The 72089-nt window shown below is 45.4% G+C and overlaps 1 protein-coding gene across 1 annotated transcript; it reads left to right on the forward strand.

Annotated features, from left to right (window-relative positions):
• The first annotated feature begins 8622 nt into the window (after nucleotides 1-8622).
• LOC136573459 (vomeronasal type-2 receptor 26-like) lies at nucleotides 8623-39133 on the forward strand. Its single transcript, XM_066574749.1, has 4 exons — nucleotides 8623-9552; nucleotides 9685-9808; nucleotides 35554-36453; nucleotides 38919-39133. Exons 1-4 carry the CDS (start codon nucleotides 8623-8625, stop codon nucleotides 39131-39133), a joined length of 2169 nt encoding a protein of 722 aa, XP_066430846.1.
• Nucleotides 39134-72089: the final 32956 nt, after the last annotated feature.

Here is a 72089-nt window from a genome sequence, read left to right on the forward strand (position 1 = left end):
AAAGGACATTGTCTGCAAAGAGACTTATTGCATGTGATCTGTTGCCTAAGGGAACTCCTCTTATTTCCGGAGATGTTCTAATCAGTTCTGCCAGAGGTTCTATGGTTAATATAAACAGTAAGGGGGACAAGGGGCACCCCTGTCTAGTTCCGTTAGTTATACTGAAGGAGGTTGACAGGGTGCCGTGGACTAAAACTCTGGCGGAAGGGGCAGAATACAGCGCCTTGATTGCTCTCAGGAAATCTTTGTTTATTCCAAATGTTCCAAGGGCAGCAAATGCGTACTCCCAGTGAAGTCTATTGAACGCCTTCTCCGCATCCAGGGCAAGGAGCAGAGAAGGCATCTGACTCGATCCCATGTTGGCCACCAAATTAAGTGCCCTTCTAGTACCGTCTGCCGCTTGTCTGCCTCTAACAAATCCTACTTGATCACTATGCACGATACTAGGTAAAATATGTGAAAGTCCTGTGGCTAAAATCTTTGCATAAATTTTTATGTCTACATTTAATAGTGAAATTGGCCTGAAATTTGCTGTAGAGTCTGTAGATTTACCCGGTTTAGGGATGGTCACTATGATTGCTTGCAACATTTCGGCTGAAAACTTTCCTGTGGAGATGGCTTCGTTAAATGTCGTAGCAAGATGTGGGGATAGTGTATTTAGAAATGTCTTGTAGTATTCGTTCGAAAACCAAGTTTTAATGGTTTTTTGGACTTCTTCTATGGATATGGGTTCGTTTAGTTTTTGTGTTTAATTATCTATTTTAGGGAGGTTCATTTTGTTCAAGAATTTATTGATTAAGTCTACATTTGGTTGAGGTACAGATGTGTCATCTTTTAGGTTGTAAAGTTTGCTGTAGAATTTTGCAAACTCTTCTGCAATATCTTGTGGCTGGGATAGTTTTGTTGTTTGATCATCTGCTTTCAACACAAAAGGAATTTTGGTTTTGATTTGTTTTTTCTTTGCTATGTTAGCCATTAGTTTAGAGGGTTTATCAAATGATGAATAGTAATTCGCTCGCATCAGATCTGTATTTTTGTTGTGCTCAGCTAGTAAGATTGTCCTCAACTCCCTCCTCAAGGACAGTAGTATTTTTTGTTTGTTTGGTGTTGCGTGGATTTGTAGTGCTTTTTCTTGGTTTTGTATTTGGGTTAGAAGATTATTAATTTGTGACTGTTTATGTTTCTTGTATTGGGCACTTATTTTTGTTAAAATTCCTCTAATAAAGGCCTTATGAGCATTCCAGACTGAAAATACACTTGCGTCTGAGTTTGTGTTTATTTTAAAATATTCTGTCAGGTGGTTGTTGATTGAGGAAATATTTCGGGGGAGTTTAAGAAGTGCTACATTATTTCGCCATATTTTTGCATTTCCCTGGCCCTCTCCTATATTGACGGATAGCATTATCGGGGCATGATCCGACCAGGTGGTCAGTCCTATTTCAGAAGTAGCAATTTTAGAGAGAGCCCACCTATCAACTAAGAACATATCAATTCGTGAGAATGAATTGTGACGTGGTGAGAAAAATGTATATTCTTTTGAGGAGGAGTTGAGACATCTAAAGGAATCGTATAACATTTCTTTATGTAACCAGGGGAGTAGTATAGGGGCTGTTCTATGTTTAGCTGTAGTATCTATTGTTTTGCCTGAGATTAAATTAAAGTCTCCACATATGATCAAATCTCCGATTTGTATTTGTTAAATTTTTTTTTTTATAGTTTTGTTCAAAAATGAAATTTGGCCGTTGTTAGGGGCGTATACGTTTGCTATGGTAATTTTTCCCCCATTAAGTGTTCCCACTAGGATAAGGTATCTTCCCTTTGTATCTGCAATTTGTTTAGTTACTATGAAGCTTACATTTGCTTTAAATGCTATCAGCACTCCTCGTGTTTTTTTAGAGGCACTAGCTGTATAAATCCAGGGGTATTGTTTGTTAGAGAATTTAGTATCCATGTTGAGCAAGAAATGTGTTTCCTGGACACACAATACATCAGCTTTGGTGCGGCTAGCATCTTTCCACATGAGTGACCTTTTAAAGGGGGAGTTTAGCCCTCTAGCATTTTGTGACAATATTTTAACTGTCATTGTGTTTGAAAAGTGGGTATGTTGTTGTGGAAGCTTGAAAACTTACTGCGCTGGGATAGAGTGTAGAGGTTACCAAAATACAAACATCAACAGAAAGAACAGGATTGTCGCCACTGAATAGCTTCTTCAATAACTTGCAGCATCTCTGGGCGGCAAACTGAAAAAAAAAAAACAATTCAACAAAACAAATGTTAGAGCAGGAATTGTTGCCTGCAAAGGTTGGAAGGCGATAATAATAGTCCACCTGGCAGTGTTTGTCCTTTACAGTAGGTGTTCTTATTCAGTGTGTCCCAATTAATTAGGATACATTATTTGTCTAGCATTTTTCAGCGAGACTAGATGTGACTCCCTTTTGTGGGGGATTAGGTTAAGACCATTCGGTAGTGATCTTTTTGGATCTTTGCAGTGGTTCAGATTTTTGGTTGTTGTCGATCGATAATCCCCATTTAGATATAATCTTTTTCCCATCTTCTGGGGAGGTTACTATATGCAGGATACCGTCTTTGTATATTAGAAGCTTTGTGGGGAATCCCCATTTGTATGGGATTTTTGCTGCCCGCAAGGTAAGTGTGATGGGCAAAAATGCCTTGCATGGTTGCAGGGGAGAGGTCTGCAAAGATGTGGATGTTGGTATATGGTGCAGGCAGCGAGGCGTGCATCAAGGCCTCTTTAACATGAAAAAAGTGAATTCTTGCAATATTGTCTCTCGGTACTTTTTCGGAAATATGACTTGGTTCAGGTAGTCTATGAATTCGGTCAATTATAGGATCTTGCTTAGGGGTGTTTGGGAGCAGGGCAGAAATAAGATTTGACAGATATTCTTTTAATTCCCTTTGACTGACGCTTTCAGGGATTCCTCTCATTTTTATATTGTTACGTCTGCTTCTATCTTCTATATTGACCATTTTGTTTTTCATAACTGCTACTTCTTCAGTCAGTGCATAATGTGCATCTATCAGAGAATTATGTGAAGTAGTTATTTCCTTCATTTTGCTTTCCATGGGGTCTGTGCGGTCCCCCAATTCTTGTATAGAGGAATTGAAAGCAGCAGACATTATGTATATATCGGTATGCAGTGATCCCTTCAGGGCAAGAATCATATTCTTAATGAATTCTTCAGAAGCAGGCTGTTTAATTGTTTAACTGTGGCAGAGGAAGTTTTGCTGCTGGGGACTTAGGTGACATTCTCGGTCTCTGTCTTTCAGGACTTTCAGAGGGGGTTAATATGCCGGAGGGAGAATGTGTGTGTGCCAGCGCCATTTTGTTGGGAGCATCGGGACAGGGGTCCGCTCCTGCATAGGAGCTACTCACCCCTTCCTGGATAGAAGATCGGCTCTGTGTTTCTTCTGTGTCGTCCGCAGTATATGCAGCTCCTTCAGAGCGGTGAGGAGAATCAGGATGTTCCGGATGCCTTTCCTCCGATGCTGAAGAAGGGGACCCACGGCTCTGCACAGCATGGTCCCTGTCAGCGCTCCGCACTGTGAAGAAATCCCTCACCCGTTGTGGCTGAGGCTTAAGAGGCTTTCTTTTCATCATGGCTCTCAGCATTAGGGATTCTTTTGTCTGTGGATTCACTCTCCAGTCTCTGGGACACTTTTAAATTGATTAAAAGGCAATTGCTGAACAGAACTTAGAAATGAGCTAAAGTCTCCGCTGTGGTCAGGCCCCGCCCCTTCACATATCATTTTCATTACATCTATATATATAAAGACGAAAGCCCTCACTGACTCACTCACTGACTCACTAACTCACTCACTGACTCACTGACTCCCCAAAAGTTCTCCAAATTCCCGATGTCGTAGAAACATGAAATTTGGCACAAGCATAGATTATCTCCAAAATAGGAAAAGTAATTGGGTCCCAACTCGATTATTAATTCTAGCGCAAAAGAATTGGCGTCGAAATTTTACATACATAATCTAAATCTGTCACTTCCCAATGCTATAGAAACCTAAAATTTGGCACGGGCATTGATTATGTCATAAATAGGAAAAGTTAATGGGTCCCAACACGATTATTCAATTCTAAGCGCAAAAGAATTAGCGTCCAAATTTTACGTACGGAATCTAATTCACTTCCCGGTGTTATAGAAACTCGAAATTTGACAGGAGCATTGATTATGTCATAAATAGGAAAAGCTAATGGGTCCTAACTAGATTATTCAATTCTAAGCGCAAAAGAATTAGCGTCCAAATTTTACGTGCGGAAGGTAATTTTTTCACTTTCCGGTGTCATAGAAACAGGAAGTTTGGCACGAGCATTGATTATGCCATAAATAGGAAACGCTTATGGGTCCCAACTCGATTATTTAATTCTATGCGCAAAAGAATTAGCGTCCAAATTTTATGTACGTAATCAAATTCTCTCACTTCCTGATGTCATTTTATATAAAGGAAACGTTGCATGGTTACCTCCCCGTGGTATTTCCTGGGTAACGCAGAGAACTATGCAAAATGGTGAACATATTTTTTTTCCTCAGTATCCACGACTTCATAAGCTTTTCCGTGTGAACACCAGATAAACACCAGTACCAAATTAACTCGGGTGAAGCCGGGTATATCAGCTAGTTTCAAAAAAATACATTTAACAAAATTGTGGGAACAAAGATGCAGCAGATAAAGTAAAGCCATTGCCTGCAGCTGCTTTAAAGGAACCCCACATGTATTACTGTGTGCAGCTGTTATATATGGACCCCACATGTATTACTGTGTGCAGCTGTTATATATGGACCCCACGTGTATTACTGTGTGCAGCTATTATATATAGACCCCACGTGTATTACTGTGTGCAGCTGTTATATATGGACCCCATGTGTATTACTGTGTGCAGCTGTTATATATGGACCCCTCGTGTATTACTGTGTGCAGCTGTTATATATGGACCCCACATGTATTACTGTGTGCAGCTGTTATATATGGACCCCACGTGTATTACTGTGCGCAGCTGTTATATATGGGCCCCCCGTGTATTACTGTGCGCAGCTGTTATATATGGACCTCACGTGTATTACTGTGTACAGCTGTTATATATAGACCCCATGTGTATTACTGTGTGCAGCTGTTATATATGGACCCCACGTGTATTACTGTGTGCAGCTGTTATATATGGACCCCACATGTATTACTGTGTGCAGCCGTTATATATGGACCCCACATGTATTACTGTGTGCAGCTGTTATATATGGACCCTAAATGTATTACTGTGTGCAGCTGTTATATATGGACCCCTCGTGTATTACTGTGTGCAGCTGTTATATATGGACCCCACATGTATTACTGTGTGCAGCCGTTATATATGGACCCCACATGTATTACTGTGTGCAGCTGTTATATATGGACCCTAAATGTATTACTGTGTGCAGCTGTTATATATGGACCCCACGTATATTACTGTATGCAGCTGTTATATATGGACCCCACATGCATTACTGTGCGCACCTGTTATATATGGACCCCGCATGTATTACTGTGTGCAGCTGTTATATATGGACCCCACCGGTATTACTGTGTGCAGCTGTTATATATGGACCCCACCGGTATTACTGTGTGCAGCTGTTATATATGGACCCCGCATGTATTACTGTGTGCAGCTGTTATATATGGACCCCACATGTATTACTGTGTGCAGCTGTTATATATGGACCCCACGTGTATCACTGTGTGCAGCCGTTATATATGGACCCCACGTGTATTACTGTGTGCAGCTGTTATATATGGACCCCACGTGTATTACTGTGTGCAGCTATTATATATGGACCCCATATGTATTACTGTGTACAGCTGTTATATATGGACCCCACGTGTATTACTGTGTGCAGCTATTATATATGGACCCCACGTGTATTACTGTGCGCAGCTGTTATATATGGACTCCACATGCATTACTGTGTGCAGCTGTTATATATGGACCCCGCATGTATTACTGTGTGCAGCTGTTATATATGGACCCCACGTGTATTACTGTGTGCAGCTATTATATATGGACCCCATATGTATTACTGTGTGCAGCTGTTATATATGGACCCCACATGTATTACTGTGTGCAGCTGTTATATATGGACCCCACGTGTATTACTGTGTGCAGCTATTATATATGGACCCCACATGTATTACTGTGTGCAGCTGTTATATATGAACCCCACGTGTATTACTGTGTGCAGCTGTTATATATGGACCCCACATGTATTACTGTGTGCAGCTGTTATATATGGACCCCATGTGTATTACTGTGTGCAGCTGTTATATATGGACCCCACATGTATTACTGTGTGCAGCTGTTATATATGGACCCCACGTGTATTACTGTGCGCAGCTGTTATATATGGACCCTAGGTGTATTACTGTGTGCAGCTGTTATATATGGACCCCACATGTATTACTGTGCGCAGCTGTTACATATGGACCCCACATGTATTACTGTGTGCAGCTGTTATATATGGACCCCACGTGTATTACTGTGTGCAGCTATTATATATGGACCCCATATGTATTACTGTGTGCAGCTGTTATATATGGACCCCACGTGTATTACTGTGTGCAGCTGTTATATATGGGCCCCACATGTATCACTGTGTGCAGCTGTTATATATGGACCCCACATGTATTACTGTGTGCAGCTGTTATATATAGACCCCACATATATTACTGTGCGCAGCTGTTATATATGGACCCCACATGTATTACTGTGTGCAGCTGTTATATATGGACCCAACATATATTACTGTGTGCAGCTGATATATATGGATCCCACGTGTATTACTCTGTACAGTGACTTCATCAGCTTCACATGACAGATTTGATACAGAAATTCCGCTCCCTTCATCTAAATGTGGCACGCTCATGTAGAAACAATTCCTTTCCTCTCTGCATCCAGTTCTACAACGAGTCTCCAGCATGTGAGCGCACCCTTAGGCCGGCTTATTTCTGGAATAATTGTGTGCGTAATTACAAACACAAAATTTGCACTGGCGATACGCAGTGACTAGATACCATTAATTTCAATGGGTTCTCTCACGTGCACATTTCGGTGGCTCAAATAAATAACAAAAATTTAGCATTCTCTATATTCCTGTGCATTTGCACACCAAATGTCCCCATAGAAGTCAGTGGGGATGTGCAAATGCATGCACAATACGCTGGGAGATGCGTGAAAAAATGTGGAATTCCACAGGAAAAAAATAGCACATCTTGAACTTATTAGAATAATTAGCCATTCAAATTACTGGGGACATCGGTGATATTTTTTTTGCCTGCACAAATGCACATGCCTGCAGGATATACAGTAATGCACGTGCAAAAAAGCATTATTAATTCCACAAATACGCGGCGCTCATGCGCACACAGGCCTACGTTCATGTGAAGCTGGACTTAAGCCGCCTTTACATGGGTTGTAAATGCTGCAGAATTACCAGAGTGGGTTTAACTGCAGATTTTCTGCACCATTTGGGTGAGTTTCAAACAGGACAGATTTGCAGTGGGATTTCTCTGCTGACCCTCCGCACGGAAATTCTGCGGCATTTACAGCAGCAGCAAAGTAGATAACATTCTGAAAATGTCATCCACAGGTTATCCACAAATAACCTGCACAAAACCAATTCTGCAGCATGTCTGTTTTATTGCCGTTTCCACTGTGGAATTCACCGCTCCTCAGGGCTCAGTCAGACGGGTGTTTGTTTGCTGCACATCTCTTTGCGCAGAACGCAAATGCACAAAAACTTTGCGTGACCAAAGCGGGCATCACGCTGAAAAAAACGCACAAAGCTGTGTTTATGCGCACATAAAGTGCGCTGCCTGCAATCCCCTGCTACGGCTGTCAGAGCTACAGCAGGGGAGTCCTGGGATGTCAAACCCCTGGATGCTGTCACATCAAGGGGTTTCACTTTGTGGTCAGTGGGGCCAGCAGCAGCAGCGGCGGCCTCATTGACATACAGAATAGAACGCCATCCTCTGTCACAGCTGTGGCAGGGGACCACAATTCTATCCCATTGAATTCAATGGAGCCGCAGTGATTTTCTGGGAAGGACTTTTAATATGAGCTCTTCCCAGACATTCATCCCTAAAATCTGTAAAAAAAAAAATAAATAAAAAATAAATATATATATATACTCACCTCTCTGCAGCTGCCGGGGCTCAGGTGTGTCCAGCTGCTTCTTCTCCTGAACTGCTCTGAAGTACTTTCAGTACCTATCTTTGTGTGAATCTCGCTAGACAATGGGACATGTAATGTGAGGTTTCTGGCACCTTGCACAGCACACAGATGGGGTGTCCATGTGCCGTGTGATGTGTTCTGCATCCGAGACTCTCGGGCACAACTTGCTGCAGCACATCTAAATACACCCTAACAGAATATGTTTTGTATGTGGAGTTTTGGATCACCGGGAACGTCCTACTAACTAACTGACTGAGAACAGTCTGTACAAAATGATCTTAGTTTTCTTCTGTGTTTTGCAGATCAGCTATGGAGCCTCCGACCCCTCATTATCTGATAGACTCCTCTATCCTCACGTTTTCCGAATGGTCCAAAATTACCACATCCACAATATGGCGATCACCGAACTGCTGGAGCACTTTGGCTGGACCTGGGTTGGGATTATAGTATCGGATGATGAAACTGGAGAGGATGAGCTGCAGATACTAACAAAGTACATGAGAGAGCGCGGGATCTGTGCCGCCTTCACCATAACACTTACAAGTAAAAATTATAATAGGATTTTACAAGCTGTAAACGATCCACAAGTCACCATCCTTATAATGTGCGGGACCTTCTTTCCTCATATAATTGTTTTAATGGAATACTATGAATTTATATTTTCAGACACCACCTTCATACTTTCACCATCCTGGACCTCTACTGCTCCTAAAGGGTTTATTGAAGAGCTATTGGTATATAATGGAAGTCTAGCAGTGAAGTTTTCATCATTTTTTCCAGGTCTGGAGAATTTTAAAAAAATATACAGAAAACAAGATGATATGAACCAAATACAGTCTTACTGGAGATTGCTACATGATCTAGCTAAGAGTTATGATATAGATTCCTTCATATCAGACTATGTCATCAGTAAAGAGCACAACTACACTCAGAACTATACTGTACCAAATCTGACGGATAGCCTTACATCAGGGGTCGTCCCAAGACTGTATTCTGCAGTAGAAGTTCTGGCAAAAGCTCTACATGAAATGTTCTTATTTATAAAGGACAAATATGAAGAAAACTCAATAACTGGATTTTTACACTACAGACGGAAGTTACAGCACTACATACAAAGGATGAAGTCCTCACCGGATCCAATGAGGCCTTCATATTACTTTAATGAGCAGAGGGAAGCCATACATCCATATAAGATAATAAACTGGTTATATATAGAAAGGGCCATACAGGAGGTTGAAGTAGGGAATTATACTCCGTGGGCCGTCAGTGGTGAAAAGCTTCACATAAATCGGCAGTCTATAACATGGAAACACACAAAGGAGGTGAGAAGAGTTATATTATGTAGGTGATTATGTAAATCTTGTCCGCTCTATAACATCATTATATGGTTTACATCCTCTTATCATACATGTGTGTTTTATCTTTGTAGTAAAGGTTCTTGTCTTTTCCTACAGATCCCAGTATCCCGCTGCTCCGACCAATGTTCACCTGGAAGCAGAAAAAAGTCAAGAGAAACAATCCATGCCTGCTGCTATGACTGCGTCCCGTGTGCAGAAGGGGAGATATCCAATATAACCGGTATATCGTAGCATGAGCAGTAGGTGATGATAACAATGATTTACTAAAGGGTGCACATATGAAAGAAAAAATAAGTGAACCCTTTGGAATTATCAGTATTTCTGCAATCATTACTAATAAAATCTGTCGGGTCCAGACAAATAGAAAAACATAGTCAAACTAATCTAAAAACAATGATTTTCTACCATTCATATATTTTATTGTACACTTTAAATAAACAACCAGAATGTATGGAGAAAAAGTATGTGAACCTATAAATTTAAAATAAACCTGTCACCTCCCTACAACACCATAAAGTAAGTCCTGGTCCTGTTAGGGAGGTGACGGGGAGCCGGGTGATATATGTTTTTTATAGAGATGAGCGAGCATGCTCGGTAAGGTCAGTTACTCAAGTGAGCATCGCTCATCTCGAGTAACTGCCTTCTCGTCCAAGCGTGCTCGGGGTGCAGCAGGAGGCGGAGGGCGGCGGGGGAAAGCGGGGGGGGGGGGAGTGAGAGAGATTTCAGATGCATTGTTATCATCAGAGTAACTGACCTTACTGAGCGTGCTCGCTCATCGTTAATTTTATACTCACCTGCTCCCTGGTTCCTGCGTTTCTCAGCCCTGGAGTCACACAGTGAACTGAAATATCTTTTCAGACTGCCGTGTGTGCGTATAGACGTCTATGGGAGACAGCACAAACAGCAATCCAAAAAGAGTCCGCTATTTGTGTGCCGCATTGACGTCAGTAGCAGGAACAGAGTGTGTATAAAAAAATTTAATGACTGTGTCACATGCCTTAACAGCATCATAATTTAGTACACGATGTTGTAGGGAGGTGGCAGGTTTCCTTTAACCCCTTAGTGACTACCTCATAGATTTTTTACATTGTGCTTTGCTGAACTTTAATCCCCAGGGCACCAGGGCAATAAAAATATGCTTCCCCTGGGTATTAAAGCCCTGCAGGCTGTGGACGTGACAGCTCTCTGCTGTCAGTTACAGTAAGTAGCTGATATCTTGGAGCAGTCATGGGAGGCCACGGGAAGCCCCTCCTTATAACGCAATTGCTGGTATCTAGTGGGTACCGCCAATCACATTAAAGTGAATAAGTAAAATAAAGTAAAAGTTTCAGCTCCCCTTACGGATCGGAAACCTAAGCCGAGCTGATGATACTCATCTCCATTCTCCGTGATGTCCCATGGCGTTCTGGTCCTCCAGGACTTGACACCGGTATACTGCGAATGTGTGCCAGGCGTCATTACAATACATGCATGCGCAGAAGCCAAGGAAGCCTGGGAAACTTAAAAACTCCCTGCTTCTGGCTAGTATGAGTAGCTGAGAGCAGGGAGCTGCCATTGGGGACCACTGTATGAGGTTCCTAGTCACATGATCGCTGCTATCCAATGTATAAGAGCGATCATGTAAAAGTTAAAAAAAGTGTAAAAAAAAAAATGTATTTCCTCTCCCCACACAAATCATATAAAACTACATACCTAAGGCCCCCGTATTTATCAGTGGATGTTACCCGTGCTTCTGCGCATGTGCCCGTCGCCAAAATAGCAGACGCATGCACAAAAGCCGCAGATTGCTGGGGTAATAGAAAATTTCACTGATCATGACAACTGAACATTGCCGATAGGCTAGAGATTTCATGGAGGGCCACTGTACATGGTGCTTGGTCATGTAGTTCCTTCTATCCAAAGGATAATGGGGATCACATAAAAGTGAAAAAAAGTTAGTTTCACCTCCTGTCACGAATCTGATCCATGAGGGAAGGTGAAATTACTTACCTAAGGCCTACAGTGATCTCCCCCGATGTGATCCTCATCCGCAGACCTATCCCCAGCTTTGGCGCATGCACCCTTTGCCAAAATGACAGATGCAAAGCACGGAAGCTACGGATGGCCCAGGAAATTTAAAATCTCTTTGCTTCTGGCTACTAAAGGTAGTTGATAGCCTAGAACAGTGACCGAGGGCCGTGATGAGCGGTCTCCGGTCACGAGATTGCTGTTATCCAATGCATAATGTTGATCACGTAAAAGTTAAGACAGTTGAAGTTTGATGCTTTGTTCGGTTTGGGTCCCGTTGTGCATATGGACATAAGATTAGGGCCACAATGGATATGTTTCTGAACACAGGAGAAACAGGGGTATCCATTTTGGGGTGAAACTCTTCATTCATATATGTGCTGTACAAAAAAAACCCTATTTTTAGAATGATATAACTGCCCAAAAAATGAAAAACCATATTTCCTTTCTGCTTTGCTTAGATTCATTCAAAAACTGTGGGGTCAAAATACACAGTACACCCCTAGATGAATTCGTTAAGGGGTCTAGTTTTCAAAAACGGGGTTATTTGTGGGGGTTCTCCATCGTTTTGGTCACTCAAGGCTTCCACAAATGTGCAATGGGGCCTATAACGCTGTCATGCAAAATTTTTTGTTCTAAAAGCCACCGACTGCTCCTTTTGTTTTGGCCACCACAAGATTAGGACCATAACAGGTATGTTTCTCAACACAGGACAAACAGTGGAATCCATTTTGGCTGCAAATCCTCATTTTCATGCGCAGCATAGAAAAAAAAAAACTTTGGACCCCCTCGAGCACTGCAACATCTTTCCTGAGCACCGGTGTCCAGAACTCTACACAGTATTTCTTGTGAGGCCTGACAAGTGCCTTAACTAGTGGAAGAATAATATTCTCGCCCCTCATCCGTATACTTCTTTTAATGCACCCCAATACTTTATTAGCTTTCACAGCAGCTGACTGGCATTGATTGTTCCAGTTAAGTTAACAATCAAATAGTACATCCAGGTCTTTTTCCATATCACTTTTCCCGGGCAGTATCCCATTTAGTGTATATTGGTGACATCTGTTTCTCCTGCCCATGTGCATAACCTTATATTTATCAATATTGAATTACATTTGCCATTTTTTTACCCAAGCCACCAGTTTATCTAGGTCTTTTTGTAGCAGTACATTATTCTCTGTTGTATTAATTATCTTGCATAATTTTGTGTCATCTGCAAATATTAATATTTTACTGTGTAGTCCTCCTATCAGGTCATTGATAAATATATTGAACAGAATGGTGCCTAATACTGAACCCTGTGGCACCCCACTAGCAACAGTGGCCCAATCAGAGTAGGAATCATTTATTTACACCCACTGCTTTCTATCTCTGAGCCAGTTCCTCGCCCAGATACACACTTTTTTTCATCCAAACCGAGCTGTTTCATTTTACATACCAACCTATTATGCGGCACAGTGTCAAATACTTTAGGGAAATCCAGATATATGAGATCAATAGACTCTCCCAGGTCCAGCCTAGAACTTACTTCATCGTAGAAGCTGATCAAATTGGTCTGACATGATTGACCCGTCATAAACCCATGCTGATGAGGAGTTATGTTTTTTTTTTTTTTTCTTGAGGTAGTCGAGGATGACATCTCTCAGAAAGCCCTCAAATGTTTTTCCAATTATTGGAGTAAGACTTACCGGCCTGTAGTTACCTGGCTCTCTTTTAGACCCCTATTTATATATTGGAACCACACTGGCAATGCACCAGTCTAGTGGTACAACCCCGGTCTTAATAGTGTCCATAAATATAAAAAAAATAGTGGTCTAGCTATCATGTCCCTTAGTTCCCTTATAATCCTTGGGTGTATTTCATCCGGGCCCTGCGATTTAGAGGTTTTGATCCTCTTTAGCCGACTCTGCATTTTCTCCTGTGTTAGGCATGCAATATTTAGCGGGGGGGGGGGGGGGGGGTCGTTTTATTCACCTACATCTTGTGTGGCATTTCATTTTCATTCGTGAATACACTTGAAAAGAAACTATTTAATAGATTTGCCTTCCCCCAATGGTCTTCTATGGTTTCTTCTGCATTATTTGTTAGAGGGCCAGTGCTGTCAGTGCAAATCCTTTTACTGTTTATGTAATCGAAGAACAGTTTAGGATTATTTTGCTCCCTTTGGAGATCAGTCTTTCTACCTCTTCGTTAGCAATTTTGATCTTTTCCTTACATGATTTGTTTTTCCCCTGTATGATTTTAGAGTTTCTTTGCTGCCTTTTTGTTTTAGTAGTTTAAATCCTTTCTATTTTTCATTTATTGCCCCCCTTACAGTCTTGGTGAGCCACATTGGTTTCCTTTTACTTGCAGTTCTTATTTTTAAAGGGTATGAACTGTTCGCATGAGGTCATTAGAATGTTTTTAGACTTTTCTCATTTGTAGACTGTACTGCTATTTTTAAGGGCATTATCCCAATTAATTTTAGACATAGTAGTTCTGAGCTGATCAAATTTTGCTGTACTAAAGTTTAGTTTTTTTGTCACTCCCTGATTACGCTTCTTGTTGAATGACAGCTGGAAATTAATTATATTGTGGTCACTATTTCCCAAGTGTCCCTAAACTTGCAACCCCGAGATTCTGTCTGGTTCGTTAATAATAAGTCCAGAGTGGCCCTCCCTTTAGTTGTCTCCCACACAAGTTGGATAAGGTAGTTATCTTTAATTTTTCTTAAGAACTTATCATCCTTTGTGAGATTTGCAGGTTTCGACTTTCCATATTATATCCGGATAATTAAATATTGACCTTAGTAAAGGATTTCACAAAGTATCTCATACCATATCAAAATGATGGTATTCAATATGCAGTCCTAAACTCTCGCTCACGACCTGACCGTTGCAGGTTCAGTCCCAACATGGTTCAGGTAGCTGGCTCAAGGTTGATTCAGCCTTCCATGCACAAATTTTATCAGTCTGTTGGTACCACCTAAATAAAGTACAATATGTGGTGGAAAAACTGTCAGAATTACTTGGGTATGCAAAACCTTTGCTAAATTGTTAAATTGACACGTCAGATTTCCAAAATTTGGACTGGACTTAAGGCGCAAATAGGCTTGGTCACTTAATGGTTAATAAAATACAGATCCTCCTTTAGCAGCTATCATCACTAAACATGTCCAGGAGCTGCAAATAAGATTTGCAAACATCACTGAGTTAGAACATTTGGGTCATTTCATCCTGTAAATGTTTTTCAATTCATTAATACTTTTGAGTAGAGATGAGCAAGCACCAAAATGCTCGGGCGTTCGTTACTCGAACAGAACTTTTCGTAATGCTCGAGAGCTCATTTCGAGTAATGAACCCCATTGAAGTCAATGGAAGACTCAAGCAACCTCCGCATAGGGGAGGTTGCGTGAATCGCCTGAAAACATCAGAAAGTGATGGAAACTCCACAGAAATGGATAGGGAACAGCAGGGGCAGCATGCATTGATGCATCTGAGGCTCCCAGGTCGCACTATTAAGCCAAATAGTGGGCAAGAGCCTGGTGGTCACCCCCCAAACAATTTACTGGGTCCAAATCCTTATCAGCAAGGCACACGCGCTGGAACATCTTAGCTAAGCACTATACTAGGTGCGACCAAGGCCAATCACCGCCTGTGGGTGACACCACTGCTTCTTCTCCTGGGTTACATACTGGCATTGCTGTCCATCCCCTCCCCCCCCCCCCCCCGCATCAGCTGACCTTATGCCTTCCGCGCCTTGGATGAGGATGAATCAGAAACACATACTGCAGGGGGTTGGCAGCGCCTGCCAGTGACACTCTTTGAAAGTGTGGCAGATAGCCTACAATGCTGATGAGAATTGATGAGAAATTGGCGTATGATCATAATTCACATCCTGTGCCACCTTTGTCACAAAATTGTCAGGAGCCGCAAACGTGGGCATAAAGGGAGCTGAGTTGTCAGTAATTCTACACATCTCCACAATGCAGTAGTGTAGACTAACACCAAAGATTGGTTTGAAGCAGGAGGTGTCGCAAAGGCAGCCACCACAGGTATACAGTGACCCTGTGAAAGTCTCATTAAATAACTTGCGCTTCCTGGGAATGCTCCAATCCAGTATCTTGGATAATGTGGTAATTTATAACACGAGAGGGCATAGGCGAACCCCTCAAAGCTTTCAGTAGGAAGTGTATAGGCGGACCCCTCAAATCTTTCAGTAGCAAGTCTATAGGCAATTGCCTCAGACCCCTAAAACATTTCTGTAGCAAGAGTATAGGCAAAACTCCCAGACCATTTTGCAGCAAGTGTATAAGTAGCCCCCTGAAACATTCGCGTAGCAGGAGTACAGGCGTACACCTGAAAAACATTTCTGTAGCAAGAGTATAGGTGAACCCATCAAACCTTTCTGTAGCAAGTGTATAGGCAGACGCCTGAAACATTTCTGTAGCAAGAGTGTCGGCGGACCTCTAAAACATTTCTGTAGCAAGACTATAGGCGAATCCCTCAAACCTTTCAGTAGCAAGTGTATAGGCGGAGCCCTCAAACATTTCTGTAGCAAGAGTATAAGCGAACCCCTGAAACTTTTCTGTAGCAAGAGTATAGGCGGACCCCTCAAACCTTTCAGTAGCAAGTGTATAGGCCATCTCCTCAGCAGTTCTGCAGCAAGTGTATAGGCGGACCCCTGAAACATTTCTGTAGCAAGAGTATAGGTGAACCCCTCAGACCTTTCTGCAGTACATATATAGGTGAACACTTCAAACGCTTCAGTAGCAAAAGTATAGGTGACCCCCTGAAAAACATTTCTGTTGCAAAAGTATAGTCGAACCCCTCAAACCTTTCAGTAGCAAATGTATAGGCAATCCCCTATACACCTAAAATATTTATGTAGCAAGAATATAGGTGGACCCCTAAAACATTTCTTTAGCAAGAGTACAGGCGAACCCCTGAAAAACATTTTTTTAGCAAGAGTATAGGTGAACCCCTCAAACTTTTTAGTAGCAAGTATAAAGGCGGACCCCTCAAACATTTGTGTAGCAAGTGTATAGGCGGACCCCTGAAAAAACATTTCTGCAGCAAAAGTATAGGCGAACCCCTCAAACCTTTCAATAGCCGGTGTATTGGCGAACCCCTCAAACCTTTCCGTAGCAGGTGTATAGGCGGACCCATGAGACGTTTCTGTAGCAAGAGTATAGGCGAACCCATCAGACCTTTCTGAAGCAAGTATATAGGTAAATACTTCAAACATTTCTGTAGCAAGAGTATAGGTGAAACCCTCAAACGTTTCAGTAGCAAGAGTATAGGTGGGCACCTGAAATATTTCTGTGGCAAGAGTATAGGCAGACCCCTCAAACCTTTCAATAGCAAATGTATAGGCGAACCCCTTAAACATTTCTGTAGCAAAGGTATAGGAAAACCCCTCAAACCTTTCTGTAGCAAGTGTATAGTCGGACCCCGGAAACATTTGTGTAGCAAGAGTAGAGGTGGACCCCTGAAACATTTGTGTAGCAAGAGTAGAGGTGGACCCCTGAAACATTTCTACTACAAGAGTATAGGCAAACTCCTTAGACCTTTCTGCAGCAACTGTATAGGCGGACCACAGACATTTTTTTTAGCAAGAGTATAGGTGGAATCCTGAAACATTCCTGAAGCAAGACTATAGGTGGACGCCTGAAAAACATTTCTTTAGCAAGAGTACAGGCGAAGCTCTCAAACCTTTCTGTAGTAAGTGTATAGGCAGACCCCTGAAACATTTCTGTAAAAAGCGTATAGGGGGACCCCTAAAAAACATCTCTGTAGCAAGTGTATAGGCGGACACCTGAAACACTTCTGTAGCAAGAGTATAGGCAAATCCCTCAAACCTTTCTGCAACAAGTGTATAGGCAATCCCCTCAGACCTTTGTGCAGCAAGTGTATAGGCGGACACCTGAAGCACTTCTGTGGCAAGAGTATAGGTGAACCCCTGAAAAACATTTCTGTAGAAAAAATATAGGCAGACCCCTCAAACATTTCTGTAGCAAGAGTATAGGTGAACCCCTCAAACCTTTATGCAGCAAGTGTATAGGCGGACCCCTCAGACCTTTCTGCAGCAAGTATATAGGTGAAAACTACAAACATTTCTGTAGCAAGATTATAGGCGAACCCCTCAAAACTTTCAGTAGCAAGTGTATAGGTGGACCCCTGAAACATTTCTGTAGCAAGAGTATAGGCGAACCCCTCAAACCTTTCTGTAGCAAGTGTATGAGTAGACCACTAAAACATTTCTGTACCAAGAGTATAGGCGAATTCCTGAAGAACCTTTCTGTAGCAAAAGTATTGGCAAACCCCTCAAACCTTTCTAAGGCAAGTGTATAGGCGGACCACTGAAACATTTCTGTAGCAAGAGCATAGGCGAACCCCTCAGACCTTTCTGCAACAAGAGTATAAGTGGACCTCTGAAGCATTTCTGTAGCAAGAGTATAGGCAAACCCCTCAAACCTTTCTGCAGCAAGTATATAGGTGAACACTTCAAACATTTCTGTAGCAAGAGTATAAGCGAACACCTCAAACCTTTCTGTAGCAAGTGTATAGGTGGACCCCTTAAACATTTCTGTAGCAAAAGTATAGGCGAGCACCTCAAAACTTTCTGTAGCAAGTGTATAGGCGGACCCCTGAAACGTTTCTGTAGCAAGAGTATAGGCGAACCCCTCAGACCTTTCTGCAGTACATACATAGTTGAACACTTCAAACACTTCAGTAGCAAAAGTATAGGTGACCCGCTGAAAAACATTTCTGTTGCAAAAGTATAGTCGAACCGCTCAAACCTTTCAGTAGAAAATGTATAGGCAATCCCCTATACACCTAAAATATTTATGTAGCAAGAATATAGGTGGACCCCTGAAACATTTCTTTAGCAAGAGTACAGGCAAACCCCTAAAAAACATTTCTTTAGCAAGAGTATAGATTAACCCCTCAAACATTACCGTAGCTATGGTATAAACGGACCTCTAAAAAATTTCTGTAGCAAGAGTATAGGCAAACCCCTCAGACCTGGGGGCGTGGCCTGACCGCGGAGTAAGATGGCCGCATAGAGTTTGTGCTCCATCTCCACGGCACACATATAGGCACCTAACAGCCGCTATCTGCACAGAAAATGGGCAAGCTCAGCAAGGAAAAGACTGGGGATCACGCAGGGACCCCCCGCCTCGCTCGGGGCCAGTCCGACATGCAGCGGTTCCTCAAGGAGAGAAGTGCCCGTTCTCCTCATGCTGCAGGCAAGATGGCGCCGGCGGCTGCAGCGGCGCTGGGCTCGGCGCGGGAGGGAGAGAGCTCCTCCGAGGGAGAAGAGGACGAACCACCATCAAAAGGTTTCATGAGAGAACTCCTGGCAACATCCATGGGGCCCTTGCTAGCAGAGTTAACAGCCATTAAGGAGGAAGTAAGGAGTATGGGGAGGAGGGTGGAGGATCTGGAGGGCTCCACTGCCAGCATTGCGAACCACACAGGAGATCTGGCAGCGGCAGTTAAAGAGCAACATACACACTTAAACAGGGCGCTCCTCATGCAGGAGGATTTGGAAAATAGGAGCCGCCGTAATAATGTGCGTATAAAGGGGCTGCCGGAGTCCTGGGCTAATGAGACACTGCACAAAGTCACAGTGGAGATATTCACAGGACTGCTAGGTGAGGACAGAGCATCAAAGATCTCAATAGAGAGGGTGCACAGAGCTCTGAGACCCCTGCCAGCCCCGGCGGACCCCCCAAGGGACATATTGTGCAAACTCCTGTCCTTCCCTGATGCGGTAGCAGTTTTAAATGCGGCACGCAGCACTAGAAGCCTCCAATATGAGGGCACAGATATTCAAATATTTCAAGATCTCTCGCCAACCACCCTAGCCAAGCGCAGACTGTTGCGCCCCCTGCTGGAGGCCCTGAAATCCAAGAATATTAAATACGCTTGGCTGTTTCCTTTTGGATTGGGAGTGACCCACAAAGGCAAGAGACTTAATATACGCTCCCCAGAGGACCTCCAGGAGTGCTGGCACCACTTGGGTCTGGAACCCATAGACCTCCCCAACTGGCTTCCCCTGCCGGAATTCCCAACTCTCCCTAACCTACCTACACAGGAGGCCTGGCGTACGGTTACATCCTCAAAGTCTCCCCGTGGCAAACAGCGAAGGAAGCAGAGAGAGGAGAATGCATCGGGCGAAACCTGAATTTCTCGGACGATCGTCCTCTGTACTAAAAGGAGCTGAACAGCATAACCGAGTCCATACGAACGACACTTTCCCCTCGACTTATCAGGAGAACTTTTTTCCGAAAGAACTGAGGGCTTCCACATGCTGGACTCTACCGGCGGATCTATGGATCTTCACGACAAAGCCGGTCTTTTTCTGTCTCTAACCTTCTAAAGCGGGACTCTCCCCCCTTCCCATTTTTCTACCCAATTGCAGGTGCCTAATCTGTGCCTCCCCCGATCAGGCAATAGTTAACACCTTTAGTTAATTTTTTTCAAAATTGTCTTTTACTTCTTTTTTCTCGCTCACCCCACTTTTACGGCTGTGCTCCAGAGTTTTGGGGAGCCACCCCGTAAACCCGCAACATTTAAGCACTACTGAAGATATTTTTCATTGAGATTGTTATTAACCTTGTTTACACCTTTCTTTCCATACCCCTTCTCTCCTGGTCCTCTCCTCCCCCCTCCCCTACCACATAACAGATAGCAGGTAACAAACCACCACAGACAACAACCCCTGAAAGGGCGGAATAGCCGGCGGTGACAGTACCGTCCTTGATAACACCCACGTGTATAGTGAGGTAACTTGACTGTCTAATATATACTCCTTTCCTTTTGGTCGTAAGGTTACATCGGCTGGTTAAGAGCTATAATGGACATTCCAAGGGTCGCGAAGCCATGGAGAGTCACGTCCTTCAACGTCCGGGGCCTGAATACTCCTCAGAAAAGGTACAGTGTCTCACACATGATCAGAAAATTCAGCACAAAAATACTCTTACTTCAAGAGACACACTTTAAAGCGGACAATAGCTATCATCTCCCAGGGGGACTCTTTCCCCAGTGCTTCCATAGCACACATCCCACCTCCGCTTCAAAGGGTGTATCTATTATGTTCCACAGGTCCGTCACATTCTCCCTGAAGGCCAAATATTCAGATGAAATGGGAAGGGTTTTATACCTAAAAGGGTCCATCGAAAACAAAAAGCTAACGATAGCGAATTTGTATGCCCCCAATTCAAATCAAGTAGGCTGGCTGGTCGAGCAATTAAACACTCTGAAAGAATTTGCAGAGGGACCAATTGTGCTAGGAGGAGACTTTAATGTTTTCCTTAACCCTACACTAGACTCGTCAAAAGGCAGGTCGTGGATCGCTCAAAGACAGGTCAGTAGGCTTATTAAAACACTCCAAGAGATGGGGGTCGTGGACGCATGGCGAATACTCAATCCCTCGACAAAAGACTTCACCTTCTTTTCTCAGGTCCATACATCCTTTCAGAGGCTGGACCACTTGTTTGTCTCGCATGATATCCTGACAAGGGTAAAGGGGGCTAAAATAGAACCTATAACCATCTCAGATCATGCCCCAATACATATTGACCTTAGCCTAACCACAGAGGGGCACAAGGAATGGATCTGGAGACTTAATCCTTCCCTGCTAGACTCCGGGCCGGAGACGGACCGCCTCTCGTGTATGCTGGAGGAATTTTTCCAAATAAATGACACCGGCGACCTCGATTTTCCGGTCGTATGGGAGGCACACAAGGCGTACATGAGGGGCCTGTTCATTTCCCTAGGTTCCAAAAATAAAAAGCAACAACAGCTTGAGATAGATAACCTTTTATTCAAAATCGCAAAAGCAGAGCGCCACTCCAAACTATCCCTAGCCACAAGCAGCTTAGAAGAATTAACTGAGTTGAGACGAGAGCTCAAATCCAGGCTAGACTCCAAATACAACAAAAAGCACTTGTACCTTAAATACAAGTTCTATGCACATGGCAACAAAGGGAGCAAACTACTCTCATCCATGATCAAGAAGGCCAGAACTAAAAATCATATCTCAGCCATTAAAGACCACACAGGGACACTTAAATCGTCATCAAAAGAAATAGCAGAGGCCTTTCAAAGATTTTATACAGAGCTTTACAACCTGAATGACTCGAATCCTAATATAAACCCCATCTGTAACAAAGAGCAAATTGACCACTTTCTAAGATCAGTAGACCTCCCCAAGATAAAGGACTCAGAGGCTCAAGCCTTAGCACTTCCCATTACCCTGCAAGAAGTAGAGGATCTAATAAAAAACAGCCCCACGGGTAAGAGCCCTGGCCCTGACGGCTATCCAGTCCAATATTACAGGACCTTTAAGGAGACACTGGCCCCTAGACTAAAAGACCTAATGAATGCCCTCATGTCGGGCAAGCCATTACCCAAACAAGCACAGGAGGCTCATATAGCGCTCATCCACAAGGAGAACAAAAACCCGGAGCTCTGTGGCAGTTACAGGCCCATCTCCCTTATCAATGTGGACGTCAAATTTTGGGCAAAACTATTAGCCAAAAGAATTGAAAACCTTATCCCCTCTCTGATAGATAAAGAACAAGCGGGCTTCGTTAAGAATAGGGAGGGCAGGGATAATTGCTACAGATTGCTCCACGCTATCAGATATGCTCAAACACATAATATAGAGTTGGCTTTTGTGGGGACAGACGCTGAGAAGGCGTTCGATAGGGTGAGCTGGACCTACATGGAGAGAGTGTTGATCTCTTTTAATTTCCCACCTTCCTTCCTTGCTGCTATTTTTTCCTTATATAAGGAACCATACGCAAGGTTGAAAGTCAATAACTTACTCTCGCCGCCATTTGACATCAGGAACGGCACTCGTCAGGGCTGCCCGCTCTCCCCGACCCTTTTCATCCTTTCGCTGGAACCTCTACTGAGGAATATTAGAGCGGACTCAGGGATCAGTGGACTGAGAGTTGGTTCAACTAATCTAAATACGGCCGCTTTTGCGGACGATATTATGTTCGTTATTTCCGAACCAGAAAAGGGAATTCCCAACCTGATTACCCTCCTGAACTATTTTGGAAACATATCAAACTTTAAGATAAACTACTCGAAGTCCACTATCCTAAACATCTCCATCCCACTGGAGCGTAGTCACCGTATCAGGTCCAGCTCACCCTTCGAATGGTCGGACACTTCAATAGATTATCTTGGCATAAAAATCACCAAAAAAACAGAAGACCTATTCAGTGCCAATTTTATACCCCTGCTATCCCAAATCAAATTACTTCTACAGAAATATGACATACCGCTTGCTTCATGGTTTGGCAGGAAAAACATCCTAAAAACGTACGTCTTACCGCAAATACTCTATAAATTGAGAATGCTACCTATCCATCTCCCACAGTCCTTCTTTAAAGCTCTACGCGCAGCCTTTACAGGGTATACATGGAGACGGAAAAGACCGAGGCTAGCCTTCAGCTTAATGACCAAAAGGAAAACCGAGGGAGGGATTGGCTTGCCATGCGTCCACGACTTTTATCAAGCAGTTCAAATCAGATATTGGATAGACCTTACCTCCCCATCTGGAGATAGTCTACTTCAATCTTTGGCCAGGGGAAACGAGGAAGACACCTTGCTCGAGGACCTTTGGTATCCTGCTAAAAAAGTTTACAGAGCTAAAAATTTTAACCCATTACTACGTGGCCCTTGCGAGACCTGGGACAAACTCAGGCAGATTCTAGCGCCAGATATTTCCCCTGTAGCGCCATTAAGCATTATAAGCAAACATCTAGGCAGATCGACCGATAGGGATGTTAGAGCCCTCTGGAGGAAATTTACCCCCCTGAGAGTAAAAGAATGGCAAGTTATTGCCCACAAACAACCCAATGAGATCTTAGACACCCTAGCGCCACAGCTCTCTCTTTCTTTCCTACAAAAGGCGCACATACTCCAGGCTTTCAAGGAGCTCCAGAAAACATTCAAATCCACTAGACCAGAAACTCCATTTGAGAAAATTCTGGTCAGCGAACAGTCCAGGCACAAATCTATATCTATAATTCGCAACAAGATTCTCAACCCAGAGAAATCTTACAAGCCGGCCTTCTTGTCCTCTTGGGAGAGAGAACTCAAAATCTCTCTCACCACATCAGATATTAAGTCAATTCTACAAACTGCCTTTGGCCTTTCACCCTGCATTCTGCTCCAGGAAAGCCATTATAAAATCTTGGTCCGCTGGTATAGAACGCCACAGTGGCTTTTCACACATAAATTAGCGGACCATGACAAATGTTGGAGGTGCAACGTGGAAACGGGCTCTTACGCCCATATCTGGTGGGAATGTAGGAAGCTGTCCAGGTTCTGGAGGGGGCTGGAAGGGGAGTTACATCGCCTAAAACCCAATTTTCAGATCACACCGGAAGCTCTATTTCTTTGGAGACCCTCAGCAAATTTCCACCCCCTGAGGGATAGACTACTAGCCTTTTTACTATGGCTACAAAAAGAACCTCCTACGCTGGCGGCCTGGAAGTTAAGAGTAGACTCCATATACAACATGGAGGAACTACACAGTTGGAATAAGGGAACGCATGAGCAATTCATAACCACCTGGCACCCCTGGAGGCAAATAAATACAAATTAAATTCTACCCTTTCTTTGGCCGATGGGAGAAGTGGCAATTGTGACCCCACCCGAACATCACAACCTACCCACACCTACCTAGCCCTCCAACATTGGAGGGTTTGGCCCGGACGGATGAAGGACAACCATGGCTCGATACACTGGCAATATAGTGGCGATGCGACCAGCGGAATACACATCTTAAAGAAAGCTCCCTGGAAAAGGAGCTACTTTACCGGAAAGATAGTCAGGTAACCATAGTCCAAAATAGCCTGTTATATCTGTTTCTCAAGACCCCCTACCCCTTTTCCCGATCTTTCCCCCCCCCCCTTTCCCCCCCCCCCATACTCCCCCCATACCTCTTTAATGTCTTTACATTTGAGATTGCTATGTTTTATTCACTCATGAAGATGTGGAGTTGTCTCTGTCGCAACGCATCGGCATTCAGAGGCGCCACTGGAGCCAAGTGAAACTTAACCATATTCTTAGAACCGCGTACTTGAGATATAGATATCGGACGCTGACTTGAGTGGTTATGTAAAAGGTTGACATATGATGTGTGATGTTTGACTATATTGTTCATGGAAAACTCAATAAAATTTGTTTTAAAAAAAAAAAAAAAACCCCTCAGACCTTTCTGCAGCAAATGTATAGGCGGACCCCTGAAACATTTCTGTACCAAGAGTATAAGTGGACCACTGAAACATTTCTGTAGCAAGAGTATAGGCGGACCCCTCAAACCTTTTAGTAGCAAGAGTATAGGCGGACTCCTGAAACATTTCTGTAGCAAGAGTACAGACGGACCCCATAAAAACATATATGCAGCAAGAGTATAGGCGAACCCCTCAAACATTTCCATAGCAAGTTTATAGGCGGACCCCTTAAGAATTTCTGCAGCAAGTGAATAGGTAAACCCCTGAAACATTTCTGTAGCAAGAGTATAGGTAAACCCCTGAAACATTTCTGTAGCAAGAGTATAGGCGAACCCCTCAAACATTACCGTAGCTACTGTATAGCCGGACCCCTAAAAAAAATTTTGTAGCAAGAATATAGGCGAACCCCCCAAACCTTTCTGCAGCAAGTGTATAGGCGGACCCCTGAAATATTTCTATAGCTAGAGTATAGGCGGACCCCTGAAACTTTTCTGTATCATGAGTATAGGCGAACTCCTCAAACTTTTCAGTAGCCAGTGTATAGGAGGACCCCTGAAATATTTCTGTAGCAAGAATATAGGCAGACCCCTGAAACATTTCAGTAGCAAGAGTAAAGGCAAGCCCCCAGACCGTTCTGCAGCAAGTGTATAGGCAGAACCATAAAATATTTCTGTAGCAAGAGTATTGGTGAACCCCTCAAACCTTTCTGTAGCAAGTGCATAATTGAACGCTTCAAACATTTCTGTAGCAAGAGTATAAGTGAACCCCTTAAACATTTCTGTAGCCAGGTTATAAGCAGACCCCTAAAAAACATATATGTAGCAAGAGTATAGGCAAACCGCGCAGACCTTTCTGCAGCAAGTGTATAGGCGGACCCCTGAAACATTTCTGTAGCAAAAATATAGGCAAACCCCTCAGACCTCTCTGCAGCAAGTGTATAGGCGGAGCCTTGAAATATTTCTGTAGCAAGAGTATAGGTGGAACCCTGAAACATTTCTGTAGCAAGAGTATAGGTGAACCCCTCAAACCTTTCAGTAGCAAATGTATAGGCAGACCCCTCCAACATTTTTGTAGCAACAGTATAGGCGGACCCCTGAAAAACATTTATGTAGCAAGAGTATTGGCGAACCTCTCAAACCTTTCAGTAGCAGGTGTATAGGTGGACCCCTGAAACATTTCTGAACCAAGAGTATAGGCAGACACTTGAAAAACATTTCTGTAACAAGGCTATAGGCTCAAATCTTTCTGCAGCAAGTGCATAGGTGAACCCTTCAAACATTTTTTTAGCAAGAGTATAGGCTAACCCCTCAAACCTTTCAGTGGCAAGTGTATAAGTGGACCCCTGAAATATTTCTGTAGCAAGAGTATAGGCGGACACCAGAAAAGCGTCTCTTTAGCAAGAGTATAGGCTAACCCAAGTGTATAGGCGGACGCCTGACACAATTCTGTAGCAAGAGTAGAGGCAAGCCCCTCAAACCTTTCTGCAGCAAGTGTAGAGGTGGATCCATGAAACATTTCTGTAGCCAGAGTATAAGCGGACCCCTGAAACACATTTCTGTAGCAAGAGTATAGGTGAACCCCTCAAACATTTCTGTAGCAAGAGTATAGTCAAACCCTTCAGACCTTTCTGCAGCAAGAGTATAGATACTGCTTGTTGTTGCTTCAATTGTAACACAGCTTGGGGGCAGCCCTCTAAAAAAAAGGGTTTTAAAAGAGCCTTTTGGCATGCAGAAAAATGGCACTTCAGCGTGATGACATGCTGTTTGAGGAGGAAGAGGAGGAGTAATATCCGAGAGGGATAGACCAAGCTACTTCTCCCCTTTTTTGGGGTGATAGAGGATGCATTTTTCTCCAGTTGCAGCAAAAAGAATCTTTATGATCAGCTGCTTTCCACTGGTAAAGAAGAGAAGTCTGTGGAAATCCAGCATTTGTTCATCTTTATGAGTGTAAGCTTGTCGGTGCTGTCAGTCGACAGGTGGGTACTCTTATCCGTGATGATTCCCCCAGCTGCACTAAACACCCTCTCTGACAAGACACTAGCGGCAGGGCAGGCCAGCACCTTCAGGGCATACAACGCACGTTTGGCCACATGTCCAGCTTTGAAACGCAATAGTTGTATGGAGCAGAGGCATCACGGAGGACGGTGGTACGATCGGCTGCGTACTCCCTCACCATCTTTTTACAGTACTCCCTCCGACTCAGCCTTGACTGGGGATTGGTGACAGTCTTGCTGGGGAGCCATAAAGCTGGCAAAGGCCTTGGAGAGTGTTCTGTGGCCTGCGCTGGACATGCTACCTGATCCCCGCGCCTCCCCTACTAGTTGGCCCTCAGAACTGCATCTTCTGCCACTAGCGCTGTCAGATGGGAACTTTAGCATCACTTTTTCCACCAGGGTCCTGTGGTATTGCATCACTCTTGTACCCTTTTCCTCTTTGGGAATGAGAGTGGAAAGGTTCTCATTATACGCCCAGTAATCCACGTTGACCATAGTGCGTCTAACGCGAAAGTCACGAGAAAGGAAGCCAAACATGAAGTCAGCCATGTGTGCCAGGGTACCACTATGCAAGACATGGCTGTCCTCACTAGGAAGATGACTTTCAGGATACTCTTCCTCCTCCTCCTCCTCCACAGCCCATACACGCTGAATAGATGAGAGGCAAGTAGCATGGGTATCCTCTGTAGTGTGCCCAGCTGTCTTTTCCCCCTCCTCCTTCTGCTCCTCCCCCTCCTCCTCCTCCAAAAAGCGCTGAGATATAAACATGAGGATGGTCTGGCTATCAAGTGACATACTTTCATCCCCCATCTCCTGTTCCAACTGCAAAGCATCGGCCTTTATGCTTTGCAGCGAACTTCTCAGCAGGCATAGCAGCGGGATGGTAACTCTAATGATTGCAGCATCGCCTCTCACCATCTGGGTAGACTCCGCAAAGTTTCCGAGGACCTGGCAGATATCTCCCATCCAGGCCTACTCCTCAGTAAAAATTGAGGAGGCTGACTACCACTACGCTGCCCATGTTGGAGTTGCTATTCCACTATTGCTCTAAGCTGCTCGTACAGCCTGGCCAACATGTGCAGCGTAGAATTCCACCATGTGGGCACGTCGCACAGCAGTCGGTGCTCTGGCAAATTAAACCGATGTTGCAGGGTCCTCAGAGTGGCAGCGTCCATGATGGACTTGCGGAAATGTGCGCAGATGCGGCCCACCCTGTCGAGCAAGTCTGACAAGTGAGGGTAGTTTCTAAAAAAACGCTGAACCACCAGATTGAAGACATGTGCCAGGCATGGCACTTGTGTGAGGCTGCCGAGCTGCAGAGCCGCTACCAGGTTACGGCCGTTGTCACACACAACCATGCCCGGTTGGAGGCTCAGCGGCAAAAGCCAGAGGTCGGTCTGCTCTGTCAGACCCTGCAACAGTTCGGGGGCCATGTGCCTCTTGTCACCTAAGCTGATTAGTTTCAGCATCGCCTGCTGATGCTTGCCCACCGCTGTGTTTCCGTGCCGCGCCATACCGATCGCTGGCGACGTGCTGCTCACATTTCTTTATTGAGAGGTAAAGGTTGCATAGGAGGAGGAGGAAGGTTTAGAGGAGGTGGCATAAACCGTCACAGATACCAGCACCGAGGAAGGATCCGCTATTCTGGGTTTGGGTAGAATGTGAGCGGTCCCAGGCTCTAACTCGGTCCCAGCCTCCACCAAATTCACTCAATGTGCCGTCAGGGAGATATAGTGGCCCTGCCCGCCAGTACTTGTCCACGTGTCCATGGTTAAGTGGACCTTCCTTGTAACCGCGTTGGTGAGGGCACGATTGATGTTGCGGGAGACGTGCTGGTGTATTGCTGGGACGGCACACTGGGAAAAGTAGTGGCGAGTGGGGACCGATTAGCGCGGGACCGCCGCCGCCATCATGTTTTTGAAAGCCTCCGTTTCCACAAGCCTGTATGACAGCATCTCCAGGCTGATTAATTTGCCAATGTGCACATTTAAAGCTTGTGCATGCGGGTGCGTGGCGGTGTATTTGCGCTTTCTCTCTAACAATTGTGCTAGCGACAGCTGAACGCTGCGCTGAGAGACATTGCTGGATGGAGTGGAGGACAGTGGAGGCGCTCGTGCCTTGGTCCTGAGAGGGGGGTTGGATCTGAGTGGCAGGTTGGGGCACAGAGGAAGAGGCAGTGGTGTGACCCGGAGGTGGTGAATGGCCTTCGTCCCACCTTGTGGGGTGCTTGGCCATCATATGCCTGTGCATGCTGGTGGTGGTGAGGCTGGTAGTGGTGGCTCCCTGGCTGATCTTGGTGCGACACAGGTTGCACACCACTGTTCGGCGGTCGTCCGCACTCTCACTGAAAAACATCCACACCTTTGAACACCTAGCTCTCTGCACGGAGGCTTGGCGCGAGGGGGTGCTTTGGGAAACAGTTTGGGGATTCTTTGCTCTAGTCCTGCCTAGTCCTGCCTCTACCCCTGGCTACTCCACTGCCTCTTCCAAGCTGTCCTGCTGCTGCACTTGCCCCCCCCCCTCTGAAGCCCTGTCCTCAGTAGGCTTAGCAAACCAGGTGGGGTCAGTCACCTCATCGTCCAGTTGCTCTTCCTCTGAATCCTCTGTGCGCTCCTCCCTCGAACTTAATGCCCTTGCTACTACCTCACTGATAGACAACTGTGTCTCATCATCATCATCCTCCTCACCCACTGAAAGCTCTTGAGACAGTTGCTGGAAGTCCCCAGGCTCATCACTCGGACTCCGGGAACTTTACAAAGATTGGGCATTGGTCATGACAAACTCCTCAGGTGAGAGAGGAACCTGTTTTTCCCACCCATGGCAGGGACCCGAGAACAGTTCCTGGGAGTCTGCCTGCTCATCAGAATGTCATTTTCATGGAGTGAGGAGACTGGAAGGAAGGGGGAGCAGCAGCCAGAGGATTCAGAGTTGCAGTCCCTAAGCTGGGAGTAGTGGACTGCGTAGAAGACTGGGTGGTCGATACATTGCTGGATGCATTTTCTGCCATCCATGACAGGACCTGCTCGCACTGCTCTGTTTGTAATAAAGGTCTACCACGTGGACCCATAAATTGTGATATAAAGCTGGGGACCCCAGAAACTTGCCTCTCTCCTAATCCTGCAGCAGTCGGCTGTGATTCACCTGGACCAGGAACTCGGTCTATGCCCACACCCTCACTTGGACGTCCGCATCCACGTCCATGCCCTCGACGCTCACCCCTACTCTTCATCATGGCTGATTACGAATAGAGCAGGGGCCAAATAAATTACCCAACTATACAGCACTGACAACTGGGCCTTAATTCAAGACTTGTAGATAGCTGAGACTCTATGCTGTGACTAGAAAAAAGTTACCCGCTGTCTTGCGCTGATACCTAGGGGTAATTTACTGCTTGCAGAAACTTGTAGATTATAGAGGCTGTGTGGAGTGGGAGAAGACTCTAAAGCCAGTGGATAGTGCTGGTAACTGCGGCGATCTCAACCCCACCAAGGAAAGGGTATTGTGAGATGCTCTGCACAGCGGCTGAGCGAAAATACTTTGCAGTGGCCCCGGTAATATTACAGTACTGTTTAGCGGTGAGACCGCTGTCTAATTCACTGCAGACAGAGAATGGTATAAATAAGTATGTTTCCAGCAGGCTAGGAATTATTTGTGTGCACTTTCACGGTGAGAGCGGTATTTTACTGCACACTCCAGACAGAAATAAATAATTCGGAAGGCTGTAAACAGGCCTAGCTGCGTAATACAAAAATGGACGCACTACAACTCCCAGCAGCCACCAAGTAAAATGCACACGGTCAGATATAGCCCTAAGATGGACCGTTGGGGTTCTTGAAAACAGGATCCTACACTAGAGGCTACCACCCACTTGCGTTAGCGATTTGCAATATTTTAGCGCTGCAATAGAGCGCTAAAAACATTCTAGTTTGAAACAAATGAGTTGTAATGTGGCTATGCACATTTGCGATTTTCTTTCGCAGCGCGGGCGCCATTTTTTTCCGATTGCGACTGCCCTATATTAGTGCGATGTCCGATTTTTCCCTCGCCCATGCAAGTCAATGGGTGCCGTAAAAGTGCACCGCACATCGCAGAATCGCATGCGCGACTGCGTTGCGATTGCGCTGTGATTTTTTCCTCTCAGGCAAGGAGGAGGGGAAGGGCACAGCAGTCAGTGTCAAAAACGCTGTGATATAAAAAACGCAGGACAGCCACAAAACATAGAGCCTTGCGATGCGAGTTTAGTGGGATAATAGACTGCAGACTGAGAATGCTATAGCTGTAATGGCCTGCACAGCCCAAGATGAAAAAAAAATAAAATTGTGCACTACTGCTCCCAGCCAGCCACAATAGTAATGCACACAGTCAGATGTAGGACTTGAAGACAGGAACCTACACTAACACTTTCCCTATATCAGCAGCAGCACTTTCCCTTTACTCTCCCAGTGTGTGTCTGAGGAGAGCCGCGGGCGGGACCGATTTAAATACTCAGCGGTCACTTGATCTCGCCAGCCACTCACTGCAGGGGGGTGGGATAGTGCTGGAACGTCACAGGAGGAAGTTGTAATGCCTTCCCTGCATGTCTATTGGCTTGAAAATGGCGCTAAACATGCGGGAAAGGAAATTTAATTGACTCGAGTACCGCGTGGTGCTCGTCTCGAGTAACGAGCATATCGAGTACCCTAATGCTCGAACGAGCATCAAGCTCGGACGAGTGTGTTCGCTCACCTCTAATAGATGATCTTTGAGTATTGTTTGGAGAATGGTGCATTTAGAAGGCTCTTGAAATGCTTGGATGTTCATTGTACATCTTTCTGCCTCAGAGTCTACATTTGAGGACAATCTTGATGGCCATCGTAGATCGAATTAACCTGTGGTCTGTCAAGCAAACATCAGCCCCTGTCATGGCTCTTGTTAGAAGTACATTGCAGCAGTCTCTAGCATGTATAGTTAGATAGTCTAAGAGGCGCCAATGATTTGACCAGGGGTGCTTCCATAATGTCTTAAATTTTTCTTTAATGGTGGAGCAGCATGTTAGTGATAACAAGGTTATGTTCTGCACATTTGGTAAGTAGTAGGATGCCATTCATGTTGATGTTTTTAACTCCATTTTTTTCCTGTAGTCCCTGGCCACAGTTTGAAGTTTCATCCAGTTCTTGCATTAAAATTACTGAGGAGGATAACTTTGTTCTTCTTGGGTATCTCTGATAGGATGGTGTCCAGCTAACAGTGACATTTTTACTTGATGTCTTCGTCAGTTGATGCATAGGCACTTATGATAGTTGCCTGTTGGGTTTGGGCAAGATTAATTCAGAGGGTCAAGAGTCGTTCATTGATGCTGATGGGTGTTTCAGATAGATACTTCCCCTGGTTATTTTTAATTGCAAGGCCAACCCAGAGATTTCTAAATTCTTGTTCAGGCATGCCATCCCAAAAAGAGGTGCAGCATCCTGTTTATTCCTTCAGCTCTCCCTCTCCTGCTCTCTGGGTTTCTTGAAGTGCTGCTATATCGATGTTAAAGCACTTCAGCTCCCCTGATACAATAGAGGTTCTGCGCTCAGGGCGTTCATTGTCCATATTGTCCAATAGTGTCTGAATGTTCAATTTGATGAAGTTAATTTATATTTAATTCCATTGTTTTTTATTGAAAGATTGTTACAACATACATTTGAAAGCATTTTTAAAGTAACATTGCAGGAAAGTCTACTTTCCTTAAAACACCTTATAATTTTTGTTTTGTCACATTTTGGTTGATATTTCAACATGTCCTACTAATAAACCTTCAATTTGTACCTTTGAAAGAGAGGACGCCTCTCTATTTCTATACCTTTTTTTAAATAAATACTAATGGAATGAGTGGTTGAGAATTAGGTAGAAGATAGAGTGAGAAGGGAAAGAAGGGGGAAAGTCAAACCACTTCTCACATATGGTATCTTATTATTTTCCATGCAAAATGCATAGTGTTTTATTTTATGTTATCCCTGTTTTTCTTTTTCACTCAGCTAGCCATGTTTTTAATCTAGCTCTTCCATATTTCCTTTAAAGCTGGCAATCTATTACTGCCAAGGCTTTTTCATATGAACAGTGTTCACTTATTAGTTCCATGACCTGTCTCATGGTAGGTGTATTGGGTGATATCATCCTTTAGCTATCAATAATTTTACAGTCAGAAGGATGTGAGCCATGAGAATTCTAGCTTCCCTTGGAATTTGATCGATTCCCAGTAGTATCCTGTTTATTGGGGATTTGGTGGAACCTTTATCCCTATTAGTCTATATATTAGTCTGGTCATTTCTTCCTATAAAGATGCAATCTTCTTGCATGCCCAGAAAATGCATAATAGGGAGCCAGGTGCATCTCAACCTCTCCAACAAGTCCCACTAGTTCTGGGAAAAGTCTGACCAGTCTATTGAGGGAGTAATATAATCCTGTGACCACTTGAAAGTGAACTTCCAACAGATTGGCACAAGACATGTCTGTTTTTGGCTTCTATGAAGGCTTTTGACCATTGGGTTGGGCGTGGTGAATTTTCACTTAAGGTCCCTTTCCCAAAATAATATATAGGGCTTTTTGTATTTCTTTTCCTCCTTCTTCTTCCCTCCAATACATAGATTGTAAATAATTTTCATTCTAATCTTAGAATATTGTATTCCTTTCTAGGGTCTTCAAAGCTTTTCATTTTATTTACAGATGTTATATTCTTAATATATCTAATCCCTCTCTTTTTCCAGGTCCCAAATTTAAGTTGTAATCATAGCTTCCAAACTTTTAATTGGTAGAGGGACCTCTTTTCTTGGGAGGGATTCTTTAGATTGTTTAAGTACTTGGAGGCAGGCCATAATTTCTGGAGAAAAATGTTTTGGTGCCCAAGCATACGTCAAAGTACTGCATGTAATGGTACACCTCCTGTTAATTAAATTTGTGTTGGAATATGCTGAAATCTTTAGTACTCCTATAACCCCTCTTTTTTACTTGGGGCATATAATATTGATGCTGCTACGCTTGGTTGCTTATCATTCCAGATAAATGTTTGTAGTTGTTTCTTAAGTATATTTATTAACTTTAAGGGAATGGGGACTATCATTGTATGCAAGATGTAGAGAGTCCTGGGAAGTATCATAATTTTGTACAAAATAAATTCAAAATCGGAAGGTTTTTTCCTCGTAAAACTTCTCAGTTCTTCTTGTGGGTCACTAATTAGTGGATCTAGATTCACTTCTGGCATTTTTTCCAGCTTGTATGAAAGTTTTATCTCTAAATAGGAAATTCCAGATTGCAGCCTTTTGATAGTGATCCTTTTAATGCTAAGATCATCTCTCTTATGAAGCATTCCAATGCCGCCTTAGCTAAAGAGTTGATATTCGATATTGGTTCTCTTTCTTTTGCTATATCCCTTGCTGCACCATCCTCCTCATTGTGGAGGCTGTCTGCATAATTCTTTTTCTTCCTATAGAGAGCTGCTTCAACTCCTTCTTGCTGTGCAGTAATCAGAGGTTACATGTAGACTATTTGACACTCATGGCGACACTATTCTGTACTCTGCGGCGGATCTCCCAGATGTAATAAAGTAGTCCACACACAGGGTAACTTCTGAACAAGAACCGGGAAAAGTAGATTCTGTCCATTTACTGAATCTCCCGAACGTAGATCCAAATAAACAGTCTTTATACAGAAAACAAGTCATAGTGGCTTACCTGGGAGGATTATTGGGGCATTTGCATAATCTACAGTCTGTTATCGATAAGATTTATCTACCAGCAATTATCTCTCTACCGGCAAACACACTCTCTCTCTCGCTATGGAGTGGCTTATCTATTTCTCAGTGTTCATCAGAAGCATCGAGGACTCCTGGGTCGAACGGGCCCATGCTGAGCATAAGGAGGTTGCTCAGCTTCCTCCATGACTTCATACACAGACAAACTTGTCTCTTCCTCTTGTGCATCTGAGTTCCAGAACATCCAGAATCTCCTCTCTCTCTTGAATCTCCAGCAAACACATATATCTATCCATACCACATGCACATAAATGGTACATACATAATGATTCATTTTCCAGACAGGACAGAACATTCCCGACATTAACCCTTTCAGTCCTGCAGATATTCAATATACATAAATCTAATGCACTCTGCAAACAAGATACTGACAAGACAATGACACAAGACAGACATATAATATTATGGAGAGGCTCCACTAACTCTGGTCCACTACAATAGAACAACTGAATTCATAGCCAGCACCCATGTGCCAGTCTGTGGCTAGGGGCTTCCAGATTTCACAGTCCTGCTGTCGTCGTCACTCGCTGATCGCCATGGTATAACCTGGGTATTTTCTACATATAATTATATATGCACAGCTGGTATAGGTTAATGCAGCTCCCTGTATGTGGTAATATGTACCATGCTAGTATAACCTGGGTATCTCCTGTATATGATGTCACACTTTATATACAATAAAAAAAACACATAAAAACCTGAATGCAGTGTTGTTTGAATCCACATGCCATTTTAATAGAGTATGCAGTTTCTTACAAATGCATGTAGTTTTTAATTATGGCATGCAGTTTTGTGATATATTTTTAATTGTGGTTCAAAAATGCAACAAAACCATGAAACCAGCTTAAATAACTTTTGGCATTGCCCAGGAAATAAGTCATCTTGGTAAAGCTTATACCAAAAGATGGATGAATATAATATTCAATGTGTTATGAAATATTTCTACAGATGCTGAGGACTGTGTTAAATGCCAAAGTGATGAATGGCCAAATGAGAAGAGAGACCAATGCCTGCCCAAAGTCCTGGAATTCATCTCTTACCAGAATGACACAATGGCTTCTGTATTTTCCGGTGTCACGGTCTTCGGGTGTCTTGTGACTGGCTTCATCTTTGGAATATTTATCTTCTACCGGGACACTCCTATTGTTAAAGCTAATAACCGGAGCCTGAGTTATCTCCTCCTGGTTTCCATCATCCTCAGCTTCCTCTCTGTCTTCTTGTTTCTTGGTCGTCCCAGTGACGTAACTTGTAGATTACGGGAAACCAGTTTTGGGATTTTTTTCTCAATAGCCGTCTCTTCACTTCTCGCCAAGACTACTATGGTTTGTGTTGCTTTTAAGTCCACCAAGCCTGGAAGCCCCTGGAGAAAATGGTTGAATGTGAAGCTGCCCTATTCCATAGTGCTGTTGTGTTCATCTATTCAAGTTGTAATCTGTGTTATCTGGCTGTCTATTTCTCCCCCATACCAGGATCTGGACACTCAGTCTTATCCTGGGAAGATCATCATTCAGTGTAATGAAGGATCAAATATCTGCTTTTACTCCATGTTGGGTTATATGGGGCTCCTGGCAGCAGTGAGCTTTGTTCTGGCTTTCACGGTGAGGACATTACCTGACAGTTTTAATGAGGCCAAGTACATCACCTTCAGCATGCTGATGTTCTGCAGTGTCTGGATCTCCATGATCCCAGCTTATCTGAGCACCAGAGGGAAATATATGGTGGTGGTGGAGATATTTGCAGTAATGGCATCCAGCGCTGGACTTTTAGGTTGTGTATTTCTCCCTAAATGTTTTATCATTTTGTTCAAATCTGAAATGAATAGAAAAATTGATCTGCTGGGAAAAAGAAGTAATGTTGGCAAAATATTGCCACCTGATAATATACAGTAGTACAGCATGTACGTGGTTCGTCAAACCACCCATTCTCAGGAAAGAGACATGTACCAACCCACTTATATCTCGTCAACCTATCCCCCACTCCATGTAGTAGTGCAGGTGGCCCCACCCTTAAGTACAGCTGATCAGTCCACCCCCCATCTCTGCAGTAGTGAGGGCCCAGCCAATCACTCAATCAGTTTCTCCTGGCACTGGAGTTATTAAAGGGGTTGTCTCGCGAAATCAAGTGGAGTTATACACTTCTGTATGGCCATATTAATGCACTTTGTAATATACATCGTGCATTAAATATGAGCCATACAGAAGTTATTCACTTACCTGCTCCGTTGCTAGCGTCCCCGTCGCCATGGTTCCGTCTAATTTCGGTGTCTTCTTGCTTTTTTAGACACGCTTGCGCAGATGGGTCTTCTCCCTTCGGCTCCGCTCGGCAGCATCGGTGTTTTGGCTCCGCCCCCTTGTACGTGTCATCACGTAGCTCCGCCCCCGTCACGTGCCGATTCCAGCCAATCAGGAGGCTGGAACCGGCACACGTCATGGGGCGGAGCTACGCAATGACGTGTACAAGGGGGCGGAGCCAAAACGCTGATGCTGCCGAGCGGAGCCGGAGGGAGAAGACCCATCTGCGCAAGTGCGTCTAAAAAAGCAAGACGACACCGAAATTAGACGGAACCATGGCGAAGGGGGACGCTAGCAACGGAGCAGGTAAGTGAATAACTTCTGTATGGCTCATATTTAATGCACGATGTACATTACAAAGGGCATTAATATGACCATACAGAAGTGTATAACCCCACTTGATTTCGCGAGACAACCCCTTTAATTTTTCCACACTGGAGCCTGTGCTATTCTCTCCAACACCCTCAATGGTGATAATATTGGCAGCCATCTAAAATTGTACACAGCACACTATTAAAAGTTTAAAGTCTTTATTGAACAACCACAAGTATACAACAGGCATATAAAAATGTGTGAAACTACACATGATCAGATGTATTTTCTTTTGAGCGATACAGTGGTTGGAATCTATACACAAACATCATATAATATTCATTATTAGTCGAGCTAATTATGTGTATATATATATATATATATATATATATATATATATATATATATATATATGTATATATACATAATTAGCTCAACTGTGGCTTTGTGTAGTAGTATGTACCAAGTCCAGCAAGTTAGATCTGGGAATAACAGCCTTCTTGTAATTAAATTTCCTTTAATCATTCCATGTTGTAATTTTTCTGCTCTGCAAGTCTTTTTTTTTTTTTAAACAGTGTTTTAGGTCAATATACTGTAAAACAACACTGATTTCATCACCATAATGTGATATCCATATCCTTGGATACTGTTGTCCCTTTACATCTTTTCTATGACTGTGTAATGAGTGGAAAAAGAGGTCCATTACGCAAAAGAACCTATGAGAGCTCTCTTATATGCCAAGGGTCAAACTCCATTGCGGCCAAAAATCATGTGACTGGGAGGCAGTCACAACCAAATTGCGGTTGCATCTCCCGATTAAACACCCGTTCAGATGGGCCGAGTGTCCTGTATATTTTCTGCAGCCTGGAATCCTGTCAGGTAGGAGGTAAAGAGTTTAGCTCTGCCAAACTCCCTCCTCCCCCTCTCTGCCCCTTTGTTGGCTGCCGGCAAGGGGAAGGGGCATGACAAGGCGGGAGCTAGTGTTTTAATCTCCCACCCTGTCTTGCCCCCTCCCCTTGCTGGCAGCCGACAAGGTGTTAAGAGGGGGAGAGGGAAGTGGGAGAGAGTTTAGCAGAGCCTCGCAGGGAGTTTCATACATAGAACTCTAATACATGCCAGCAAAAGGCGTATCAGCAGTCAGCAAGAGGTTAAATAAAACAGAAAGAAAACTAAACAGGGAAACAGCAAATACACACAGTATTGAGAAGTCATTCAAATTTGCCAGTCCTGCCACTACAAATTATTTGAAGGCCTTACACAAACATCTACAAAACTACAAAATAGCTGGTGAGTTACTACAATAAAAAGAAAACAAAACCTAAATAAAAAGGAAACATGAATAAAGCAATGGGTAGGAGATATGTCAGTGATGGTAGTGTAGGTGGTAGAGGCCAGGCTTAGTTGACACTTCAAGTGTCTCCTACTGAAGTAAAATGTCCACAATTTTGCAGAATGCAAGGCAAGCCCGCTGCAATTCCTTAGAGTTGGTTACATCTGAAGGATGCAGAACAGATCATAGAGTGGAAGTCTCAAATACCACCACCACCTCTTCCTCCCAGTCACAGGAACACAGCAGTCAGTCTGCACCAGTTGGCCATTACCACCTCTCGTTTACTTTACCCATGCCAAATCCCCCACACTCTTCACAGCAGTTCACATAGATCAATCTGAGGAGCTGTTTGATCATTCAGTGTAATTCTTGTAATCCAGGCAGTCCAAACAACCAGACACAGAAAGACCAAGACATTGAATGCACTAATGTTCAACCATTTTTATCCTCTGAAGCGAAAGATGAGTGTGGGTCAAAGCATGTGGTGAGTCCTTTACAGGCAATGTGTACTAAGGGGGATGTTGAAACATTTGTGCCTGATTCCAGTGCTCACTGTGATATAGCATCCACTGAAGAAGAGCTGGACAATGAGTAAAGAGGAGGTTAAAGATGATAATTAAAGATGAATGAGCGTACTCGTCCGAGCTTGATGCTCGTTCGAGTATTAGGGTACTCGAGATGCTCGTTACTCGAGACGAGCACCATGTGTTACTCGAGTCAATTCCATTTCCTTCCCTGAAAGTTTAGCGCCATTTTCTGGCCAATAGACATGCAGGGAAGGCATTACAACTTCCTCCTGTGATGTGCCAGCCCTATCCCACCCCCCTGCAGTGAGTGGCTGGCGAGATCAAGTGACCGCCGAGTATATAAGGCAGCCCCACCCACTGCTCGCCTCAAACACACCTGGCAGAGATTAGAGAAGGTGCTGTTCCTGCAATAGGGAGAGTGTTAGGCTGTTAGCGTCTTCAAGAACCCTAACAGTCCTTCTTAGAGCCACATCTGACCGTGTGCATTACTGTTATGGCTGCTGGGAGCAGTTTTGCACCAAAATTTTGTTTTAGTATATCGGACGTGCAGCCCCATTACAGCTATAGCGTTCTCAGGCTGTAGTCTGTACTACATAGTATAGGGGCAGTATTGGTCAGGCAGGGACGGTGGGTAGTGTGGAATCCTGTCTAAAAGAACCCCAACGGTCCTTCTTAGGGCTAGCTGTGACCATGTGCATTTAACTCCGTGGCTGGTGGGAGTTGTAGTACCTCACTATTGCATATTGCACAGCTAGGCCTGCTTGCAGGCTTGTGTATAATTTTTTTTTTCTGGCTGCACTTTGTGTAACATAAGAGCTGTTTCCCTCCAACTGCACGCCAATAATTCTAAAAAATTTTACACCACTGTGTGTCTGCCCTCAACTGCACGCATGGCGACAGCCCCTGATAGAGGGGAAGTCAGATACACGCTATATAGCGTGCATTGCATTCCAAAAAAAAATTAAAATCCTTCTTACGGCTAGCTGTGACCGTCTGCATTTCACTCATGGCTAGTGGGAGTTGCAGTACCTCACTATTGCATATTGCACAGCTAGGCCTGCTTGCAGGCTTGTGTATAACCTTTTTTCTGGCTGCACTTTGCGTAACATAAGTGCTGTCTCCCTCTAACTGCACGCCAATAATTCTAAAAATTTTTACACCGCTCTGTGTCTGCTGTATTCATAATCCACCATGCTGAGGGGTAGGGGTAGGGCTAGAGGACGTGGAGGCGGGCGAGGATGCGAAGTTCTAAGTGAGGGTGTGAGCATAGGCCGAGTTCCTGGTCCAGGTGAATCGCAGCCAGCTGCTGCGGGATTAGGAGAGAGGAACGTTTCTGGGGTCACCAGCTACATATTACAATTTTTGGGTCCACGTCGTAGACCTTTATTACAAAACGAGCAGTGTGAGCAGGCCTGTCGTGGAAGGCAGAAAGTGCATCCAGCAATCTCTCCAGCAACCAGTCTTCTATGCCGTCCATTGCTGCAACTCTGAATCCTCTCACTGCTGTTCCTCCTTCCTCCCAGCCTCCTCACTCCATGAAAATTACACATTCTGATGAACAGGCAGACTCCCAGGAACTGTTCTTGGGCCCCTGCCTTGATTAGGAAAAAATGGTTCCTCTCCCACCTGAGGAGTTTTTCGTGACCGATGCCCAATCTTTGGAAAGTTCCCGGAGTCCAGGTGATGAGGCTAGGGACTTCCGGCAACTGTCTCAAGAGCTTTCAGTGGGTGACAAGGTCGATGATGATGATGAGACACAGTTGTCTATCAGTGAGGCAGTAGTAAGGGCAGTCAGTCTGAGGGAGGAGCGCACAGAGGATTCGGAGGAAGAGCCACTGGACAATGAGGTGACTGATCCCACCTGGTTTGATAAGCCAACAGAGTACAGGTCTTCAGAGGGGGAGGCAAGTGCAGCAGCAGGACAGGTTGGAAGAGGCAGTGGGGTGGCCAGGGGTAGAGGCAGGACCAGAGCGAATAATCCCCCAACTGTTTCCCAAAGCACCCCCTCGTGCCAAGCCACTGTGCAGTGGCCAAGGTGCTCAAAGGTGTGGCAGTAATTCACTGAAAGCGCAGACGGCCGACGAACACTGGTGTGCAACCTTTGTCGCGCCAAGATCAGCCAGGGAGCCACCACTACCAGCCTCACCACCACCAGCATGCGCAGGCAAACGATGCCAAGCACCCCACAACGTAGGACGAAGGCCGTTCACCGCCTCCGGGTCACACCACTGCCTCTCCTCCGCTGTCCTCGGCCCCATCCAGCAATGTCTCTCAGCACAGCATCCAGCTGTTGCTAGCACAAGCATTGGAGCGAAAGCGCAAATACGCCGCCACGCACCCGCACGCTCAAGCTTTAAACGTGCACATTGCCAAATTGATCAGCCTGGAGATGCTGCCGTACAGGCTTGTGGAAACGGAGGCTTTCAAAAACATGATGGCGGTGGCGGTCCCCAGTCGCCACTATTTTTCCCTGTGTGCCATCCCAGCCCTGCACGACCACGTCTTCCGCAACATTGTACGCACCCTCACCAACGCGGTTACTGGGAAGGTCCACTTAACAACGGACACGTGGACAAGCACAGGCGAGCAGGGCCACTATATCTCCTTGACGGCACATTGGGTGAATTTGGTGGAGGCTGGGAGCGATTCAGTGCCTGGGACTGCTCCCATCCTACCCACCCCCAGAATAGCGGGCCCCAGCTCGGTGCTGGTATTTGTGGAGGTGTATGCCACCTCCACAAAACCTTCCCCTTCCTCCTCCTCTTCCTCCTCCTATGCAACCTCTACCTCGCAATTAAGATGTGTCAGCAGCACGTCGCCAGCAGTCGGTGTCGCGCGGTGCGTCAGCACAGCGATGGGCAAGTGTCATCAGGCCGTGCTGAAACTAATCAGCTTAGGATACACACGGCCCACGAACTGTTGCATGGTCTGACAGAGCAGATTGACCGCTGACTTTCACCGCTGAGCCTCCAACCGGGCATGGTTGTGTGTGACAACGGCCGTAGCCTGGTGGTGGCTCTGCAGCTCGGCAGCCTCACGCACATGCCATGCCTGGCCCACGTCTTTAATTTGGTGGTTCAGAGGTCTCTGAAAAACTACCCACACTTGTCAGACCTGCTCGTCAAGGTGTGCCGGGTCTGCGCACATTTCCGCAAGTCCAACACGGACGCGGCCACCCTGCGGACCCTGCAACATCGGTTTAATCTGCCAGTGCACCGACTGCTGTGCGACGTGCTCACACGGTGGAACTCTATGCTGCACGTGTTGGCCAGGCTGTATGAGCAGCGTAGAGCTATAGTGGAATACCAAATCCAACATGGCGGCGTAGTGGTAGTCAGCTTCCTCAATTTTTTACAGAGGAGTGGGCATGGATGACAGATATCTGCCAGGTCCTTGGAAACTTTGAGGAGTCTACCCAGATGGTCAGCGGTGATGCTGCAATCATTAGCGTCACCATTCCTCTGCTATGCCTCTTGAGAAGTTCCCTGCAAAGCATAAAGGCAGACGCTTTGCGGTCGGAACAGGAGACGGGGGAAGACAGTACGTCCCTGGATAGTCAGGGCACCTTCATGTGTATATCTCGCATGTTTTGGAGGAGGAGGAGCCTGTGGAGGAGGAGGAGGGGGATCCTGAAAGTGATCTTCCTAGTGAGGACAGCGATGTGTTGTGTACAGGTACCCTGGCACACATGGCTGACTTCATGTTAGGATGCCCTTCTCGTGACCCTCGCGTTAGACGCATTCTGGCTACTACGGATATACCCACGGTATAAGGAGAACCTTTCCACTCTCATTCCCGAAGAGGAAAGGGGTTCGAGAGTGATGCTATACCACAGGGCCATGGTGGACAAACTGATGGTAAACTTCCCATCTGACAGCACTAGTGGCAGAAGGCGCAGTTCCGAGGGCCAAGTAGCAGAGGAGGCGCCGAGATCAGGCAGCATGTTCAGCACAGGCAGGGGGACACTCTCCATGGCCTTTGCCAGCTTTATAGCTCCCCAGCAAGACTGTGTCACCACTCCCCAGTCAAGGCTGGGTCGGAGGGAGCACTGTAAAATGATGGTGAGGGAGTATGTAGCCGATCGTACTACCGTCCTCCGTGACGCGCCTGCTCCGTACAACTATTTGGTGTCAAAGATGGACACGTGGCACGAACTCGCGCTGTATGCCCTGGAGGTGCTTGCTTACCCTGCCACTAGCGTCTTGTCAGAGAGGTTGTTTAGTGCAGCTGGGGGAATCATCACGGATAAGCGTACCCACCTGTCAAGTGACAGTGCCGACATGCTTACACTCATAAAGATGAACAAAGCCTGGATTTCCCCAGACTTCTCTTCTCCACCAGCAGAGAGCAGCGTTACCCAAACATTGCAAGCATTGTTCTCTATCACCGTAAAAAAGGGACATTTACCTTTGTCGATCTGTGTATGATATTAGTCCTCTTCCTCCTGCTCCTCCTCCTGAAACATCATGTCATCATGCTGAACTGCCAATTTTTCTGCGGCCCTAAAGGCTCATATAACTTTTTTCAAACAATATTTCTACGTTTCAAACTAAAGCATTGAAACTTCAACATGAACCACATTTTTTAGCAGGGCTGTCTTCAGGCTCTGTTAGAAATTAAGCCACAGTAAGCTAAAATATTAATGGGTTTCACCTGCCCTCTCGGTTGAGCAATTTTTCTGGGGTACATTTGTAATGTTTGTACAGTCATTTTTTGGGACCTCGCCTACACTGTAATCCAAGTAATTTTTCTGGCCTTCGCCTACACTCAAGGTACACCAATGTGTCATGGGTTGGCCTACACTCTTGCTACAGAAATGTAACACGGGACTGCCTGCCTATACTTCTGCCACAGTAATGCTACAGGGGTCTGCCTATACTTCTGTGACTGAAATGTTACTGTGGTCTGTCTATACTGTTACTACTCAAATGTTACTAATACTGGGTTCTGCCTATACTGCTGCAACTGAAATGTTACTGGGGTCTGTCTGTACTGCTGCAACTGGAATGTTACTGGGGTCTGTCTCAACTGCTGCAACTAAAATGTTACTGGGGTTTGTCTGTTTATACTTCTGCAATTGGAATGTTACTGGGCTCTGCCTATACTCCTGCAACTGAAATGTTACTGGGCTCTGCCTATACTCCTGCAACTGAAATGTTACTGGGGTTTGTCTATACTGCTGCAACGGAAATGTAACTGGGGACTGTCAATACTGTTACTACTGAAATGTTAGTGGGCTCTACTATACTCCTGCAACTGAAATGTTACAGGGGTCTGTCTATACTGCTGCAACTGAAATGTTACAGGGGTCTGTCTATACTGCTGCAACTGAAATGTAACTGGGGTCTGTCAATACTGTTACTACTGAAATGTTAGTGGGCTCTGCCTATACTCCTGCAACTGAAATTTTACTGGGATCTGTCTATACTGCTGCAACTGGAATGTTACTGGGGTCTGTCTATACTGCTGCAACTGAAATGTTACTGGTGTCTTTCTATACTGCTGCAACTGAAATGTAACCGGGGTCTGTCAATACTGTTAATACTGAAATGTTACTGGGCTCTGCCTATACTACTGCAACCGAAATGTTACTGGGCTCTGCCCAGAGTCCTGCAACTGAAATGTTACTGGGGTCTGTCTATACTGCTGCAACTGGAATGTTACTGGAGTCTGTCTAAACTGCTGCAAATCAAATGTTACTGTTGTGTGTCTACACTGCTGCAACTGAAATGTTACTGGGGTCTGTTTATACTGCTGCAACGCAAATGTTACTGGGCTCTGCCTATACTGCTGCAACTGAGTCGGAGCCAGGGACCGGACACGTCCTACCCACACCCAGAATTGCGGGTCCTTCCTCTGTTTTGGTATCTGCGGTGGGCTATGCCACCTCCTGTAAACCCTCCCCCTCCCCCCCCCCCGTCCCTATTAATCCTGGCCACAGTTCCGAAAACCAACTAAATACAACCGGGGTCGTATTCGATTATCCCTGGCTCAAGCATTCAGTCGACTGGTAGAGCAATAGCGGCTTCAAAAATTGTGGTACTGAAAATAATTACATATTGTAGTGTACAGCTGAGGTAGGAATAGAGCAGACTATAGAACACCGCATCCCTGCAGGGCTGGGGACAGAGTAGTAGCAGGTACATATCCTTGGTGGAAGCAGGGCAGCTGAGATCCACATACTCCCGGACTGATTTTGGACTGATTGATAAGGCCTTTACTTGTGATCATCCTTGGTAATTCCTGACAAAGATGAGTGGTATAGCCAGAAACTTGCATTGCTAACACTTTGAAATGGTCAACAGAAAAACATAGAATGAAGCCTTTCCATATTTCTGATTGAGATGAGGAGGAGTTCAGACTTTTAGTACCTAGAATATCCCTTTCATTGCTATCAAATGTCCCTCTTGTCTCCGAAAATACTAGCATTTCCACATAGCTGTTGTCGCTTCCACTTTTGTTCATTGGCTTAAACTTTGTGCTATTATTCGTATCTGAAGGTTTGATTTTGCCCATGGAGGCAAATTTCAAGGTGAAGGCGTGGAACCGAGTCTGACCATGGGCCCACTAACGTGCTTCCCACGCAGACCATTGCGGGTCCTGGTCATGGTGTTTTGGCCTTGTAATGCCGCTTCCTCCTCCCGCTTGGGGTCAGGGGATCCGCAATGTGCATCATCTATTTACTCTCGTGTTACCACAGTTATCAGAGAAACTTGTTTGGGCCCAAGGAGAACTGCAATAATGTTACAGGTGTCTGCCTATACTTCAGCTGCAGAAATGTTACAGGGGTCTGCCAATACTGCTGCTAGATAAATGTTTCTGGGGTCTGCGTATACTTCTGCAACTAAAATGTTACTGGGTCTGTCTATTCTGTTACTACTGAAATATACCTAATACTGGGCTCTGCCTTTACTGCTGCTACGGAAATGTAACTGGGGTCTGTCTATACTGTTACTACTAAAATATTAATATTGGGCTATGCCTATACTGCTGCTACGGAAATGTTACTGGGGTCTGTCTATACTGTTACTACTGAAATGTTACTGGGCTCTGCCTATACTGCAGCAACGGAAATGTTACTGGGGTCTGACTATACTGTTACTACTCAAATGTTGCTAATACTGGGCTCTGCCTTTACTGCTGCTACTGAAATGTTACTGGGCTCTGCCTATAGTGCTGCAACTGAAATGTTACTGGGGTCTGTCTATACTGTTATTACTGAAATGTACCTAATACTGGGCTCTGCCTATACTGCTGCAACGTAGATGTTACAGGGGTCTGTCTATACTGTTACTACTCAAACGTTACTAATACTGGGCTCTGCCTATACTGCTGCAAATTAAATGTTACTGGGGTCTGTGTATACTGTTACTACTGAAATGTTACTAATACTGGGCTCTGCCTATACTGCTGCTATGGAAATGTTACTGGGGTCTGTCTATACTGTAACTACAGAAATGTTACTGGGGTCTCCCTAGACTTCTGAAACATAACTGTTAGTGGGGTGAGCTTATACCTTTGCTACAGGAATATTACAGGGGTCTGTGCATAGTATGGGTGCACAAACTTTTTCCTTCACAGTTAGGATTAAAACATGTAAACTTTATTAACGTGTTAAAATAAGAGACACTAGTGGGCGACAAACATAAATAAATTTCCAAACATCCCTCGGGATAGGAATTGATGCAAAGAGTGTAATGACACAAAACCACGTTTTGCTATTGAAGCTAAGGTTGTATGTGTGTATTTTCACTCAATGATAGTTCTAAAAACTATGTTTCTGAACAAAGAGGCAGTCCATCACTTGAATATTAGCCAATAGAACTCTGTTGTTCTTAAAGTTCAGTATAAAAGTAGTTACTTATATACGTTCTGGAGAGTGATCTAATGGTACATGGACCAGAAGATAGTATTAACTCCGCTGATGTGAACTATTACACAATCAATTGTATTGGATGCGATGTTGCCCCAATTTATTAGTGTAATAATTCTAAAGAGAAATACAGTAACTACTTGATGTAGGGTACAGAGGCTCCATTCAGATGGACTACAACAATCCGTAAGGTAAGTAAAGAAGTTTCCTCAATAGGGTGAAAACTCTTATGGAGATTATACTCAATTATAGCTCACTCCTGTGTGCTTGATATGGAGGTGTTTTATATATACTATTGTGACTCGACGCGTTTCTCCGCAAGATGATAGCGGTTCATCAGGAGTATTGAGTTTGTGATGAACTGGTTCGTTAGTTCATTAAGAGTATAACGTATGTGCTGAAGTGGTTCGTTGAAAAACTGAGCTCAACCATTTGTAAGTGGGATATATACAGAGACCGGTCTGTTCTAAAAAATATATATCCTATGTCAGTATATGTGTCCTAGGGCTAGAGTATGTCAGCTTTGGAATAGGTAGCCAACATGCATTAGCCCGGACCAGATTCAAATTCTTTGGGTACTTGATCACGTATTTCCTACTAGGTATGATCACAAAAGTGAAATGAGGAGAAAAGCCTCTAAAGTAGACTTTGTCTATGAGATATTTAGACAGAGCCCGTATTTTGGTTAGAGTCTTAAGATTAGTATGTAGCCAATCAAGCCTCAAGGTGAGTAAAATGTATGAGCCAGAAGGAAACATACTATGTTTCTTGTGCTCATACATTAAGCTGCAAAACAACCCTCATGGACCATTTATCTCTATGTCCTGGGTCAATACAAAAGCTAAATTGAGCACATTTAAGTCTGGTTCGTTTGGTGTGCTCCCAGTAGTTTGTCAGTGTTCATTGAAGATCCTTTAACATCTACCTTGAGCTGTGAGCACTGCACTCCCACCTGTGGAGCACAGTGTTGAAAAGCCCTAGCCATTTGGAATGCTTTTTGTCAGCAATCCATGTTCATCGCATTGGCTTTTCGGGCTTTAACTTTCCTTCTGGCTCATACATTTTACTTACCTTGAGGCTTGATTGGCTACATACTAATCTTAAGACTCTAACCGAAATACGAGCTCTGTCTAAATATCTCATAGACAAAGTCTACTTTAGAGGCTTTTCTCCTCATTTCACTTTTGTGATCATACCTAGTAGCAAATACGTGATCAAGTACTCAAAGAATTTGAATCTGGTCCGGGCTAATGCATGTTGGCTACCTATTTCAAAGCTGACATGCTCTAGCCCTAGGACACATATACTGACATAGGATATATATTTTTTAGAACAGACCGGTCTCTGTATATATCCCACTTACAAATGGTTGAGCTCAGTTTTTCAACGAACCACTTCAGCACATACGTTATACTCTTAATGAACTAACGAACCAGTTCATCACAAACTCAATACTCCTGATGAACCGCTATCATCTTGCGGAGAAACGCGTCGAGTCACAATAGTATATATAAAACACCTCCATATCAAGCACACAGGAGTGCGCTATAATTGAGTATAATCTCCATAAGAGTTTTCACCCTATTGAGGAAACTTCTTTACTTACCTTACGGATTGTTGTAGTCCATCTGAATGGAGCCTCTGTACCCTACATCAAGTAGTTACTGTATTTCTCTTTAGAATTATTACACTAATAAATTGGGGCAACATCGCATCCAATACAATTGATTGTGTAATAGTTCACATCAGCGGAGTTAATACTATCTTCTGGTCCATGTACCATTAGATCGCTCTCCAGAACGTATATAAGTAACTACTTTTATACTGAACTTTAAGAACGACAGAGTTCTATTGGCTAATATTCAAGTGATGGACTGCCTCTTTGTTCAGAAACATAGTTTTTAGAACTATCATTGAGTGAAAATACACACATACAACCTTAGCTTCAATAGCAAAACGTGGTTTTGTGTCATTACACTCTTTGCATCAATTCCTATCCCGAGGGATTTTTGGTTATTTATTAATGTTTGTCGCCCACTAGTGTCTCTTATTTTAACACGTTAATAAAGTTTACATGTTTTAATCCTAACTGTGAAGGGCATTTCTATAGCAAAGATATTTTGGGATTTCTCTGCCTCTGTGACTAATGCACAAACTTTTCCCATAACAGTGTTGTATGTATCTGGCCCTAAAAATAAAACCCTAGACTGACTAGGGCATGCAGTGTTGGCCGAAGCCAACCTGTATTTGATCTCACGTTAGCTCAGCTATCCAGGACACTGCAATGGGATTTATTTATGCACTGTCGGTGGCTTCCTGGGATCCACCCATGCTGTGGGTCCACACAGACTTCCCAGAGCGGAGATGTACCTGCCTGTGACTATGAAAAAAGGCCAGACTGACTCTGGCATGCAGTGTTGGCTGAGGCCCACCTGTATTTTATCTGACGTTACGTTAGCTGTCCGGGGCACTGCAATGGGATTTATTAATGTACCGACGGTGGCTTCCTGGGACCCACATATACTCTGGGTCATCAGAGTCTTCCCAGAGCGGAGATGTACCTGCCTGTGACTATTAATGAAAAAAACCCAGTCTGACTCGGGCATGCAGTGTGGGCCGAAGCCCACCTGCATTTTATCTGACGTTACGTCAGCTGTCCAGGGCACTGCAATGGGATTTCTTTATGTACCGCCGGTGGGCTCCAGGGAGCCACCCATGCTGTGGGTGCACACAGACTCCCCATAGTGAAGTTGTACCTGCCTGTGACTATGAAAAAAGGCCAGACTGACTCTGGCATGCAGTGTTGGCCGAAGCCCACCTGTACTTTATCTCTTGTTAGCTCAGCTATCTGGGGCACTGCAATGGAATTTATTTATGTACCGTCGGTGGCTTCCTGGGACCCACCCATGCTGTGGGTCCACAATGCCTTCCCAGAGCGGAGATGTACCTGCCTGTTACTATTAATGAAAAAAACCCATTCAGACTCAGGCATGCAGTGTGGGCTGAAGTCCACCTGTATTTTATCTGACGTTACGTCAGCTGTCCGGGGCACTGCAATGGGATTTATTTATGTACGGCCGGTGGGTTCCAGGGAGCCACCCATGGTGTGGGTGCACACAGACTCCCTATAGCGGAGTTGTACCTGCCTGTGCCTATGAAAAAAGGCCAGACTGACTCTGGCATGCAGTGTGAGCCGAAGCCAACCTCTATTTTATCTGACGTTACGTCAGCTGTCTGGGGCACTGCAATGGGATTTATTAATGTACCGACGGTGGCTTCCTGGAACCCACCAATGCTGTGGGTCAATAGAGTCTTCCCAGAGCGGAGATGTACCTGCCTGTGACTATTAATGAAAAAAACCCAGTCTGACTCGGGCATGCAGTGTGGGCTGAAGCCAACCTGTATTTTATCTGACACTACTGCAGCTATCCAGGGCACTGCATTGGGACAAACAAGAGGAGCGATACAACGCTAATGAGACGTTCACAGCTACGCTAGCATTGGAGTCCGCTCTAGGCCCGCAATTGCTGAGGGTTTGTGCAGAGGCCTATGTCCTGGGTGCAGTGAAAGTCCGCTTCCTGCCTACGATTGCTGAAGCTGTTGGCCGAGGCCTATGTCCCGGGGGAACTGCAGATGGTCAGAGGTAGCCCAACGAAGGAGCTTTTTTTTAATTAAAAAAAAAAAAAAAGAATACAGTCTATATAGTGTGTATATGACTTTCCCTCTATCAGTGGCTGTGGCCGTACGCTGTGCGTTAAATTCACTGCAGACACAGACCGGTGTAAATAATTATGGAATTATTGGCGTACAGTTTGAGGCTGAGAGCGGTATTATAACGCTAACTCCAGGCAGAAACAAAGAATACGGAAGGCTGCAAACAGGTCTAGTTGTGCAATAATGATGCACTACAACTCCCACCAGACACCCAGTAAAATTCAGACGGTCAGAGGTAGCCCAACGATAGAGCTTTTTTTTTTCTTTTTGAAAAATAATACAAGCTATATAGCGTGTATATGACTTTCCCTCTGTCAGTGGCTGTGGCTGTACACTGTGCATTAAGTTCACTGCAGACACAGACCGGTGTAAATAATTATGGAATTATTGGCGTACAGTTTGAGGCTGAGAGCGGTATTGTAACGCAAACTCCTGCCAGAAAAAAAAAATATACAGAAGGCTGCAAAAAGGGCTAGTTGTGCAAAAGTGATGCACTACAACTCCCACCAGACACCCTGTAAAATGCAGACGGTCAGAGGTAGCCCTAAGAAGGACCGTTGGGCTTCTTGTAGACAGGATTCTACACTACCACTGTCCCTTTCCCAGCAGCACTTTCCCTATACTCTGTATTACAGACTACAGACTTAGAACGCTATAGCTGTAATAGCCTGCATAGCCCGAGATAAAAAAAACAAAAATAGTGCAAAATTGCTCCCAGCCAGCCACACAGACAAGCACACGGTAAGATGTGGCCCTAAGAAGGACCGTTGGGGTTCTTGTAGACAGGATCCTATAATAACACTTTCCCTATAGCAGCAGCACTTTCTCTATGCTCTCCCTGTGTGTGTCTGAGGCGAGCCGCGGGCGGGACCGCTTTAAGTACTCAGCCACTCACTGCAGGGGGGTGGGATAGGGCTGGCAGGTCACAGGAGGAAGTGGTAATGCCTTCCCTGCATGTCTATTGGCTAAAAAATAGCGCTAAATATGCAGGGAAGGAAATGGAATTGACTCGAGTACCGCGTGGTGCTTGTCTCGAGTAACAAGCATCTCGAACACCCTAATGCTCGAACGAGCATCAAGCTCGGATGAGTGTGCTCGCTAATCTCTAGTCTTGATATTAAAAAGGTGGAAATAAAGATGGTGACTGTTCTCCGTTGTCTCATTTAAGTTGGAATGAACTATTGATGTAATTCGTATGGAGAACTCCTTATGAACTTCCAATTGAAAGCGTGATGGACTGAGTGTGACGGTCGTCACAATAGGGTTGAAAAGTCTTGTTGTTGGGGACACAAGATATCTATCGATAGTTGGCCAATCATCAGCCTTAGTATCACCCGGTGGGGTTTATTATCATTTTTTTTTTTTTAATTAATTCACTTTTTATTGAAAAAGTTTTCAGAATACAAGGTATGCTTGAGTTTGAACGTGCACTTTGCAAAATTATAGCTTGACATTACAAGAATTAGATATATTGCTTATGAAATTGTCAGCCAGCTCAGACAAAGGTTTTATCTATATCCTAGAGTCAGTACCAGCAGGTCCCTCCTGCCCAGGTTTGTTTGCTTAAAGGCTTTATTTGCAGGGCCGGAGTGAGCCGCTGCCTACATTCCACAAGCGCACTCATGCATCTGGAAATCTGTAATAACTTTACCTAATGTTAATTGAATATTAAGCAGGGGAATGGGGAAGGGTAGAGGACGGGGAGAGAGAGGATGGGGGGGAGGGGGGAGATGGCGCTATTATCCACGGGGTGGAGTCAGAGTTTCCGACCCACTCTGTTGGTGTTAACTTCTGCCTGCGTTCTGTATGGCCTGTTGCTCCCAAGACCAGTTACCTTGCTTCTTTGTGCGTGTCTCTGCTTGCGAGTCGTCGCGCCCTCTGTTTGTAGGATGCCAAAATTATTAGCGAAATCTGAATCAGACCAGGAAAGTCTGGATAGATTGCTGCGTCTCCGCCGGGGGATAACGGAGAGGCAGCCCTCAGAGGGCGCGCCCGATCCACTATCTTATAAGCTAATTTCTTACTTTAGCCTCCGGGCCATTATTATTAATATATAGGGTTGCGAGATGTTTTTTTTTTTTTAGGCTATTGGCTAAGGGGGGTGGTCAACCTCCTAGTCTGTGTTTCCTGATCCTCATTCTCTGAGGAGTATTTGGGAATAGTATATTCATGTATGATTTGGCTTTATTACGTTCCGGTAGGGGGGAACTCTAAAATATCAGAGCCTAATCACTTGTTGCGGTGTTGGATTGGTAGCTTACCCAAGGCGACCATATGTTAAGGAAGGACGTGTATGTTGAGTTTTTCCAACTGAGAATCTCCTCAAACTGATGAATCTGAGCCATCTTTTCTTTCCACATTTTTATGGAGGGAGGTGTTGTACTTCTCCAATATAGGGGGATCAGTGCTTTTGCTGCTGCTAACATGAAAGAGATGAGCTTGTCTTTTTGAGGGTTAACTGTCTTATTTGGTTTGCTCAGAATTATCATGTCCGGGGATAGCTTGAAGGCTTTCTTGAGAATTATTGTAATTTCCTTTTCGATTTCTGTCCAGAAAGGTTTTATTATCTTGCAACTCCACCATATGTGAAGGTATGAGCCTACATTCTCTTAGCAGCGCCAACACTTGTTTTTATCAGAGAGTTTATAGGTTAAAAGCCACTCGGGGGGTTTATACTGTGAAAGATATAGTTTGGTTCACTGACTTTGGTTCACTCTGCAGATCCCTTTTAGGCCTGCAGAGAAGGACACACTGGCCTGGTCATGAACTGTGTGCTGACTTAGCATGTCATGCATACTAGCAATTAGTATAAGGATGTTTGTGCTTATAAATTATCTATATTATGGCATCAGGATGCGTTGATATTGTGGAGTGCGTAGGGGTTATCCTTTAATTGTGTGGTTTCTCTGTGAATTCCAACATTTCTATGTCAAATGTGACATTTAGAGCCTGGGAAAGTCATTTATTTGCCAATAATGTATACGCCCATATGTCTCACCTATATCTTATTTGAATATCCCTTCCCTCATCTATATGTCAATTACGCCTTTCCTGTGTACTCAATAAAAGTTGGGTGCCTGGCTCGCCAAGCACTCTCTGCCATTAACTGCACTCAGATGTCGTGTCTGGTTTTGGTTAAGGGTAACGTCACTAGTGACTCGTATGCTTTATTTTACCTGATCTAGGTGTACTTCTTTAGAATTTCTTTATCAGTTGGAGGCCCCAGCGAGATGCTATATCTATACACTTCTTACTGAACAAGGAGCAGCGGCCTACTTCTCTTGGATGAAGCAGTACCCCGGGGCAAGAGATTTCTCTTGACTTCACCTAGGAGAGGGGGGTCGGCTGCGGTGTCAGTGCCAGGTGTACAGCTTCAGCATTTATGAACTTGCTCCCTATCAGGTAAAATATCTTGCTTTTCATATGTTTTTCTTTCTTTATGTTTTGTCTCTGTTATGTACGCTGCTATTTTTATGTGTGTTTTTCATTAACTCTTCTTGTATTACATGTTGGTCCTTCCCTGGGCTATCCTAACTTTGTTATGTTACATTACTATATACATACGTTATGCCTAATGTTACTCAACACCCCTGTGATACTTCTCTAAAGTGGGTGGATGCATATTGTGAGGAAGGGTGCGTTCTTGCATTTTGTCTCATCCTTCTTATGTCATTGTGGATTGCCTATATTATCTACAAAAATCATAGAGCTGGTTTCCTTCCACGCATTTGGTTCTTTTAATATATGTATGGTTTGTGATTTTTGCATTTGTACTGCAGTTCTAACTCGTGATTCTCCTGGTAGTCCTTTTGTGTTGTCCCATGTGCAGCATAATATTACTTCTCGTTGTTCCTATTATCTAAATTATAGGTTATATCTTGAGGTCCCATGCCATGCAGTTCCTATTCTGAATAGTGGTAGTTTGTGGATTAGTATTATTAACAATCGGTGGTACATTCCTCATTGGATTGAGGATCTTGAATGTCCTAATACCTTTGACGCTTCTGCTGAAGATTCCGGCATTGATGCTTAGTTTTGTTTATCTGTTAACATTGTTTGTTTTGTTTATTCACGCTTGCCTTACCCACGGTGTTACTACGACTCTACGGTTTTTTGGCTACCGATAGAGTGTAGGAATACGTAACTGGGCTCTGGGATAGCCACCCACTGACAGTTGCGTGCCACAGGATTATACATAGCAGGATATCCAGAGACGGGACTGGCTCTCCCCGACTGGTTGCTATGGATGTGATACTTACCAAACTCAATAAGATGTCCAAGTACAAGCCAACGATTGTTGATTTGATAAGGGTCACGTTTGGGAAGGCTGCGGTGAAAAACGCTGCTACCATATTTCGCAAGGCGGGCATGCCAAAAACTGGGTGCCTTGACTTGCAGGCATGGCGTGATTTTGCTTTGAAAGAAGCACGATGGATTGCTGATCGTGATTTTGGTTCTCAGATTCAAGCATGGGTTGATGCATCTTTGAAATTTGATCCCCTTATTCCAGCAGATGATGATGTTGAGTTACATCGTAAAAGAATTACTATGTCTCCTTCAGCGGCCAGTGGGGGCTCGTCGCCAGCAGACTCAGTGGGGGAGTTGCAGTCTACCCCAGTTAGGGCAGAGGTTTCATCTCCCATCCCACCACTTAGTTCTCCAGCAGTTCTGCGCCCTGTCTCCTCATCCACTCCTTTTCCTAGTGGATCGGGTGACAGTGTCACTGGGATAAGCAGTCCCATTCAGTATGATGGGTTTAGATTGCAGCCTCCACAATACAGTGTTACTGGGTCCACAGGTTCTACAGGTTACACATCATTACTAGAGATGAGCGAACGCGTTCGTCCGAGCTTGATATTCGTGCGAATATTAGGGTGTTCGGGATGTTCGTTATTCGTGACGAACACCATGCGGTGTTCTGGTTACTTTCACTTCCTTCCCTGAGACGTTAGCGCGCTTTTCTGGCCAATTGAAAGACAGGGAAGGCATTACAACTTCCCCCTGCAACGTTTAAGCCCTATGCCACCCCCCTGCTGTGAGTGGCTGGCGAGATCAGGTGTTCGCCTAATATAAAAGTCGGCCCCTCCCGCGGCTCGCCTCAGATGCGGTGTGAGTTAGATGAGGGACAGTGCTGTTTATACCGGAGCTGCTGTAGGGAAAGAATTGGTAGTTAGTGTAGGCTTCAAGACCCCCCAAAGGTCCTTATTAGGGCCACTGATAGCTGTGTGTTGGCTGCTGTTAGCAGTGGGATTTTTTTTTTTTTCTCAAAATCGCCTCTGCAGACCGTTGCACCTGGCATTAGGGACAGAAGTGCTGCATAGGCAGGGAGAGTGTTAGGAGTGAGTGTAGCCTTCAAGAACCTCAACGGTCCTTTCTAGGGCCATATTTATCCGTGTGCAGTACTGTCCAGGCTGCTGTTGGCTGTGCTGCATTTTTTTTGGGCTTCTCAAAATCGCCTCTGCAGAGCATTGCACCCTCCATTGATACTGCAGGGAAAGAATTGTATAGGCAGGGCCACAACACAGTTATTATTCATAGAATATACGCAGTGCTGCCTGTTGGTGGGAAAAAACTGAAAACAAATCTATTTGTCCAGCCTGTGTCCGTCCTTACGCCTGTGTAGACGTGTGAGCTGCGTGAAAAACATTGCTAAATCATACGCAGCCAGCTACGCTTTACTGCTGTGTTCGCCATTTGCTTTCCTTAATTGGGAAAAAAAATACCTGCTCTCCAAGAGTTATAATAACTCTGCTACCCTCACGTTCTGTGACACATAAGCAGGGACACAGCGCAGTTATTAAACTTCGCAGGTTCATTGAATATACGCAGTGCTGCCTGTTGGTGGGAAAAAACTGAAAACAAATCTATTTGTCCAGCCTGTGTCCGTCCTTACGCCTGTGTAGACGTGTGAGCTGCGTGAAAAACATTGCTAAATCATACGCAGCCAGCTACGCTTTACTGCTGTGTTCGCCATTTGCTTTCCTTAATTGGGAAAAAAAATACCTGCTCTCCAAGAGTTATAATAACTCTGCTACCCTCACGTTCTGTGACACATAAGCAGGGACACAGCGCAGTTATTAAACTTCGCAGGTTCATTGAATATACGCAGTGCTGCCTGTTGGTGGGAAAAAACTGAAAACAAATCTATTTGTCCAGCCTGTGTCCGTCCTTACGCCTGTGTAGACGTGTGAGCTGCGTGAAAAACATTGCTAAATCATACGCAGCCAGCTACGCTTTACTGCTGTGTTCGCCATTTGCTTTCCTTAATTGGGAAAAAAAATACCTGCTCTCCAAGAGTTATAATAACTCTGCTACCCTCACGTTCTGTGACACATAAGCAGGGACACAGCGCAGTTATTAAACTTCGCAGGTTCATTGAATATACGCAGTGCTGCCTGTTGGTGGGAAAAAACTGAAAACAAATCTATTTGTCCAGCCTGTGTCCGTCCTTACGCCTGTGGAGACGTGTGAGCTGCGTGAAAAACATTGCTAAATCATACGCAGCCAGCTACGCTTTACTGCTGTGTTCGCCATTTGCTTTCCTTAATTGGGAAAAAAAATACCTGCTCTCCAAGAGTTATAATAACTCTGCTACCCTCACGTTCTGTGACACATAAGCAGGGACACAGCGCAGTTATTAAACTTCGCAGGTTCATTGAATATACGCAGTGCTGCCTGTTGGTGGGAAAAAACTGAAAACAAATCTATTTGTCCAGCCTCTGTCCGTCCTAAGGGCGGTGGACACGTGTGAGCTGCGTGAAAAACATTGCTAAATCATACGCACCCAGCTACGCTTTACTGCTGGGTTCGCCATTTGCTTTCCTTAATTGGGAAAAAAAAATACCTGCTCTGCCACAGTTAATAACGCTGCTACCCTCACGTTCTGTGACACATAAGCAGGGACACAGCACAGTTATTAAACTTTGATAATTCATTCACTAGAGGCAGTGGGGCCTTTCGTTTTCCAAAAAGGGCAAAAATTATATTTGGCCTGCAGTCTTGCGCCAATTTATTTCCTGCCTGGGAAATCTAATCACTGGTAATACAGCATGCTGAGGGGTAGGGGTAAGCCTAGAGGACGTGGACGTGGACGTGGCAGAGGACGCGGAGGGCCAAGTGAGGGTGTGGGCACAGGCCAAGCTCCTGATCCAGGTGTGTCGCAGCTGTCTGCTGCGCGATTAGGAGAGAGGCACGTTTCTGGCGTCCCCACATTCATCGCCCAATTAATGGGTCCACGCGGGAGACGGTTATTAGAAAATGAGCAGTGTGAGCAGGTCCTGTCCTGGATGGCAGAAAGTGCTTCGAGCAACCTATCGTCTACCCGCAGTTCTGCGCCGTCCACTGCTGCCAATCCGAATCCTCTGTCTGCTGCTCCTCCTTCCTCCCAGCCTCCTCACTCCACTACAATGACACCTGCTCAGGAGCGGGAACACTCCCAGGAACTGTTCTCGGGCCCCTGCTTAGATTGGGCAGCAGCGGTTCCTCTCCCACCAGAGGAGTTTATCGTCACTGATGCCCAACCATTCGAAAGTTCCCGGGGTCCGGGGGAAGAGGCTGGGGACTTCCGCCAACTGTCTCAACAACTTTCTGTGGGTGAGGAGGACGATGACGATCAGACACAGTTGTCTTGCAGTGAGGTAGTAGTAAGGGCAGTAAGTCCCAGGGAGCAGCGCACAGAGGATTCGGAGGAAGAGCAGCAGGACGATGAGGTGACTGACCCCACCTGGTGTGCAACGCTTACTCAGGAGGACAGGTCTTCAGAGGGGGAGTCAAGGGCATCAGCAGGGCAGGTTGCAAGAGGCAGTGCGGTGGCCAGGGGTAGAGGCAGGGCCAGACCGAATAATCCACCAAGTGTTTCCCAAAGCGCCCCCTCGCGCCATGCCACCCTGCGTAGGCCGAGGTGCTCTAAGGTCTGGCAGTTTTTCACAGAGACGCCTGACGACCGACGAACAGTGGTGTGCAACCTTTGTCGCGCAAAGCTCAGCCGGGGAGCCAACACCAACAGCCTCACCACCACCACCATGCGCAGACATATGATGGCCAAGCACCCCGCAAGGTGGGACAAAGGCCGTTCACCGTCTCCGGTTTGCACCCCTGCCTCTCCCCCTGTGCCCCAACCTGCCACTGAGATGCAACCCCCCTCTCAGGACACAGGCACTACCGCCTCATGGCCTGCACCCACACCCTCATCTCCGCTGTCCTCGGCCCCATCCAGCAGTGTAGTTCAGCGCACCGTTCAGCCGTCGCTTGCGCAAGTGTTCGAGCGCAAGCGCAAGTACGCCGCCACGCACCCGCACGCTCAAACGTTAACCGTCCGCATCGCAAAATTCATCAGCCTTGAGATGCTGCCGTATAGGGTTGTGGAAACGGAGTCCTTCAAAAGTATCATGGAGGCGGCGGCCCCGCGCTACTCAGTTCCCAGTCGCCACTACTTTTCCCGATGTGCCGTCCCAGCCCTGCACGACCACGTCTCCCGCAACATTGTGCGCGCCCTCACCAACGCGGTTACTGCCACGGTCCACTTAACTACGGACACGTGGACAAGCACAGGCGGGCAGGGCCACTACATCTCCCTGACGGCACATTGGGTGAATTTAGTGGAGGCTGGGACAGAGTCAGAGCCTGGGACCGCTCACGTCCTACCCACCCCCAGAATTGCGGGCCCCAGCTCGGTGCTGGTATCTGCGGAGGTGTATGCTTCCTCCACTAAAGCACCCTCCTCCTCCTCCTCCTCCTCTGTCTCACAATCAAGATGTGTTAGCAGCAGCATGTCGCCAGCAGTCGGTGTCGCGCGGTGTGGCAGCACAGCGGTGGGCAAGCGTCAGCAGGCCGTGCTGAAACTACTCAGCTTAGGCGATAAGAGGCACACGGCCCACGAACTGCTGCAGGGTCTGACACAGCAGACCGACCGCTGGCTTGCGCCGCTGAGCCTCCAACCGGGCATGGTCGTGTGTGACAACGGCCGTAACCTGGTGGCGGCTCTGCAGCTTGGCAGCCTCACGCACGTGCCATGCCTGGCCCACGTCTTTAATTTGGTGGTTCAGCGGTTTCTGAAAAGCTACCCACGCTTGTCAGACCTGCTCGTAAAGGCGCGCCGGCTCTGCGCACATTTCCGCAAGTCCCACACGGACGCTGCCACCCTGCGCACCCTGCAACATCACTTTAAGCTGCCAGTGCACCGACTGCTGTGCGACGTGCCCACACGGTGGAACTCTACGCTCCACATGTTGGCCAGGCTCTATGAACAACGGAGAGCTATAGTCGAATACCAACTCCAACATGGGCGGCGCAGTGGGAGTCAGCCTCCTCAATTCCTTTCAGAAGAGTGGGCCTGGTTGGCAGACATCTGCCATGTCCTTGGTAATTTTGAGGAGTCTACCCAGGTGGTGAGCGGCGATGCTACAATCATTAGCGTCACCATTCCTCTGCTATGCATCTTGAGAAATTCCCTGCAAACCATAAAGGCAGCTGCTTTGCGCTCGGAAACGGGGGCGGGGGAAGACAGTATGCCGCTGGATAGTCAGGGCACCCTCCTGTCTATTTCTCAGCGCGTACAGGAGGAGGAGGAGGAGCATGAGGAGGATGAGGAGGAGGGGGAAGAGACAGCTTGGCCCGCTGCTGACGGTACACCGGCTGATTGCCTGTCATCCTTTCAGCGTGTATGGCCTGAGGAGGAGGAGGAGGAGGAGGAGGAGGATCCTGAAAGTGATCTTCCTAGTGAAGACAGCCATGTGTTGCGTACAGGTACCCTGGCACACATGGCTGACTTCATGTTAGGATGCCTTTCTCGTGACCCTCGCGTTGCACGCATTCTGGCCACGACGGATTACTGGGTGTACACACTGCTCGATCCACGGTATAAGGAGAACCTGCCCACTCTGATTCCCGAAGAGGAAAGGGGTTCGAGAGTGTTGCTATACCACAGGACCCTTGCGGACAAGCTGATGGTAAAATTCCCAGCCGACAGCGCTAGTGGCAGAAGGCGCAGTTCCGAGGGCCATGTTGCAGGGGATGTGCGTAGATCGAGCAGCATGTACATCCCAGGCAGTGCAACAGTCTTTAAGGGCCTGGCCAGCTTTATGGCTCCCCACCAAGACTGTGTCACCGCTCCCCAGTCACGGCTGAGTCGGCGGGAGCACTGCAAAAGGATGGTGAGGGAGTACGTAGCGGATCGCACGACCATCCTTGGTGACGCCTCTGCCCCCTACAACTACTGGGTGTCGAAGCTGGACACGTGGCCTGAACTAGCCCTGTATGCCCTTGAGGTGCTTGCTTGTCCTGCGGCTAGCGTGTTGTCGGAGAGGGTGTTTAGTGCGGCTGGGGGAATCATCACAGATAAGCGTAGCCGCTTGTCAACCGACAGTGCCGACAGGCTAACACTCATCAAGATGAACAAAGGCTGGATTTCCCCAGACTTCTGTTCTCCACCAGCGGACAGCAGCGATACGTAAGCAATACGTAGGCTGCACCCGCGGATGGAAGCTACGTTCTCTCTCACCATCCAAAACGGGGACATTTCTGCTTCATCAATCTGTGTCTAATATTCCTCCTCCTCCTCCTCCTGCTCCACCTCCTGAAACCTCACGTAATCACGCTGAACGGGCAATTTTTCTTAGGGCCACAAGGCTCACTCAAATAATTTTTCAGAACAATTTTTATAAGTTTCAATGCGCTTAAAAGCATTGGAACTTTAACTTGAACCAATTTTTCGTTACACTGGGCTGCCTCCAGGCCTAGTTACCACTTAAGCCACATTAACCAAAGCGATTAATGGGTTTCACCTGCCCTCTTGGCTGGCCATGGCCAATTTTTGGGATGTACATTAGTACTGTTGATACAGCAATTTGTGTGGGCCCTCGCCTACAGTGTAATCAAATTAATTTTTAGCCCACCTGCATTACAGCTGACGTTACCTCAGCTGTGTTGGGCAATGCAATGGGATATTTTTGTGTACCGCCGGTGGGTTCCAGGGAGCCACCCATGCTGTAGGTGCACACTGAGTTTTTAATACATCTGTACACTTCTAAAGAACCCGTCTGACCGGGGCATGCAGTGTGGGCCGAAGCCCACCTGTATTACGCACGACATTACTACCTCAGCTGTGTTGGGCAATGCAATGGGATATTTCTATGTACCGCCGGTGGCTTCCTGGCACCCACCCAGGCAGTGGGTCCACAGGGAGTTAAACCTACATGTGTCCACTTGTAAAGAATCCCAGTCTGACTGGGGCATGCAGTGTGGGCCGAAGCCCACCTGTATTACGCACGACATTACTACCTCAGCTGTGTTGGGCAATGCAATGGGATATTTTTGTGTACCGCCGGTGGGTTCCAGGGAGCCACCCATGCTGTGGGTCGACAGGGACTTCACAATAGGGAGTTGTACCTGCCTGTGTCTATGAATTAAAAAGCCCGGTCTGACTGGGGCATGCAGACACCTTGACAGAATGAATAGTGTGTGGCACATAGGTTCCCCATTGCTATGCCCACGTGTGCAGCTCCAGATGGCGGTGGCACAGGATTCTATTTCTCATTGCTTCTGTACAGCATTGTGGGCTATCGCTCCGCCACTTTTAAAGAGGGTCGCTGCCTAGCCGTGCCAACCCTCTGCAGTGTGTGCCTGCGGTTCCTCCTCATGGCAGACGCAATTCTAAATAGACATGAGCGTGGTGTGGCATGAGGGCAGCTGAAGGCTGCCCAGGGACACTTTGGTGTGCGCTGTGGGGGGGGGGAGGGGGGGCGGTTGGGCAGCATGTAACCCAGGAGAAGTGTCAGTGGAGTGTCATGCAGGCAGTGATTGTGCTTTGTTGGAGGTAGTGTGGTGCTTAGCAAAGGTATGCCATGCTAATGAGCGCTTTTCAGAAGTAAAAGTTGTTGGGAGGGGGGGGGCCCACTCTTGCCGCTATTGTGGCTTAATAGTGGGACCTGTGAACTTAGGATGCAGCCCAACATGTAGCCCCTCGCCTGCCCTATCCGTCACTGTGTCATTCCCATCACTTTCCTGAATTGCCCAGATTTTCACACATGAAAACCTTAGCGAGCATCGGCGAAATACAAAAATGTTCTGGTCGCCCATTGACTTCAATGGGGTTCGTTGTTCGAAACGAACCCTCGAGCATCACGGGAAGTTCGTTACGAATAACGAACACCCGAACATTTTGGTGTTCGCTCATCTCTAATCATTACCAAGCCCTTTCATAAGTACTTTGTATCCGTTACAGGAGCTGCAGGATTACACATCACGGTTACACACAGAGTTACAATCCCCCTCAGCTGCATACCCCCCTTCACACATTTCCTGTGCTTCCAGTACAGAACACAAGACTTCACCAGCATCGGACAGTAGTCTGTGTCAGCAAATGCATCCCTTGCGCTTAGCTGCAAGTGATTCATCAGACTCACAATCACCTACGCAGGCACACCATTCGGGGAATAATGTTACTCCACGGCGGGTGGCAAACATACACATGCAGAGAATGGAGGGGGGTCATTGGGTAGTCTCTCCTGGCCCGTGTCCTCTGGGAGATTCACCTCAGGTGGACCCCGAGAGGGAGCAGGAAGAGAGAGAAGAAGAAGAGCGAAGGGAACGCAGACCACCAGATGATAGCAACAGGCTTACTCGCTCCAATTCCTGGGTCTGTAAGTGTAATAAGACTCTTCCCAGTGATGTGCAACAGTAGTCAGTTTAAGGCAATGTAGTCAGTGTAAGGCAATCAGACTTGTCCACCCTGCTGTCCCTACAGCATATCCAGTCATTGTACAAACTACCTCACACAATCAAGACGGACAAAATGTCAAAGAAACTACACGCTGGTTTAAACCATGGAGTCAATCAGAGCAGTTAGTAATGGTCAGTAAGTTACCAGATTGCTACAAGAGCCCAATTGCGTTTTACAAGCACATAGACCGCATTCAGAAAACTTATGATGCCACTTGGAGTGATTTAGCAGGGTTGTGTTCCCTCGCAGCTGGTGCACCACTTTTGATTAAGATTCGTGCTGTGCCAGTGGCTGATGAGATCACTGCTGTACCAGATGATAAGAAAACTGAAAACTCTGGGATTCAGTTTGTTAAGCGTCTGCATGTCTTGAGCAGGCAGCGTTTTAATGAACTGTCATCTGGACTGCCCGAAGCAGTCCAGGGACCAGAAGAATCAGTAGATCAATACCATGCCCGATGTGCCAATATATTTACTGATCAAGAGTATGATATCAACACTGCCGCAAGTAAAGATGCACGATTGTTTCGCACATACTTTATTAACGGGCTACGTGAAGATATAAAGACAGAGTTGAATGCAGTGCGTCCTGAATGCATGTATACACCACTTGAGCATACTCTGGTGGTGGCTAGAAGCATTGAGGACAAGTTCAATAAGAGAAAATTGAAGAAAAGTCAGAAGCAAACACCAGTCATGATCTCTGTCACTGCCCCTCCCGAATTAACGCTGTCCACAGCACAGGGTAGAGGTGGGCAGGATCCTGACACATACAAACCAGCCAGAGTGAGGAGGTATGATTCATATGCCCCTCCCCCACCGCCAAGGAGGGAAGATGCACGGAGGTCTGGAGTGTGCTATGGCTGTGGAGGAAGGGGACACATGAAGCGAGACTGTCCATCGAGACGGGGTCAGACGCACGCTCAGCTACTTGGGATTGAGTATCCCCAAGTAGACTAGGAAGTTGGCAGCCCCACTTTGCTTGTTCCACCTGAACCAGGACCACATGCCAGTGTGGAATTAATGCTCCCCCATCCCCCATGGAAACAAGCAAAGATTCATGATTGACACAGGGGCCGGCCGTTCAATAATACGCAGACAAGACATACCTTCCAGTTTCATAGAACCTGGCCGGGTGGGGGGAGTAGGGATTGATGGACCGTGCTCACTACAACAAACTAAGCCGTTACAAATCCGTCTAGCAGATACGATTGACATTTGTGTTCAGCTGCTAGTGTCTGAAAACTGTCCTGTAAATTTGATTGGTGCAGATGTACTGAGTGCTATCAATGCTGTTTTGCGGTTTGGTAAGAAGGGTGTCACAGTGACTGGTCCCATGTCTGAGGAGGTGCTGACAACCCTGATAGGAGTTGTGCAAATTGATGACAAATGCCAGATTTTTGATGCAGATATTGAGGAAATGTTGCGGGACATTCCGGATGAATTGTTCGTCAAGAGTAAGACTGACATGGGTTTGTTACGAGTTGCACCAGTAAAACTCAAGTTAAAACCTGGCGCGGCTATTGTGTGCATAAGGCAATACCCCCTGAGCAAGGATCAGACAGGAGCTATCTCAATGCAAGTTGAGGATCTTCTTGAAGCAGGTGTTGTAAGGGTTTGCAGATCCCCTTATAATACACCGCTATTTCCTGTAAAAAAGAAGTGTCAACCAGGACAGCCGCAGACATATCGGATGGTACATGATCTGCGGGAAATCAATAAATTGATCATTGTCGACGCACCGATAGTTCAAAATCCTCATACGATTTTAAATCAGATTCCCGCAACAGCAGTGTTCTTTAGTATATTGGACTTGGCGAACGCTTATTTCAGTGTGAGAATTGACGCAGAATCCCAACTGCTGTTAGCCTTTACTCATGAAGGAAGACAGTTGTGCTGGACCAGATTACCACAAGGAGGGGTCACATCCCCCTCAGAGTTCTCTCAAGCGCTAGCGTATGTCCTGTCCTCCTGGCATCCGGAGGACCAGGACACACAGCTATTGCAGTATGTTGATGATCTAATGTTGTGCACGACAACCAGAAGGATTTGTCTAATTGAGACCCGATCCCTTCTGCTGTTTTTGGCCGCTGAAGGGTGCAAGGTCTCAAGGGACAAGTTGCAAATCGCACAGACGAAGGTGGTGTTCTTAGGACACTGTATCTCGGCGCAAAAGAAACACATCACTGACAACAGAAAGACTGCCATAGCACAGGCATCCCAGCCTGCCAGTGCACGAGCACTACGGGCCTTTCTGGGGTTGGTGAGTTATTGCCGGGAATGGGTCCCCAGTGCATCAAGCTTGATGCAACCACTGTTTGATGTGCTGATTACTTGCAACAAGGGACAGCCCTTCCAAATGACACCTGAAGCACAAAAAGGGTTTCAAAATTTAAAAACTGCAATTGTCTCAGCTCCTGCTCTGGGACTACCAAACTATGACGTGCCATTCAATCTGTTTTGCCACGAAAGTGAAGGACATGCAAAAGGTGTCCTCACCCAGCAGCATGGATCTAAACAAAGACCCATAGGGTATTACTCTGTGAGGCTGGATGTGATTGTGAGGGGAGCACCTTCATGTATCAGAGCTATTGCCGCCTGTGCTGTTCTCAAAGAAAAAGTTGCTGACATGGTGCTGGAGCACCCCCTGGTGGTACAAGTACCGCACGCAGTGCAAGAAGTGTTGTCACAAGTGACAACCAAGCATTTGTCAATGGCAAGGCTCACCAAATATGAGGTGGCTCTCCTCACTCCTCCCAATCTCACAATCAAAAGGTGCACTGCTTTGAATCCCGCTACACTCTTACCAGATGCAGGAGGAGAGGATGACAATGATGATGACATCCCTGCACATGACTGCATTGAATTGATGCACACTGAGACTAAACCACTTGATAATGTCAGCGAAACTCCCATTCCAAATGCTGACCTGGAATTGTTTGTAGATGGATCCCGGTTCTACCAAGACGGTAAGCCACACACAGGGTATGCCATAGTGTCCCAACATGAAGTGCTGAAGGGAGAATCCCTGCCTCCCTCCATGTCGGCACAGGAGGCGGAGCTGACTGCACTCGCTGAGGCGTGTTCAATGGCAGAGCATTGTGTAGCCAACATATACAGAGATAGTCAATACTGTTTTGGTATATGTCATGACTACCTACCCTTATGGCGGGCCAGAAACTTTACCTCCTCCTCCGGGAACCCCGTGAAGAACGCTCCACTGGTAGCGCAGTTGTTGCGAGCTCTGCAGCTGCCCCAGAAGGTAGGTATCATTAAGGTTAGGGCACATACTAAGGAAAGATCACCGGAAGCCCTAGGAAATCATCGAGCTGACCTGGCAGCCAAAGCTGCAGCCCTATTGCCTTTGCCCAACCCTTTATACTGTGTGGCAACGGATACTGCCTTGGGAAAGGTGGATATGGGTCTGCTGTCAAAGCTCCAGAGTCAAGCTTCAGAGCGTGAGAAGGAGGAGTGGGCTAGACACTCCGGATCTCCAGGAGAAGATGGACTGTGGAAGGTGGGAGCCTGAACCTGTTTGCTTAGGGTCTTGCACCCCATGATGTGTGCTCTTTCTCATGGCCCCACCCATCAATCCAAAGAAGCAATGGTGAGTTTAGTTAGTCAGCATTGGGTAGCACCAGGATTCCATCATTCTGTTGCCAGGTTCACACAAGGTTGTGTTATCTGTGCCTGCCATAACGTTGGGAAAACTGTGAAGGTCCCTCGTAAATGCACCCCAAAGCCATTGTACCCCTTTCAGAGATTGCAGATTGATTTCATTCAGCTCCCCAAGGTTGGGATCTAGGAATATGTTCTGGTGTGTGTGGACCTCTTCTCAAACTGGGTCGAAGGGTGGGCCTGCAGCCGGGCTAACGCGAAAACTGTTGCAAAGAAGCTACTTTCTGAGGTAGTATGCAGATATGGTGTTCCAGAAGTGATAGAAAGTGATAGAGGTACACACTTTACATCAGAAATATGCCAAGAGGTGACTAAGGCATTAGGGATCGAACAGGCGTTCCACACTTCATACCATCCTCAGAGCAGTGGTAGGGTGGAGCGCATGAACGGTACCCTTAAAACAAAAATTGCTAAGGCTGCAGCAGAAACTGGGCGACCCTGGACAGAGTGTCTGCCCATAGCCCTGTACTCCATCCGTACAACACCCAATAAGCACACTGGGCTCAGTCCCTATGAGATACTTTTTGGGGCTCCACCCAAAACCGGTCTGTATTTTCCACAGCAACTGCAAATGTTACATTCAGATTTGACTTCTTATGTGGGATCCTTACAAAAAACATTGCAGCAGATTCATAAACGTGTTTTTAGTTCCATTCCAGATCCATCCTCACTCTCAGGAACTCACCAATTGGAACCAGGAGATTGGGTAACCATACGTAAGCACGTCAGAAGGGCATTGGAGCCTCGCTTTGAAGGTCCCTATCAGGTCCAATTGACCACTCCCACTTCTGTGAAGGTGCAAGGGAAAGAGACATGGATACATGCTTCCCACTGCAAGTTGTTCGCAGGCCACCAGGAGTAAACAAAAGGAAGTATTCAGTCATACTTTGTTACCTATGTGCATTAATCACACTGGTTTATCCACAGGATGGTCTAGATACGAGTTGTAATAACAAGTTTATCAAATATCATGGGATTGTGTCCAGAGTGAAAAATCTGTCAGACTGTTGGATATGTACACATTCTCCTGTCTCAGCCAAGGCAATGCCATACTTTGCTTCTCCTTTGACTAAGCAGGAATTGTTGACTTCTGTGTGTTGGGACCTCCCTCTTATCTCCCTGCCTGAAGACCAAAAAAGAACAGTGATTGCATTGCCTGTTACAGGATGGACAAAACATCCTTGGTGGCAGGTAAACTTAACTTCTAGGATTAATAAATTCTTCGAGTTAAGAGATGAAGGTGCTGGATGGCATAACAAGCCACTTCAAATGTTAGAAATGGGGAATATACCTACAGATAAGCTGCAGATCAGTTTTTCGATTCAAGATAAAGTAAAAATTGTCCAATCCAGAGTCATCTCAGGAGTGAATGTGGTGCAGAGGACACCCTCTGTCCTCCTCCGGGAGTTACACAATATCTCCTGGCAGTTTACTGAAAGGTTCCCAGACAGTGACCCCACTCAGTGTAAGGACCTACATGGATACTACAAGGAGGGGGGAGAAGTGCGGGGGCCTAGGCAAACTACAGATAGTGAGCAGCCACAAGTGCAGGAACACTCTGATGATGAACAACCAAGGTGTGACCTCAAGGCCTACTATGCAGTACTTACTGGAGATAAAGCTACATCATGGTGTTTATTCCCTGACACAGTTCTGGTGGCTTATATTGCAAGTGCTCTCATACATGGGGCACAGCTTAAGCTACCAGAAGGAGTGTACGTAGTATGTGGAAGTAAGGCTTATAGGTGGATCCCTCTCGGGGCTGGAGGTACATTCACTCTAGCAAAGTTAGAGCCAGCCACCTGGGTTTGGACAGGTGATGAGTTTCCCTATCAGCATGTTCCATCACATATGTTATATAATCGTGACATTCCAGAACACAAGGTACACTTTGCACACACTCATTGGGCCTGGAAGGCTGGAGCAGTGCTAGGAGGACCAATTGGTATGATATTTAACTCATTACGAAACACTCACATGATAGAGGCTCTGGGAGATGCTTTTGATAACATCACTGATACACTATTTGATATACTCGGTGTCCAGAATGAATATACTAAACAATTAATTCTAGTCACCAATCAACATACAGTGGTTCTAGACTATCTCACAGCCTCACAAGGAGGGCTATGCCAGGTAGTGGGCCCGTCTTGTTATCACTACATAAATCCAGAAGGAACATTACAAATCACTCATGATTTAGAACAAGCAAGAAAAATAAAGGAGCTGTACCGCAAAGCTATGTCTGATGATGAGACTAAGTGGCCTGAGTGGTTATTTTACTTGAATCCTGTAAACTGGTTTAGAGGTTTGGGTGGTATAATTTCTGGGGTAGTGGGCCTATTCTCACAAGGAGTTTTGTGCATTGTTGTATTAGCCATCATTATTAAGATTGTAATGGTAATCATCAAGAAAATTCTGGGCACTAATTGTAACTGTTTTTCAGGAAAAACTGCTAAGACATCACCTGGTGTATTAAAAGCTGAAACTCATGTTATGACCGTGTTGACCACTGATAAGGCACCTTGCACTCTATGTGGAAAGCCTACGTTGCAGAAGTTTGACAACTGCATGTACTGTGGATATGAGAGTGTGATCTAAAGGATCCCAACCTCCAAAGGACTATGTTTTCTTGAAAGGACTCACACACCTTATGGACTATATGCAATACCATGGACATTTCCTTATAAGGACATTTATTGGACTCATTTACTCTTATTTACTCGCATATAATCAACATATCTGGATGTTATACACTGCAGTAGGATAACCCCTCATTGGATCATGTTTGAAACATAGAAGGGAAAGAAGAGACCTGACCCAGTTGGGGGTGGGGCAGAGGAGTAGGAGGAAGATCTCCTTACTTTCCTCGGGGCGGGTCTCTCTAGGCAGGGCTAGTGAGTGTAGCAAAGACAGCAGGTCTGCTTTGTTTTGAAACTTCTAGCCTAGGATACATTCTCAGATGCCATTATGGAGATATTTTAGGAGGGAATTGTGAAAGATATAGTTTGGTTCACTGACTTTGGTTCACTCTGCAGATCCCTTTTAGGCCTGCAGAGAAGGACACACTGGCCTGGTCATGAACTGTGTGCTGACTTAGCATGTCATGCATACTAGCAATTAGTACAAGGATGTTTGTGCTTATAAATTATCTCTATTATGGCATCAGGATGCGTTGATATTGTGGAGTGCGTAGGGGTTATCCTTTAATTGTGTGGTTTCTCAGCACCTGTGAATTCCAACATTTCTACGTCAATTGTGACATTTAGAGCCTGGGAAAGTCATTTATTTGCCAATAATGTATATGCCCATATGTCTCACCTATATCTTATTTGAATATCCCTTCCCTCATCAATATGTCAATTACGCCTTTCCTGTGTACTCAATAAAAGTTGGGTGCCTGGCTCGCCAAGCACTCTCTGCCATTAACTGCACTCAGATGTCGTGTCTGGTTTTGGTTAAGGGTAACGTCACTAGTGACTCGTATGCTTTATTTTACCTGATCTAGGTGTACTTCTTTAGAATTTCTTTATCAATGCCATTTGGATAGGAGTTTATAGTGGTTTTCTTGGAGGCGTACGCATGGTGAGATACCGTAGGCGAATTTAAATATTGTTTTAAGTTCAGCATCTGATATTTTTATATCTAGTTCCTTCTCCCAGGACGTGATAAAGGTCGGTCTAATCAAATTGTGGGTTGATATAAAGTTTTTGGTTATGTGGGATATTCTCCTAGATTCTGTGTTTTGTTTTTTTATTAATCTTTCAAATTCTGTTGTCGGTCTTGTTGAGAGATGTTCTCTTTTAAAATTTGAGATTACATTTGAGATGTGTGCTATGTGTAGCTCTTGCAGCTTCTTTTGTGTGCATAGTGTGTTTATTATAGAAGTGGGTTCTTCGTGCATGATTGTTTGTAAGTCATGGATTGAAAATCTTTCAAAGGTAGTCCAGAGGTTCTCTGGAATCCATGGCTTAGGATTCTTGATGACATGAGGGAGTAAGTTAAGGGGTGTACAGGGGGATGGTGGAGGTGCTAGTTTGTGTGATAGAGAGTCCCAGGTCTCACAGATGCCTCTCAGCAGTATATCAGAGCCTTTAGAGCAATATATTTTAGGGTTGGGGAGCCACATGACCCTGAGGAAGTTGTCCCCATAGGTTAATTGTGCGATTTCCCTCAACTTGTGGTTTTTTAACGGGGATATTAGATCCAACTACCTGTTCAAGTTTATTGCCTTGTAGTATTCTAGCATGTTAGGGAGCCCCACACCCCCGTATTGTTTTCTCTTGGACATTAGTGAGTATGCTATCATCAGGCGTTTATACTTCCAGAAGAAGCGTGAGAATTGTGTTCTAATTTTCTTGAAAAAAGAATTGGGAATGTGTATTGGTAGCATTTGTAGCTTGTATAGGATTTTGGGTAATGTGTAAGTTTTAATAAGATTTTTCCTTCCAAACCAAGAGGTAATCGGCAAGTTGTATGCAGAGAGAAGCATTGCTATCTCTGTTAGTAGCGGCCCCATATTGTTTTCATAGAGTTTTGTTAGATTATTTGTGATTTTGATACCTAGATAATCTATGTAGCGTTCCGCCCAGATATATGGGGAAGTTTTCTTCACTTCATCTGCTCTGTGGGGAGGTAGCGAGACATTCAGAATAACTGATTTGTTTGTATTGACTTTTAGGTTGGAGAAGCTACCATAGAGATCTAGTAGGTGATTCAGACTGTTAAGGCCTTGTATGGGGTTTGTGATCAGAAACAGCACGTCGTCTGCAAAAGCTGCTGATTGGATGCTTTTACTGCCAATTTCTAGTCCCTTGATCCCTGGGTTTTGTCTTACCGCTTGGAGGAGGATTTCTAAAGTAAGGATGAATAGTGTGGGGGATAGTGGACATCCCTGGCGTGTGCCGTTTGTAATGCTAAATGGTTTTGATAGAGTATCATTTATTTGCAATCTTGCGTGAAGTTTTGCATAAAGGGAAAAGATAGCTTTAATGAGTTGAGTGGGGAAGTTAAACTTGTGAAGGACTGCCCTCATGAGGACC

The sequence above is a fragment of the Eleutherodactylus coqui genome, chromosome 7 (genome assembly GCF_035609145.1).
Source record: "Eleutherodactylus coqui strain aEleCoq1 chromosome 7, aEleCoq1.hap1, whole genome shotgun sequence".
Taxonomy (NCBI): domain Eukaryota; kingdom Metazoa; phylum Chordata; class Amphibia; order Anura; family Eleutherodactylidae; genus Eleutherodactylus; species Eleutherodactylus coqui.

Coding starts and splice junctions, on each gene's coding strand:
- LOC136573459 (XM_066574749.1), top strand. CDS start 8,623: ATGGCGATCACCGAACTGCTGGAGCACTTTGGCTGGACCTGGGTTGGG. Junction 9,553..9,684: donor CATGGAAACACACAAAGGAG/GTGAGAAGAGTT, acceptor CTTTTCCTACAG/ATCCCAGTATCCCGCTGCTC. Junction 9,809..35,553: donor GGAGATATCCAATATAACCG/GTATATCGTAGC, acceptor ATATTTCTACAG/ATGCTGAGGACTGTGTTAAA.